The 72089-nt window shown below is 37.8% G+C and overlaps 4 protein-coding genes across 5 annotated transcripts; 1 reads left to right on the forward strand and 3 right to left on the reverse strand.

The window, feature by feature from the left end:
- Window positions 1-1392: 1392 nt before the first annotated feature.
- On the reverse strand, window positions 1393-7436 carry LOC115742080 (ADP-ribosylation factor-like protein 8a). The gene is made up of 6 exons (XM_030676178.2): window positions 7249-7436; window positions 4997-5078; window positions 4868-4900; window positions 4557-4678; window positions 1836-1997; window positions 1393-1703 (listed from the first exon to the last, which is right to left on the reverse strand). The coding sequence occupies exons 1-6, from the start codon at window positions 7284-7286 to the stop codon at window positions 1586-1588; spliced, it is 555 nt and encodes a 184-aa protein (XP_030532038.1). The 5' UTR covers window positions 7287-7436; the 3' UTR covers window positions 1393-1585.
- Window positions 7437-13609: 6173 nt separating this feature from the next.
- LOC115742079 lies at window positions 13610-20947 on the forward strand. Its single transcript, XM_030676177.2, has 3 exons — window positions 13610-14007; window positions 16101-16702; window positions 19211-20947. The coding sequence occupies exons 2-3, from the start codon at window positions 16154-16156 to the stop codon at window positions 20063-20065; spliced, it is 1404 nt and encodes a 467-aa protein (XP_030532037.1). The 5' UTR covers window positions 13610-14007; window positions 16101-16153; the 3' UTR covers window positions 20066-20947.
- A 30474-nt stretch (window positions 20948-51421) lies between these two features.
- Window positions 51422-51968, reverse strand: LOC125312847. Its single transcript, XM_048272475.1, has 2 exons — window positions 51663-51968; window positions 51422-51621 (listed from the first exon to the last, which is right to left on the reverse strand). Exons 1-2 carry the CDS (start codon window positions 51946-51948, stop codon window positions 51422-51424), a joined length of 486 nt encoding a protein of 161 aa, XP_048128432.1. The 5' UTR covers window positions 51949-51968.
- A 170-nt stretch (window positions 51969-52138) lies between these two features.
- On the reverse strand, window positions 52139-54534 carry LOC115742148. Of its 2 annotated transcripts, XR_007196877.1 has the most exons (4): window positions 54001-54534; window positions 53694-53820; window positions 52259-52544; window positions 52139-52192 (listed from the first exon to the last, which is right to left on the reverse strand). XR_007196877.1 is itself a non-coding variant. In XM_048272386.1 (3 exons), exons 1-3 carry the CDS (start codon window positions 54294-54296, stop codon window positions 52326-52328), a joined length of 642 nt encoding a protein of 213 aa, XP_048128343.1. In that variant the 5' UTR covers window positions 54297-54534; the 3' UTR covers window positions 52139-52325. The 2 variants fall into 2 exon arrangements, 1 of the variants encoding a protein (XP_048128343.1); XM_048272386.1 differs by having other exon boundaries at window positions 52139-52544.
- Between the last annotated feature and the right edge of the window lie 17555 nt (window positions 54535-72089).

A 72089-nucleotide genomic window follows, 5' to 3' on the forward strand; every position in this document is an offset into this window, starting at 1 on the left:
ACTAACTGGCTGTTAAGTGTCCAAGTCGCCATCGAAGCATATGCTTCATGCGACACATTTTTTCTTCTTCATTTTCGAATGCACAGAAAATTAACATCGCCAACATCAGTCCGCCGGACTCGAACACCGCGACCGCCCCAACCTCAACAGCCAGAGACCGATCAAGGTATGCCTTTTTTGTCGGCGTAATGAATTTTAGTTTAGAAGTATCATGAGAAAAATAGTTTGCCTTAATTTTAACGACAGCATAACCTGATGAGATCATTCAGTGACTAAAAGCGTGGAACACAAAGCAGAGATATTCCCTAGTATGCATTACTGTATTGCAAGGCTTTAGATTTAGCCATTACAACCATCAGCGGCAGAGAGGTACCGCCAGCAGCCGCCTAGGGGAAGAAGGAAGAAGAGAAGGAAAAAAAAAAAAAAGGAAAAAGAGAAAAATAATAAAAATTCGTTATTTTTTTTTAAGTAACGAAAGAAAAAAGTAATGTGAAGGAGTGTAGAGAGGAAAGATGAGTGAAAATGATTTTCTATTTTCAAAAAGAGGTAAAGTTTCCATACAGAATATTTTCAATCCCCGACCATCGCAGCCTTACCTTGTGGCCGGCGAGGGCCCAGTGACCCTAGCCAGTCACTATAAAGAAAAAAAAAAACTAAAAAACTAAAAAAAATTAACAATAAGAAAATTCAAAAAATATTAAAACATTATTAAGATTTGTTGGCATCAACACTGGTCATGCCACGCAAGACGTCTAGCATTCACATCAGCAATTTCGAACTAAAATTGGCATAATTGACTCAATTGGAAAAACGCGAAAAGATTTAGGACTCAATTGACAAAATTGAAAAATTTAAAATTGAATTAACAAAAGTGCAACATATTTATGGCTTTTTGAACAATTTTCCCAGCAGATGTGTATGTGATGCTTCTCCTTGCTTGCGGCTTCATTGGGGGAAAGCAAAATGATCCACCCCTGGGGATTGGGGATTCAACGCTTTTTACAGATTCGTCGTTCTCGACTTCTCTTCCCTCATTCTCATGGTGTTTTCACCTCAGACCGTCTGTGAATGCCTAACGCAAGTTCTGCAAGAGCATCATATTGCAGCCGAGCCTCAAAAGGATGGCGTCAAGGCCACCTGAAAAGTCCAGGGGTTCAGACCAGTGTTCAGGAAGGTCACAAGGTCGTCTAATTCACTTGGATGTTGCGGCACAAAGCAAAAGATTTCAAGAACGTACTTGACATATGAGTGGTCACCATTTAGAATCCACGCCAGGACGCGGAAACCAAAATGGGGCACCCGTATTTTAAATTTAGGAGAGGGTAAATTTTGGAATTCTTTCATTTAGCAATACTGAGAAGGGTCTTCTCACGAGAGAGATGATTGAAATGCTTCAGGGCACCAAAGATTTACTCCAGTTATCAATCAGTAAAATGAGTATAATATACAATGCACAGCAGTTCCAGAAGTTAATCAAATAATGGGTAATGAGTTAGCAAAGAAAATCTCACCAACATCAACACTCCAGAATGTTACTGTTCAGAGATTACACACACAGAAACCTCAACTCACGGGCAGTCTCTTGTCAGTTCTTTGATTTTGAATGCTTAACAAGCCAATCTATGACTGAGTCGATGTTGGTCGAATTTTTGCACGATATCATGAAACAGCAAACTTCTCTGTCTGTAATCGACTTGAGTCCCCTGCAGAAGGTGAAGCACAGTTTTCAGTGTCCAATAGAACGATTTTTTTGAAAACCAACAACAATACTTTCAGCAGCAAGTTGACAGTACTGGGAACTTCAGACTATATCAGGGAAGTTATAGGCATCTTACATTTGATCCATCAGTGCTTGCTTAGAGAGAGCTCCAGGTTTGTCAATCTTGTTCCCCAGTACTAGCAAAGGAATACCATTTAGAGAAGGTTTGCCCAGCAAATCATGAAGCTCGCTTTTGGAAATGCTCAGATTATCAGGATCAGCAGCATCTACAACATACCTGCAAAATACACATGCAGGGGTACTTCATTAGACTCTTGTCACTTTTATTGACTAAGTTCACTAAGGAAAACACTTCTGTTGATGAAAAATAAAAATAGGAAGCACTGTCAAAGCATTCAGAGCATAAGCAAAAAAGCAATTTCTTAGAACCTAATGCCTTCAATATAGATGTCACCAATAGCTCCAGATGAGGCACTACACTGATAAAGCCAAAATGATAACTGTGAATGTGTCTGTATGACATGGCACATTATAAATGCCTGTATGACAACAAAACAATTGAAATGAGAGTGAATTTTCATTATGCCACCCGCAGGGAACTGACAGCAGTTGCAGAGGACCTCTAACCAATTGAAGGTCCTAGTAACTGAAAAGCATCTATAACGTGGGCTTTACCATTGTCTAACATATCTGATAACCCTCGTTAGCTTGTGAGGTTTTTGACCAAAGATTTGTAACAGAAATGTTACTAGTCTGCACCATCAAAATCTTCCTGGAGGCAGAAGGAGATAAAAAACTTCATCTCTGTCAGCTCTCTGTACAATCGAGACACTGAAAGGCTCATCCATCATCTACACGAAGTCATTTATTATTGAACAAAAGGCATTAGTTAATTGTACTTCCCACAATACAAAAGTGAAGGGTATGAAACCGATATGAAACAGGTCATCTCTAAAATATGCCAGCTGTTCATGTCTCCCTCCCTTCTTCCACCCAGCCTCCTCTCTCTCTCTCTCTCTCTCTCTCTCTCTCTCTCTCTCTCTCTCTCTCTCTCTCTCTCTCTCTAACTTCTATGTCATGAATCATTAAACAACAAGCCTAGTTAAAATAAAAGTAATGACCTAAAGCATTACACAGTGTATCTTATGGGTCAGTTCTCACCAAAATTTAGCACTCTATTTTCTCAAAACTCCATAGACAGAATTTTAACTACCTTGTGTCCGACACTTCACCCGAGGCACATTATAAGAATGAACACAGTGAAAATTGTTCCATTCACTATGCACAAGTATTAAATAGTAACTATGAAGAAGCATTATATCTCCTAACTCTCCTGTACTCTTTTATTGCTTGGCTTGCTCTCCGAAGTCCGAAACAAGCTGCCCACATGTGGCAGAATAAGTAGATGGAAGTTTGATAATCCTCTTGGCCATGTTCTTCTGCAACTTGATGTGTGAGTCTAGAGATGACGCATTTGTAAAATGCTCTTTTCAGAGGGAGTAAGCGCTACTGTTCAAGGACTTTGTCTGCTGTCTCCTAGTTTATCTCGCGACCCTAAAAAATGCTATTTTTTTTTTTTAAATATGTCACTGGACGAAACAATCCTAAATTTCTACCCTGGTCTCCATACGTGAAAGGTATCGGAAGGGCGCTAATAAAGTATTTCTAGTTCGTAGAAATATTAGCATAACCAAGTCCCCAAACTCATTAATCTCTAGTTCGTAGGAATAAAGTATTTCTCCCAATACTTTATTTAGGTGTATAATCAACCTACCGTAAATCGATTAGTGGCGACTTCAAATTGAAATCATTTGCATGTTAAAAATCAAACCCTAAGTTGCGATTTGGTACGTGCTTGGGAGAGTCCGAGTTAGGTTAATTAGATCTATGGTTGCTCTTTCAGTCTTTCATGAAAATCTAGTTTAAGCTCCAGGGACAACTAGTTCTGAACATTGATAGGAACAATACACCTATAAGCCTGGGACCATTGTTCCCACTTGAGTGATTACTCTATGGTTATGAGACCAGTTTTGATTCCACTAGACTAAGAACTCTCAGCGATTTTCAATTCCATGAAGAAACGGACTCAGCATCAAATATTGCATATTAACCACAACATAACGCTATTATAAGCATGACACAACATACTGCTAAAAAGAGGACAGTTCACATTTTAAAGCAAAGTCAACAGACACATACAGAATCTAGTAAATAATCACACTGTTTGTCAAGATAATCCTATTTCCACTGAAGAAACCAGCACAATTGTCTAGAATGATGACAGTCAACAAAAGGAAATGGAAGTTGCATTCTAGTTTTTACAATCTATTCATTCCACGAACTTCAAAATAATTCTCCAAGCTTCTCCAAAGTCAAAAGTCAACCAATTGTTTGGATGATAAATACTCATAGGGTAGTGAACTCTATCCCATTCATGAAGTATATAGCCAATTGGCATTTCTTAACTAATGCAAATATGCAGACTCGGAACCCCGTTTCTCTTCAAACTGAAACTATGTCCATGTCAGGACTCACAATATGTTTATTGTGACATCCTGCCATACCTAACGTACAAAATCAACATCTTACCTTCTGAAACCTAATTTGAACATAATCACCACTTAACTTCCATTTGCAATTTCATGAATCTTGAGCCCTTTATGTATGTGAAAACTAACTATATTTCGTATTTCAAATCCTAGACGCTACTCAATTCAATGACTTCTATAAGTGTAGCTGTACACATGCAAAAGAAAACAGCCAAAGATGTCAGAGAAGTCAACACTAAGAGCTTTTCAAATCAAAGATGAGCAGCAAAAAGGTAGAGTTTCCATACACAATAGCAGAAACAGCACGACAGTATCGCTCCCACATGCTGCGAAACCTAGGTTGACCTCCAAGATCCCACAACTTTATTGTAACATTTCCTTTGGTAACTTTCCTCATGTTAAAACCCACCTGAAAAATCATATTCGAGAACCATTTAAAAATAAATAAACAGCAAAAACATATTTGGAAAAGAACAAGAAGAAGGAAAAAAGGAAACTCAGAGATTCTATCACTTGCTGGACAAAGGAAAGAGTACAATTGAGCAGTCAAAAATATGTCAATTAGCTCGGAGCTGCCAAGGAATTGAAAATGACTCACCGTAGGAATCATATCCTCGCTGTATCCACCAGTCTAAAGAAGAGAACAGCAAACAACGTAAGGAGCTCTAGAACTTAAAATCTCAAAACAAGTTAAAGAAGCTCAGAGTACACATATTAATTTACTCACAGCGACAACATTAACAAGTGAAGTCTTTCCAGCATTCTGGAGTCCTATAAGGGATAGCTCCATTTCCTGCTTGAAGAAGAGGCTGCATATATATATATAGATTACTTGCATGAGCACTAAGGCAAAGATTTTGCATAATCCAATAGCAAGAGGAATTGCAGACAAAAAAGAAGCAGATGCCTGTTATTTTTCACAAGATCATAGGCTTTTCCGTAACAAGAAATTGTGAAAATATAACAAGAAGTAGAGCCCATCCTTTTAATTTCATAGCATTTATACGGTGACTGTTCACACTAGACCGGGCACAGGCCGTTTCCATAGATACCCAATGGAATTGCACAATGGCTTCTGGGGTACAAAGTACAGATAAGTCCACTGTCAAGCCCGAAAAATAGAGTGACCACTAGAGGCATACTAGTGACCCTGAAGAGTCCTTTTTCAGCGACAAGATACAATTAAGGTGAAAAATAAAAAAACAATAGAAAGGGATGTTCCCCATGCCAAATATCCATCAACATAAAAAAACAGACCTCAGTGTCTAAATAAACCTATGGTTAAAAATGTAGATAAGGTTCACCATCACAAGATGCTCCAACCAGTGAAGGTGTTAATCATGCAGAACTACTCTCTATGAATAATATTCTACTTCATGGAACTTAAGAGAAGCAGCTACTCACATTGGAATACGTGGTAGGACCCATAAAATAAAAGTGTAACAGAAACATGTAGGACAAGAATATACAAGCATTTGGCAGCCTCAATAGACTGATCCTGGTCATCAGTTTGACTAGTAGATTGTCTTTGATATTACAAACAACAGAAGGGAAGGTCTTCATACTTAGCAATATGAGCTTTCTTATTGGTCAACTGTCAAGACACTGTGTTAGTGAACCTAGGATGTGGTCAACCAAGGACTCAAGGTGTTGCCGTATCGGGGCTAAAATAAAAGGAATAGTACTCCTCTCCTTTATCTACTTTAATCATCACAATTCAAGTTAGCATTGCAAGACGACCAGGCATATCTCTAGCTACAGGTACCACTGGATCAGAATGTAGAAGAGAAGTGAGCTTCCAAATATTGAAGACAGATGACATCTTTCAGAAGAGACCGGCCAATTATGTGTTAGGGAAGAAGAGTAGTGTGGTTTAGTGAGAAAACTAGGACCCCCATATTTTCTGCATAGTTTGTAGATAAACCACCATAGGATCTTCTAATCTAACAAATTCAGTTTCTTTTCTCTTAAATATGTCTGTAGCCTATGCTAGAATCATGGACAACAAATATGGTAAAGCACTTCGCAGATTACTTAACTCCACAAAAGGATGTCCAATCTAGTCTATGCAAACAAAAGAGCACCGCGGAAGACAAAGAAACAATCTCATGTGGTCGAAACTGTTTAAAAGTTCAATAAAAACATCTTTTGAGATAACGAATACATGGACATAGATACCACTTAATTTCTCCGGCCACCATTCCCCTTAAAACCTTACTACAGCCAGCCAAATGTGAAGACAGCATGAATCTTATATCTGGAGGATCATTCAATGACGTTGTCATGCAATTTGGACGCAAACAAGACTAAATATCACAACTTTTGACACGACTTGAGCACAACAACCTTCATGAGAAAAGCTATCGAGAAAAATTCAATTCTTGAAACTACAAACAAACATAATCAACTCCAATATCCAAAACAGATATCGCTTGACGCCTTTTTACATGTTCTGTCCTGTGCAAAAACCGCAATTTTGCCATAATGATCAAAACTGGAGCTGTTCTTAGCTACGAAAGAAGTAGCACGGGAACATGAGGACGCCGACACCAATTGCCACGCCTAAGACACGTGCTAAATACAGGCATTCTAAAGAAAATGAAAGACCCTTCATCATATTCAGTGGCCTAATTGCCAGACGTCCGAAGAACTACGGCCCTGTGCGGACGCTATTACCATGAGGACAAGGACAATCAAAGCAACCGACGCAGGAACGAGAACCGGAATCGTCACAACGCGGCCGACAACGAAACCGCGGGCTCTTCCCAGCGCACGTGACACAATTGAAACATCCAGCGCATTTCTTCACGGGGAAGCAAAGCACGCGAAAACCAGACGCATTCAAACAACGGAGAGGAAAAAAAATCTCGCGCGCAACTCAGCTCCGAGGTCAATCCACGTCCGTGATGAATCCAAGAGATGTCGAGATCGATCCAAAAAACGTCGAATGCGCAAAGAAGGTGCGAAGAAGAACCAAACCTGCGCAGCCAATTCAGAAAAGCCTCCCAGAGACCCATTGATTACGGAGAGGGGGAGAGGGTTTGAAGAGAGACGGATCTTCGAGCCAAAAGAACAAACAAAACTCGAAAGGAACCTTCGTTCCCTCCCCTTCCCTTGCTGCGCCTGCGATTCCCCACCGTATGTCTACGGCGATCTTTATGATTTCTGATGACTGGCGGATACGTACGAAATACGACGCTCCGTTTCGCTCTTCGCTTTCCTCCGGAACCGATGGTCGAGCTTTGGAGTTCGTAACGACGTCGTGCGGCGCGCATTGGGGAGAGGGGATCTCATCCCGCCGTTCGATTTGCCCCATTTTATCATTCCAACTTTCATGATTTGATACGTTGGACCATGATGCCATGATGGTTACAATAAATTACTCTTTAAAGGGTCATCTTGACTTGACAATTTTCAATTACTTAAATTTAGGGCTTCATTAAATCGAGTGATTTAAAAAATATTTACTTATAAAATAATTATGTCTATCGCGTAAAGTACTTAGATAATGAAAAATATTTACATTATCAATAACAACTTATATGTAAATATTTACATATACGATGAAAATATTCTTTATTTATATATTTTTATATGCGATACAAGTGGTTATTATTTAATAATATTTTTTCAGATTATTTATTTTTTGCGAAACAGGTGGAGCCCTTAAATTATCATGAACCAGTGCACTTTTTGACAACAGTTAAACAAGTTTCTTTTTTTTTTAAAATGGGAACAATTATGGAATTTTTTTTCTTTCAACTAAGGAAGTTCTTTTCTTTTTTTTTTTTATTCTTTTTGTTGGGTCGAAAACAACTAAGGAAGTTAATCATCACAAAGGTTTGAAACTCTTGGGTCATTGGTCAATAGTGAAAGGCACAGATGAACGTGGCGCGTATCCGACGGTTGCGAATTCGGGTGAGCGGCTTGATGATGTGGACGCGCCCGCACCGGATGCATCGCCAACCGCACGTCTCGGCTTCGATGGGCCGACCGCCAATCAGAGACGAAGATTCCGCGGGACAGCCAGTGGGGGGGAAAGCTCGGTGGAGAGGGAGTTTCCTGAATTCCTCAAAATCGAGACTCGCGTCCTCCTCCTCCCCACGCAGCGTTTGCTGAGCACGAACCAGTAGAGATGCGCCACGTGGCTACATTTGGGCAAGTTGAGGACCACGCGCGTTCTTCGCCCCGTCACAGCGTGCTGCTTTAATTTGCTACAGATAAGAAAGAAATGTTAAAATTTTCGAACTAGGGTTCAGCTGGCGGGGCCAGCTCGGCTGGGCGGTATTCTGGAAAATGACTCTATTTTTATATTTTCCCTTATCCCTTTTTTTTGTTTTTTTTCCTTTGGGCCCTGCTTTTTAGGCAGCGGGAATACGGTGTTTTCGGCGTCGGCTTTCGGCTCCTCGACGTACTCATCTTTTCGGACAATCTTAAAAGCGCATGGCCCACGCCGACATGATATGTTCGGAATTTTCTTCTGAAAGTACTCCCACAGGCTACACGTCGTCGAATTCCCTATTTTTTAAGAATTTAATTCAAATTCAAAAAAACTCGTATCCAAATTGACGGGAAAGTTTCGGCAAAAAAAGAAAAAATAAATAAAAACAAACTAGCGTGAAAGTACGGATCGAGTGAGCGCGAGGTCGAGACAGAATGAAGTAAGTCATAAAAATACGTTGGATCTAAATAAGTTGTAAACTCAAATGTAACTCATTTACTATCCGTTTCACACTTCTATTATGTTAAAATCATTTATTGAACGTAACCAATATATATAACAACTCGGCCTATCACGTATGATATTTTTTTTTTTTTTGGATCGAAAATCACATACGAGATTAGAAAATAAATTTATGACCCATTTTGATATGTCTAACCCATGAGTAATCTATTGGGACGGAATGCCATAGGCATTTGCTAAGCATTCAGACTTTTTTGCAGGTTGCAATTCCTCGTCCATCTTGTATGCTTAACAAATACTCGAGAACACCCATTAAGAAGACACATGGTATTCCAAAACATTTACAGAGCGATAAAATAAAGGGATGTTGCGATTTTCGGCACATAGACTTTTCTTACGATGCGTATCATTATTTCGAAGATGACAAGTTCTGTTCAGATATATGCATGTCCAATTGCTTATATCTGAACAGTCAGTAAGCCAATAATACCAAATTTGATGTACAAGAGGAGCCGAGTTCTATTTAACCATTATATATATATATATATATATATAGAGTAGGTGTTAAAAAAGACGTTATGATGTTACAAGAGCCTATCTTTAGGAAGTAAGTAGGTCAATGTGTGGGCTGTGGGCTTATGTTTGAAACATTGGCTTGTTGGGCCGAAAGCCCACATGAAAACACACGGCAATTCACCCGTAATCACGGAGAGTGTTAAAAAAGGCGGATGTATTATATTCATATTTTGCTAACTGAGTCAATCGAGCTAACTTTAGTAAAAAATCGTCGACGTAGATACCAGTCGGTGCTGATGTGGATAAGTCTTAATAATATTTAAACTAATTATTTATTTTTTTAGTTTCTTTTGTTTTAAAATAGATTAAAATCTAAAAAAGAAAAGCTAAATTTTTATTTAAGAAAAACATAAAAATATTTAGAACTGAATAAACAAAAGTGTCATAAATTTAGGACTTTTTAGATAATTTTCTCGCGTGAAATGACATGGAAATGATTAGCTCATTTTTTGTCACCGTAGTCCCCCCATTATATGATATAATGCATCCGTCTTTTTAACAATCACAATTAGAAAAGATCTTAATAGCGGGGATAGCTAGATTCCCAATCAAATTTACTTAAAACTAAGTAATTTTGGTTTTATTATTGTGTTTTCAATACTCAAGTCCCAATTAGAAAAGATCTTAATCCCACATGTAGCTCCATTTTTCTTTCTTTTTCTCGCATAAATTTTTAAAGCCAAATCTACCCTATATTCCTTTTTTTTTTCCGTGAGTCTTCTCATAATCACAAAGAATTCGAACTTCACGTCTGTTTTCGCATTCATTGCGATTTGCGAATTTCAGATTTTCCGACACGATCTATCTAAGCAGTTACTTGCGAAAGGGCATCAATTGTGATTTACGTAAAGGATTTGGTGTTCCATTGTAGCTTTGACGCTAGCTTGTGTCGCGTCCCTAACTCACCAACCTTCGCTCACCATCCCCACCATAACGAAACCACCTTCCCCGGAGGACAATGAATAGACGATACACGTGGCCTATTACAATTGGTCAAAAGGGCTTTAAAATTGGGACCGAACATGATCTTCCCACATTTAATTTAAATAAATATTGTCAACCATACGTAAGACGAGGCCTAATTATTTTTCGGTGCCACTTGGGTTCTATTATCTTGAGAAGAACAAGGACGTATTTATTGCGACAAACACCTTTCAAAGGACAGGGTCTTCGGACTAATCATAGATTATGGCGACTAATAACTACTTTGCAAAATTTAATCTCTCAACCGATTGCTCGTCCACGGGGAATACCTTTGAACGGGCCCGTCGGGCACGGCGCCCTACATCTTAACCGAATTCCTTCGAGCAGCATGAGATTTTTCTCAGTTTCCCGTGTTAATTGTTTTTCCACCAAAGCAGGGTAAAATTGTTTAAAAAATCCTAAACGTGTTGCGATTTTTGCCAATCAATATCAAATCTTTAATTTTGTCAATTGAATCTTGAATCTTTTCACGCTTTATCAATTGAATCCCTTTGGTTAATCTTGATAAGAAATTACCGACGTTGACGTCTATTGTTGTACATGATACTTTCGGTGCCGACGTGGGCGAAATTTAATAAAATTTTATTTTTTATTTTTCCTTTACTCTCTCATGAGGTTGGCGGAGAGAATAATGAAAGAAAAAAAAAATAAGAAAAAAGTAAAAGAAAACAGAAGAAAATATAAAACAAAAAGATAAAAAAATTTCATGTCAATATCGGTCGCGCCACATAAGACGACCTTCGTCCATGTCAACGATTTCTCGGCCAAAATTGGCTTGACGACCCGATTGATAAAATGTGAAAATGTTTATGACTCAATTGATAAAATTAAAAGGTTTAAAATTGAATTGACAAAACAGCATAATTTTAGAACTTTTTGGACTATTTTGCTATCAAAGTAGAGTTATGAAAATTCACTTAGAGCGACTGTCCTTATTGGGGTTTAAAATTTGACAAACGAATTGTGTAAATCCAATATGTGGTGAAAAGAAAATCATGCGGAGCCAATACTAGGACTAACTTGGCGATACAAGTAATGAATAGAAGATAGGTCTACGGTACAATATTCGTGTCATGTTGTGTACCGCAATATTATATTTGAATTACAAATTTTTGACATGATTAATAAACATTGTATATGTGTTGGGGATAAATTTGAAATAGACTCAAATATGTGACTGTTTTTTGGGAATATCGGGATACTTTATGTTTAGAGTGACTCACCGAAAGGTATTTAATACTTATTTGATTGCAAAACACTTTCAAATTTTTATGAAAATATGAATCTCACCACATATTTCACGGTAAATTTGCCTCTTTCTAACATCTCAAAAAATGAGTTAACAAAAAACATTTCACATTCGACAAAAAGCTATGCTTAAATTAAGAAAAAATGACTTTGCCTTTTTAAATCACTAACCATATTTCAAAGTGCGATTGGACATTAGTACTTGGAGTGAGGACCCTAGTGATCGGGCTCATGTTCCCTGAGGCCAAGCTTGGGACCCCAGTGCTCGGCTTCGGACAACCGAGGTTGGGGTGCCCTTGAATCCCGTTCTATACCCTTAAGGTCGAACGACTGGGACTTTGGCAGCTGGGCTCGCGTTCCATGCACTTGAGCCCAGGTCACCGGTGGTCGAGCTCGGGTCCCTAGCAACTCGACTTGGGACCTTAGTTCTTGCTCTCGAACCCGGGTGCTCGGTCGGGTCCCTAGCGTTGAATATTAGGACCTTGGTTGTACTCAAGAACTTTTCTCAAATATTTATTTCATAATTTTCCTTTGATAAACATCAGAAAATGAATTTCATATTATTTGCCAAACACGGTCAAACATAGGACAATAAATATTTCAGCAAAGTTCATTTTATAAGAAACAAATGGAGCCTAGTCAAGTTAATTTTTTTTTCATGATTATTAAAAAGTTAGAAAACCTTTCGTTTTTGGCAATTTAAAATATGAAAATGCTTTACAAAACAGCTTTTAGAAGTCTAACATCACTCCTTGAGTGGTCCCAATCATACATTTATTTGTACTTTTTCTAAACAAGAACCATCCATAAACCGTACCCTCAAGGTGATATCGTTTAATATAGATTAATAGGCAGAAACTTAGACATTTTAAACAATTTATGACTGAAGATCCTCCGCAAATCTATCTTGAATTTTGTTTTATCGATATCCTAACAATCTTAATTATTGAGAAATTCGATGAAGAAAAGGAATCATATTAGTACGGGTCAACAATTGAGAAGAGTCATCCACTACGGGTATGGCGTGTTTGGTGAGAATCAAACCCTTTGGCGCCGGCGTAAGCTACGGTTAGGAGTTCGAAACTCTCCTAACGCATTTTTTGGACTTAAGTGGGAGGCCCTTACTGGTGGGCTGCGGGGTCAGCGCCCCTCCAGGTATAGTCATCGTCCCTTATAGTCACCGTCGGAAAGGGAAAAAAAAAACAATTGAGAAGAGTCCGACAAAAGAAAGTTTGAAGTTTTTCGTGGTATTAACGCCCCTCACATATATATATAATTATGACAAATTTATCATAAATTAATTTTTCGACCATTAAAAACTCCAAACTGGTACATATATGAGAAATTTATCATTTATTAGTTTTCGTTAAATTTGATAAATACCATAAAAATTTCAAACTGGTGTACCCATGATAAATGAAGGGTAAAAATCTAAACCGATACACTTGTCAACCGTCACGCGTCATTCAACTCAATTATAATTTGTAAAATTTAATCAAAACTAACAGATGATAAATTTATCACATATGTATTAGTTTGTGATTTTTGATAATTAAAAAATTAATTAAGAGTAAATTGTCATAAATGTACTAATTTAAATTTTTTCGTGATATTAACCTATCACAATTCTGACGGGCTTTTATTGCTAAGTTAACTCTTTGAACGTAAACGTTCTTTTACTATTTTTCAAAATATTTAGTAGAAGTGAAAGAGGCTGGGCGGTTGTCCGAACAAGTATAAGTCAAGTATAAGGCCAGGTGTCACTGATCATCTCCGATGATAACCATAGTTATCATCTCATCGCACGTCATGAATTTGACTCAGGGGAGTGGGAGTCAAGGTTGGGGGTGAAGGAAGAGGTGAGTTTTAACCACCATGGATGAATGGCCATTACATCTCCATGCCCTGCGAGAGACGCCTTCAAGGTCCCTACTGACACCAGGCACGAGCCGAGAGTGTCCTTCGGTCACGAGTCCTAATCATCGTCAACCTCTTCTGATCCAATTCAAAGCGCAACCCCAAAGAAAACCATACCCACCTTCTCTCTCCGTCTATCTGTCTCTCTCTCTACTGGGTTTTGATTTTGACATCAAATTGGGCAGAAGTTCGCCTGAGACTGCGCATTGGAAGCTGAAGAGGGCTATTCTGCCTTCTCTTTTTCTGGGTTTGAGTCAGCTTGAAGCAGTTTCAGCTGCGAAGCTACGCCTTTGCAAATTCTGCGATGCTCGCGACTGGGTTGTTTTCAGGTCAGTTGTTTCCATAGGATGTTAATCTATCGATAGGATGATAAATTCAACTGTTTGGCGGCTTGTCGGACAAATTTATGGTTTAGCGTTCTTGCTTTTGCTGTCTTTTTTCAGCACCCGACATACCCGTGCCTCTGAGTTTCAGTTTGTGAGAGTGCGATTCTGGTGTCGCGATCGCTAAGTAAAGACGATGCGCGAGGAGTTGAAATTTGTGGGATGAACATGATTTCCGAAATGGGAATTTGCCGTTTGGCTGATAATTTCCGGGTTGCATTTTTTTTTTTTTATAGGTGGTAGAACCTCAATTCGTAGAAGAAATTCTGGGTTGTTTGCGATTCTTTTTCCCCCTCTCTGTCATTTATACGAAAAGATGAGCTGAGCTCGTATCATCCATTGGGACAACATATCTTCTTTTAAGGAAATTTTACTGAGTTTTGCACGGTTGAAGACATCTGTTCCAATTTGGCTAAACATATTCGCTCATGTTTGGGACTAAGTAGACGGTAGGACTCAATCTGTCGCAATGGAGTGAAATACATAGATTTATAGGAACCTGTTTCTTTTTTTGAATTCTGATTGTAAAACGGCATTGTTTCCCAAATCTCCTGCTTTGCCATTTCTGACCATTTCTTTCTCCTTCCTTAGCATCAATAAAGGGTCCACTGTTTTTGAGCTTATTCCATGAGATCCAATTTATTGTAACCTTTGTTTAACAGCAGCTGTTTTTGCTGTTCAAATGTGATTGTTAGTAGAGCAATTTAGTTCCTTGTTCACGTGTACTCTGTCAGTCTGCCCTAGCTTTCATTCGTTAATTTCAGTAGCCTATTTCTGTTGCATCAACCACCTCCGAGAGTATCAGCTTCAAGACATTCTCTAGTATTTCTCTCATACGATAAAGTAAGCAGGCCATTACCATCCTCAACTGTTTCGCTTCCTCTTTCCCAGAGAGATGCTTTAAGTAGTGATGTGGAGATAAGAAAGATGTCGCGGCAGGGAAAAGAGTGTTTTTTTGGTTTTGGGGGGGGGAGGGAGGGAGGGAGGGAGGAGAGAGAGAGAGAGCTGGCTTTCTTAATATAAGGCTTGAGAAGCGCCAAGTAAACTATGGATGGACTAAATGCATCGTTCTGGTGATTATCAGAATTTACACATGCATGAGATGCATCTCAGAGCTGAAGTTGATAGGAAACGTGTGAGAGAGTTGGGTCGTCCCAAAATGACTGCATGCAGGGAAAAATATTAGTCCAATAAAAAACAAGGATGAAATCTGGTCACAGTTACCGATATGATCATAAAATGCAAACATGCGCATACAAGTGTTTTTGTGTGAAGTTTCTTATCAAGGCGAGGCATGCTTCCATACGAAACCAAATAGATCCAGCTGTGATTGCCTGCACGATCCAGCTGGTAAAGTCTACAAAGGTTACCGATGGTTGGGGGAATCGGCCAACTGAATCCCTTTGAATCTAGAGATTTGCAATTTCTGGGAAGGATGAGTTCACATTATTCAGATAACTGGGAGATATTTCTGTGAGACTGGTAAATTAAGATGTATAGCGTCGGCTGAACTAAAAAACCCTAGTACATTCAAGAAGAAAGACCTCCAAAAGGTGGGGTGAATAATTCGTAGTTGACACACGTTGAGCACAGCTAATTTTTTCTGCAGTACTAAAACATCAGTGCACGTATTCAGCGGGGCGTCATGGGTGCATTAGAGACTGCAGTCTCTGTTATTTACTGCCTCTATATAGTCACTAGTTATCTCCACATTATGGTGCTGTTTGGTTGTACCAGGATCTCATTCGCTATTCATGGAAGAAAATTGCAATTGAAAGGACTGGGATTCTAGTTATAGATGGAGACGCTTCAAACTTGAGAGCTAGTATAAGATCAGTGGAAATCATTTGATTTATGTGATATACAAAAAGCGAAGCTACCAAAGATGCAATTTGCTTTGATAAAGTTTGTTTAAGATATATAGCAATACCTTTGTATCACATCTATTCCTTTAAATCATCATTACTTTTGTTGTTGCCGTGAAATATAGATTGTATAGTTTTGGCAGCTCATGTTTGTACCCTTCCACACCTCTGTAGGTTGTATATAGATTGAAACATTCTTCTGGAGAGAGAGAAAAGTGGAATAGAAAATGAGGATGAGGAACAAAAACAGAAAAACGACAATTTTAGGTTGGAATGCAGGGGTCAGATGTTCAATGCCTGCTATGGTATGGAGTTTGGTGGGATTCCTCCTTTTGCTTCATTTATATTCCACTCTCCATAAAACTGACAGCAAAGGGGAGGAGACAGGGTTGCGAATGAGCCACCATAGTTTTCAAGAACTGGAGGTGGTTGAGGAAGAAAATATCCATATCCCTCCACCTCGTGGAAGGCGTTCTCCTCGTGCAGCAAAACGGAGACCTAAAAAGAAAACCACCTTGATCGATGAGTTTCTTGATGAGAATTCCCAAATCAGGCATGTCTTTTTTCCCGATCATCGAAGTGCCATAGATCCAACCAAGGACATGGGCAATGATAGCTCTTACTACTTTCCGGGGAGGATGTGGTTGGACACTGAAGGAAATCCCATTCAGGCCCATGGAGGTGGTATTCTGTATGATCTGCATTCGAGGACGTATTACTGGTATGGAGAATATAAAGATGGTCCTACTTTCCTTGCCCCGAAGGGATTAGCACGAGTAAGTTGTTTAATCAAACTTATTGTCTAAATCCAATTGCTTGATCTAGAATTATCTCCTTCAGATGTCTAATTTATCCGCTTAATTGTAAGTCTCCTTTGTGTTCTGTGGGGGGCTAAAGTCAGTTAATTATGCTTCCTAATTAACATATGCCTGTATACATTCAGTTTTGTCTTTGTTCCTATAGCATTAGCTGAGAGAATAACCATCATTGTTTGTTCACCTTCCCTGTTTCTTGCACTGCACATGGCATCCCGTTTTGAAATTTGAGCTGATTGGCTTTTCCTAGGATAGATGAAATTTTTAAATCTCTTACCACCTGATGGATAGCTTTGGTCATGTCCTCTGGTTATTACCATAGTTATCTGAGGTGAATTTGGTCGTGATCTAAGCTTTCAGCCAAAAGTATGTAGATGGTCACCATTGTTGGGCAGGTCTATCCCTTGCCTTGACTACTGGGCAGGTCTCCTCCTTTGAATCAGCTGAGTGGTTCCTTTTGGATGATTCACATTGTATGTGGAGTGTAGAAGCACCTTACGTGCTTGTGGACTAAAAACTCTTATGACACATCTTTTGCATCCTTGTGTCTTTGTATAACTATTCTGTATTTTAGTGGGATAAGTGCAATATGAGTTGCAAACATTTTATCTTTGATCTATTGAGTCCTAAATGATTTGTTTGGTAAATTGAGTCATAAAGCATTTGAGAGACACCCAATTGGGCCCTATATCACCGCTTGTTTTGGTCACTGGAAAATCTTACCCTGTTAGTTTTTCTCGAAATAAAGCCTGATTTGGGCCCCAGTTAAGAATATAATACATGGGTTTCATCGATAATTGAGTGGCTAAATTAAGTGTTGGAATTTAATGAGAAATAAAATCTGTGTTTTATATAGATGAAAGAAAATTAATATCATAAGACTCAGGTTTGTCCTCTGTTTACATTAGATTTGGGTTTAATTCTTTTAAATAATGATTGACAAAATCTGTGTTTTTGGTTATCTTGAATCTCTTGATTGTGTCAAAATCATGCTTAATTCTGTGAAAATTTGAGAGCATGCAATTTTCAGTGACCAAATGTTGTCAACTATGAGATTTTAAGGTTTTAATTGCAACTCCTTCAAAGAAGTTTAGCTCTTGATTTAAAAAAATAGGTTGTTTTGACTCAATTGACCGATGACCAAATTTTTAATATTCTATTGCACTTTTCATGTTAGCTTTAATCTGAGAATCTGTTTTCTTTACTTTCTGCAGTAATGTCTCTTACTACATGTGTCAAGTTATTTGAGGTATTCTGTTGACAATGACACCGCAGCAAAACGGAGATACTTCTCTCAAGTATTTGTATTGCGTCATTGCACTCTTTTTCTTATTTTAACCAATTTAACTAATAGTGAATTTCTCAAGATTCATGTGTTCGTCATTACTGTGAATACATGACAAATGCCTAGTGACTACAATTTTTATGAGGGCAGGAAAATTTCCTAATCTCATTCAGAATGTTTTTCTTTGGAAATTACTGGCTAGGTTGAGAGTATCGAGGATGGTGCTGGTGCTGGTGCTGGATGTCCCTAAGTGCATTTTAGCTTGGCCAGTATCGCATGTCTGTAATCTGAGTTTTAAGCAACATTCGATTCTGTAGTTCATGATGCTGTTGGGAAGAAAAAAATATGTCCTTCTCATGCTTGATAAGTGGTTGCTGAAGGTAGGTGGCCTTTGGAACTGTGTGTCTTCCTTGTGCTTATTGGAAAAGTGCGAGACTGTATCCTTACTTGCATCTTCAATATGTATAGCCATACTTATCCATAGCCAAGACAAAGCAAAAACTATGATTCCATACTACTTTATCCCTTTCCCGTAAATGGTCTTACCGATTCATGGGTACTTGATGCTGTACTGAGATTTTGGGTGTGACACTCTTGATCTTCTGTTGGTAGCCTTCTTTCTTCTGCAAATTCTACAATCTGTTTCAGTTTGCTGGTAATGGCCACGAAGTAATATAGGATGATGTTGGTTTTCTTGTGGCCTAATGATGCGGATTGGATGAATTGGAATAGAAGCAACTTAAGTGTAGCTGTTATTTCAAACTTTGATAATCATCTCTCTCTCTCTCTCTCTCTCTCTCTCTCTCTCTCTGTGGCAATGGCCAATTAATTCCATTTTTTCTTTAACTACGCCAATTCAGTTTGCCGAAAGCCGATTATTTGTGTGTGGGATTGCCTGTGATTGCTTTTGAGCCTTGAGAATATTTATGTCTATACATTAGTTCTCTTTTATAACTTTCTTCTGGGATGATACGCGGAGGAGATATATCAGACAAGTCTCTTCACTTTTCATTTTGCCTTTTGCTTTAATCTTTTCCTGGCAATTGGTATTGCAATCTGACTTAACCTGTTATTTGCAATGACTTAACTTGCCTTTTGTGCCTGCATTAGTGTCTCGTCCATTGTTAAGTACTTCCTTTAGTTGTGAACTTCCTTCATATTCATCAGGTACTTGTTGAAACCAGGTTGACATCATAGGAGTCGGCTGTTATTCGTCAAAGGATTTGTGGACTTGGAAAAATGAAGGAATTGTCTTAGCAGCCGAAGAAGCGAATGAAACCCATGATCTCCATAAGTCAAACGTGCTAGAGAGGCCAAAAGTGATCTACAATGAAAAGACTGGAAAGTATGTCATGTGGATGCACATAGATGACGCCAACTATACCAAAGCAGCAGTTGGTGTTGCCATCAGTGATTATCCCACAGGTCCCTTTGATTATGTCTACAGTAAGCGGCCCCATGGGTTTGAAAGCCGAGACATGACAATCTTCAAAGATGATAATGGCATGGCATATCTCGTGTATTCTTCTGAGGACAACAGTGAACTTCATATTGGTCCTCTAACAGATGACTATCTTGATGTTACACATGTCGTGAAGAGAATTCTCGTGGGCCAACACAGGGAAGCTCCGGCTTTGTTCAAGCATGAAGGGATTTATTACATGATTACATCTGGGTGCACTGGCTGGGCACCAAACGAGGCATTGGCCCACGCGGCAGAGTCGATCATGGGGCCTTGGGAGACAATGGGCAATCCGTCCATCGGTGGAGGCAAAATATTTCAGCTGACTACTTTTTTTGCACAGGGTACATTTGTCATCCCGGTAGCGGGGCTTCACGGGTCATTTATCTTCATGGCTGATAGATGGAACCCAGCTGATTTGAGGGAATCCCGGTACGTCTGGTTGCCTCTGATAGTTGGAGGCCCTGCTGATTGGCCACTCGAGTACAATTTTGGGTTTCCATCTTGGTCGAGAGTGTCAATTTATTGGCATAGGAAGTGGAGACTTCCCAGCGGATGGAGTGATACGAGACGATGAGGTTCTTTTTTGGGGGTAAATACTAGTATCATACACGAGGCCTCTTGAGTTAGTTTCACTCTGGGTTTGATTTCTTGAATGATTTGATCTCTGGTGTTCCTGCAAGATGCTGTTTTCAAGCCAAATGTGCATATGCTGAAGAATATCAGCTGAGGACTATCGTTGAGCTTACTCATTTCTTTGTATAGGTAGTGTAGATAGTAGTTGAGTATGCCTGTCCAGTACCTTACGCTAAGATTCTCCTTGGTATCGGCTTAATCTTCATCTTTTCTGCTGGACGCCCAATCTCATTTGCAGTCCTGACCATATTGATCTGAGTAACATATGGTTGGACTCTAATAGTTCGACCTGAGGGCTTTTCAGAGGCTATCACCACGAGACTTTGGAGTTTCAAGGAGAACTGTCGGCATTGTATGGATCTCCCTCTCGAGAATGAAGAATTCTCACCATTTGGTTCTGTATCGACAAGCTTATTGTAGTCGAGATATAATGCCAGCATACATGGCACCGTTGCATTTGAAGAGTAACTTTGATCTTATCATTTCGATTGAGGTACTCGTGATGGAAAGTCATAAGGAGTGGTGTACTATCGACCCTGCGAACTAGGTGTTCAATCACTTTGTTTCAAGGACTTGTTCATGAACTGGGTCTCCTAGGCTTGTTTCACGATTTCCACAGAAGTGAGAATCCTTTGCTTTCAGTTTTACCGAGAAAGCCTACCAAGTTGAAATATTGTGTATTTCTTTGGAAAGGAGAGTATGGAAATCAATGCGTATTGCTATTTGCTAGTGTAAAAGGATACTATTCTCCCAATATGCATTTACTGGATTTGCTTCGGCAATGCCAGTATATCCAGTATATGGTCCATCTCTTTCTCGTCAAGTCATAAGACGGAAGTTTCAAAAGACAAGGGCACTTAGTGGACCTCCTTGTGGGTAGGGTCGGGTCGAGTCGAAAAAGATCCGATCCAAATTAATTCGTTTAATCCATTTTAACAAATTTATATGCAATGCATATTCAGTGACTAATATCTGACTCGGTTCATTTATTAAAATACTTTCATATTTAATCAAAACTTATGATAAAATCGCTATTTCTACTATGAGATGCTAAAAAATTGGTTTTTAACATTGCATACAATTTCTGACCAAAACATAAAAAACATTGCATACAATTTTTTTATTTTGGATATTGATTTACTATGAAGAGTAAGAAAAAGTTACTACTTGGTAGTGAATTTAAAAGTACAATAACAAATAATGTGGAGGAATTGAAATTTTAATTAAATGGAATGTAAAGTGTTGAAGATGATTTAAGCTGATAACGGATTGCAATGACAATAACTGAGATTAGAACGTTACATCAAAATAACAATGCCAAATGCAACTGAGGAAAGATATACTCCAATAACTAGTGGGTGAAACTTACAATACTAATAAAAATAAAAATAATGGAGAAAAAAGAAGTTTGTCTTAATAATTTAAATAAGGATGAAGTCGGATCCATCTTGCCGACACACCAGGACTGTCGTTGGTTTTGAATCTTCTAGTTGGGAGTACCAGGTCTTCATCGTCATCCTTCTTAGATGTCGTTGGTTCACCTGCATTGTTATAATCTCTGGCTTAAAAGCAATGACTTTCGTACCTTTTCTATTCGATTCTTCGTTTAAGTGCTCAGCTTCATAAGACATCAAGGTTCTTATCATATCAAAATGCGTTAGATTCTCATTGTTTGTCGAACTGATGTGTTCACATGACTCCGCTCTTTTTGTAACGCCCTTAGAAATTTGTGTACTTTTTCAGCCTCAGTGAAAATCTTTCCTTACTTGGCAAGACCATTCACGATTTCTATGAAAAGTGAACATTCGAGTAACTGTTTTGTTAGACTTCATCTTGAACTTCTCCTAATTTCGAAGAAGGATGTTCATCTTGGTTTCTCATACTTGATTTATTCCTTCGAATGTGACTTGGAGCCTTTTTCCAGATTTCTTTAGCTATAAGACAAGAAGAAATCTTGTTAAATAGAGAGAGAGAGAGAGAGAGAGAGAGAGAGAGAGAGAGAGAGAGCATTTGCTTGCTTTAGCATTGTGAGCTTGTCTTCTTCGTGGTTCTTCCAGTAGAGCTACGAGATCAGCAATAATTGCAGCTGGTCAGACGTTTTCACCGTTTTGCTGAGCAGGAGCTCTTGTTGGTACAAGTCCATTGACGGTGACTTCCTGCATGAGTGTATGCTTGCATGCGTTGGGCATAGGTACACTATCAGTGTCATAACTTTTGTACGATGTTCATTAACTTTCAAAACGTTCACTTAAGTGTCATAACTTTAAAAAATTGTTCACTTGAGTGGCATCACCGACGTGGACGCCGAAAAGTTGACGTGGCACACCGGAAAAGTTGACGTGGCATTCAAGTAAATGATTTTTGAAAGTTATGACATTCAAGTGAACGTTTTGAAAGTTATGGTATTCAAGTAAACGCCGTACACAAGTTATGGCATTCACGGTGTACTTATCCCATGCTTCAGTGTATGCTTACATGCATTGCTTCTGGAATTCATAGTTGGTTCTACCAAAGCATGGAGGCTTGTTAGGGGCATGAAAATTAAAAAAAAAGAAAAGAAAGAAAGCCGACAAGGTTAGCCATTCACGCAAATCTTTATACTTAGAAGTAAAAGACTTTCGATAACAAGCAAGGAGGCTATGATACCCATTATTGAGGCTAATAATACAATTTAGAAGGGGGTTGAATAGATTGAATGAAGATTTTAAAAAATCTTTCTCGAATTATAACACAAGTAGTAATAGAGATAGGATGAGAATAATTAGCGTGTGTGATGATAGTGAGCAAATAGAGAAGATAATGAACAATAAAGATAGATCACACTGCGATTTATAGTGTTTCGACTTTATATTCCCAATCCTACATCCATTCTTTGATAACGGCTTTAACATCGGTTGGATTGCATTATGATCATCACTGTAAATTATAATTATCAAGTGTTATTCCTTTCACACGATAGATGACGCTATTAGCACACAATGACTACACCTACACTTGTGCACCTGATATCTGCTATTACAATGCTAAAACCTTTACATAGAAATATTAAATCAAGAGTAGTGAAGATTTCTAGCTTAAAGAAGAACTGCATATCTCGTGTCCAGCCTCTTCCAAGCTTCTTTGATCCTCTTTTATAGAGGTCTTCAATTTGTCCATTGGAGACCTCGAGGAAGATCAAGCTAGCCACTTAAGAGCAGGCAGAGATCCTTGCTAGAATCATGATTGCCCACACAACCGCTTCCTCTGACACGGGCATGTTTCCTAAAATGCAGTCTGATGCAGCTGTCACCTCACTGATGTAGAACCTATCAACTGCTTTTTTGAATTCTTTTCCCGATTTTTCAACTACCGAGCCCAGTCTTGTAATAGCTCTTTTCTGTACCATCAACGGTCATCTTCATACGTATCCTTCACCGTCATCAATGGAAACTTGTCATCAACATGATCCGAAACTCATCGTCAACACGTGCAAATTGTAAATGAGTTGGTTGACAATCTTAAGCGATGATACCGATGAAACAACAAGTGATAGCAAGATCAATGATTTTTCCACCTTTATTAATAACCAAAGATCTCCACGAGCACTAACTTGACTCTGGTACTTTTAAGTCACCATGAGATACTACTCATACTAGCGCCAGATCTCGTGATTGTCACATCTTAGTTTCTTGTCTTTACTTATATAAAAGGAACATAGACATTTACAAAACTAATTCATCATCCGCACTTATCATAGGAGATATTAGTACCAAATACAGTTTTGGAGCCATCAAAATCCCATGGAGGTATTTTCTCAACAATCTCAGTTTTTATGACGACAAAATTGTCCCACAGGTGTGGAATAAATAGAGTATAGAGATAGTTGCAGTTTAAGTAAAAACCTACTTTTCAGTAGATTTCCCGTCAAAAAGATGAAAAGCAATGTATAAATCTCTTGATATCTTTAAAGAGAGTTGTAGTAAGGCAGATGTAAAGAGATCAATTCAATCTAAGACAAGCATTGAGAGATAACATATTCTTTAGTGATTTCAATAATGAGGCCACATAGAACTTGCTTTGCAATATGTAGCTATGCATCACATAAGTTAAAAATTATCACATTGTCGCTTAACGGTAATCTTACGTAATCTTCAAACATAACAATAATCACCAATAGTATTAGTAATCAATGCTTCTTCCACCTTTATTAGTAAGCAAAGACCTCCACGAACACTAGCATGTCTCTCGTACTTCTAAGTCACCATGAGATACTATTCATATTAGCACTTTTTCTCCGGTCTTTACTTATATAAAAGGTGTTGTGATTACCATCAAAGGATGTGGAGACAAGCCTAAATCTAGAAGCAAGTATGCTAATCCCATATGACCTATCTGCAGGCGACTACGAGGGATCCGCCTTTTAGCTTCTAAATTCATTCTTAAAGCTCAACCCTTAACGCATCAGATATTTCTGATCCACGGGTTCCACAGATGCATTCTTGGGATGAGGATTCTAGGTGAATTTTACGACCTCCGGTCTGGTCGGTGCAATGTGCAAGTGTGGGAAGAATGCATCAAAGTGGCAAGTGGAGAGCATACTGAACCAAATCGTACCGCTAAATTAACAAAAAGAATCTGACTCTTGGAATACCGCTTGAAGAGAAGAAGAAAGATATTTAGTGTTTCATGATTTTTTCACAATGATATTTTTGCAGGCAAGCTTTTAACAAGCAAGCTCTCTTGAACATATTACATGAGGGGGCCTTTTATAGGCGATGACAATACAAACACTTTAGATTCTCAATAATTGAGATCCGTCGACTTAAGTGGGTGGTTGTAACCCCGATAATGACAAACAACAACTCTGACAAACATTTCACCAACTACGGTTGACTTTTGACACTCATGACAATAATTAACAACTATTACAACTACTTTTGACCACAGATGGTCAATTATTTCAGCACACATTTTTTAACATGATAAGGAGGCGGGCACGACTTATTATCACGAGGGATAATAATTCGCATCATCAATGTCCGAGCTGTCTGGGCTATCTTTCTATCACTTGAATGCTCTCAATAATTGAGCTTCTTCGTATTCTGATATTAGTCCGTCGGCTTCTGGGTCATGAGGAATACCGCTAGACGGAATATCCATAGAACTAAATGGAATATCTCCGGAGCCGGACGAAATGTCCCGACCAGCTATGACTGGCCGTGGTAGGTCATATGGGTCCTGTGATAGTGGTCCACCCCATGGATCTTGCGAATCTTGCAAATCCACATTCATAGAGGAGTTTGGTTGGTTCTTCCGGAATTCTTCAAGGGCTTGAAAGGTGCTGGGGTGTGTGCTGGGTCTATCCCATGAACATCTAGTTGAGTATGGCCACACTTCTGGGGGAATAACTTTATTTGACTGGTACAAAATCCTTTGAAGTTCCTTATATTCATAATGAAGTTCTGTGATTGTCTTTGGAAAATTCTGATGAATCGGGGCTTTCTGCTCGGGGAGATCTGATTTGAAGGTCGCAGTGCCAACTTGAGCTGTATCTGTTTGTTTGTCTCCTATAGGTCATGTAAAAGATCAAGGGCTATGGAAAATTACCACCGTGTCTTTCTGGCTCTGGTCTTCCAACTCTGCGTTGCATTTTGAACAGGTTGTTCCATGCTTAGAGAGACTGGAACCATGTGAGGATGTCCATCAAGTATCTCCGATCATGAGCTCTGTAATCTCCAAAAAGGGCTTGGGATAAAACCTTAATGATTTTATCTGTTGGAAATTCAATGGCAACATGATACTGATTAAATATGTACCAAAACATTCACTTAAGTTCTTTTGGAAATGTTTCATCTAGAGTCCAACAGAGAGGTTGAATGAAGCGATATTCATAATTCAATCCGGGTTTTAACATCAAACCACCATGATCTAGAAAGATATGGTAATGATAATGCCAGAGCTGATGATGAAGGTTTGCAGAGAAATAATTATGTTGAATTAGACTAGGGACATCGGGAGGGTACCGGTGCGAAGGCCACTAATGTTCTCTCATATTAACCGTACGAAAGGTACCGTCTGAGACCTGTTTTTGAATGTACATGTTAATAGAGGAGGTTGGTTCTTTGGGTCCGGAGAAAAAGTCTGCAAGAACATTTTTCTTTCCCGAAATGTGTTTGGCCTCGAAAGAGTATTTTGAAAACCATTTGGTCAATCTCAAAAGCCGAGGGTGAGGAATTTGCTTTTGTTTGAACTTCAACATTTGAGGGAAACAAGACATATCCATTTCCACAAGAAAATGGTAGCCGATGAGATGGAATTCAAATTTTTTGGCTCCATATTTTACTGCTAGGATTTCTATGAAGGTGGAATGATAATGCATTTTCGCATTATTGAATCGATCTCTCTTGTAAGCACAGATTTTCCGCTTACCGTCGAGTTCTTCTAGGAGAATAGCTGCCCAATATTTGTCATCGGCATCCGTCTGCAAGATTCTTTTGCCTGTGGAAGGAATTTGCAAAGGAGGTAGATGCTGGAGGATGTCCTTGAGATATTTGACTGCCTTTGTCTGCTTTGGTCCCCAATGTAGTGCCTTTTTCTTCAACATTTTTTGGAGGGGATGCAATACCTTTGAAACTTTTGGTACAAAGTCTCTTAGGTAGTTAACAATTCCAAGGAAGGCTTGTACCTGATTGATTGTGAGATTACTGTCTGGGAATTTTTGCAAATCTTTTGCAACATGAGGTCCTAGGCAGTAGGTTCCTTCTTTGAGGTGCATGCCAAGAAATTCTATTTCCTTTCGGGCAACGATCATTTTCTTCCGGGAAAGCATGATGCTATATTTTTTGGCAATCTCAGCGAACTAAGTGAGGAGTTAGCAATGAGATTTTTCATCAACTGAATAGAGAAGGATATCATCAATGTAGATCCGGGCATCTAGTAGTATAAGCTGAAAGATTATGCACATGGCCTTTTGAAACAGTGAAGGGGCTATTTTGAGTCCAAAAGGAAGGACTTTCTATTGGTAATGTTGGTTTGGAATACGGAATCCAGTTTTGGGCCTATCTTCCGGGTCAATACCCAATTGCCAAAATCCCGCTTTTAGGCCGAATTTGGAATAAATTCTGTCTTGAGCTAGACCGGAGAACAAAGAATTTTTGTGTGGCCGAGGGAATTTATCGTCCTGAAGAAATTTATTCAGGGGTTGATAATTTATGACTAGTCCGGGTTTGCCACGATTTTGTTCGGCTCTCTTGTTGACATATAAAGCTTCACATGCCCACTGTGAGTCGGATGACTCAATGAATCCTTGGGAGAGTAGCTCAGAGCATTCCTTTTGAGCTAGGGCAAGGTGGTCCGGATTCATTCCAAAATGACTAGTTTTTGTGGGATTCAAATTTCCATTCTTCTTAAATGGAAGACGAATAAAAAAGTCTGAATTTGTCCAAAGGGGATGAGAACAATTCTGGACAAATTGGGAGTGGGAATCTGCACAACAGGATAAGAGTGTTTGGGTGATGAGATCAAGAATTTCAGGTTGGATGATAAAGAGTCATTGGATGTCTACGAACTCTTTAAAATGATCTTTGAATTTGATTCCATCGGACCGAATTTTGAGTTGTGAAAGTTGGGCTAGAATGTCCCGACCGATGATGAGGTCTTTATCATGTGAAGGACAACCAAGAATTTTTGTAGTGATTGAGCATTTGGGAAAAAGTTGGAAAGTGATTGGTTTGATGCGGACTTTAGTGGTGAAGGTGTCACCAGAGGCAAAACCGAAATACCTGGTGTATGGTATCCAAAACTCTTCTAGGAGAACTTTGATGTCCATAAGGGATGCAGCAGCTCCAGTGTCTATAACAGCAATCACTTGGATGAGGTTTTCTTGACCGTAAAGAAAGATTTGGACTGGAATATAGGGTGAGTGAAAGACAGATGGTTTAATTTGGAAGGAATCTGAAATGAAATTAGGAAAAATGGCGAAGATGTCTCCTGGGGTATCATCAGATTCAAAATCGGAGGAGTAGGCTTTTATAGCACAAAGAGTCTTGGATGAAGGTTCATCTTCGATCGAGAAGACGGATTTGACATCTTCATTACCGAGGGAGATTCCAATAGTCTTCGAGATCTTCCGAATCATATAACTTCCCCGGTGCTTGGCCCGAGGACATTTCTTTGCAAAGTGTCTTTTTTTGTTACAAATGTAGCACCGATCGGATTTGTACTTTCCCCTTGTCACAGAGGAACGAGATTTCTTACGCAGAAATTTCCATTTCCCTTTCCATTTCCCTTTGCTTCTTCTTTTTTTAAAGGAAACCTTCTTGAAGTGGGACTTCTTCTTGGTATGACAAGATGGGTCATCACAATCTTGTGGGCACTTTATCTTCAAGTATGACTTGTCACAATTCTTATTTGGATTGCGATTTTCACGAAGGAACTGTTGGAAAAGTTTCCTTATGTGGCAATTTTCTTCAATAGCAAGATGGATTACTTGTTGTATTTCACCCATGGTGACTTCTGCAATAGTTTTATTGTGGGTTTGCAGAACCTTTTTTGCCTCGTCTGCAATTTCTTTAGGAATGGAAGCCATGAATATAGGTTTAAGGTTCGCATCTGCACCAAGGTGAAAAAAAAGTTTGATCATCTCACGAAAGTGATGATCAAGGTCCTTTTTGGAAGTAGAATAGCATTTTCGCTCAAATTATTTTTTCTTCTTGAGCTCTTTGGTATTGCCAAGCGTGCCAATGAAATAGGTGTAAATAACATGAATGGCTTGGTTAAAATTCATCATGAGAAATGATATTTGGTCTTGTTTCGAACCCAAGTTCCACCAATCTTTCATTGTTCTTGTAAGTCCGCTAGTAAACTCAAGAAGCACTTCGTAAGTATTGTGCTCTCTTAAGTTTCTGGCAATCATCCATGCATGAAACTCCCGAAGTCTATCGGGCCATTTGTAAAATGGAAGGTCATCAAAGGTGAAGAAAGTTCTGGAACCCGACTAGGGCTGGTTTTCCGAGGGCATGGTTACTTGGGGTTCTACTTCTTCTTCTTTGGGTTATGTGTGATCGGCCATCATGATTTCAGCGATCGGCTGATTCTTGTCGGGAGAGGTCTCAGATGAGGCTGATGAAACAACGTCAGTATGCAAGGATTTTGAAACCGAATCAGAGTCGGTTAACTCTTGGGGGACAGCTGTATTGACAGCAGAAATAGAAGGAATTTGTTGCCTCAAAAAGCTTTCTAGAGGATTAGACACTATGTAAGAATGGTTTTGGGATTTGGGGGAATCAAGAGGTGATTCTTTAAGTTTTGGAGGTACAGAAGGAGTAGGTAGAGGAGATTTTCTTTTTTGTTTTTGTTTTTCGATTTCTTGCAACTTTGCTCTAAGAGCTAAGACATTTGTTTTGGGAAAAGATGGCGCAGTTGCAAGGGTAGCTGCAAAAAGAGGAAGATCCTGAAAAGACTGAAGTGGCTGGAGATTCTAGAGTGGTTTGGGATGGAAAGAATTCGGGGAAAAGGGGATCGTGTGGAGGAAAACCAGATTGATATGCATGCTTTTCAAGTTGTATCTTCTGTTCCTCAAGAAGCTTAATTTGTCTTCTAAGCTTCTCAATCTCTAGGGTCCGATCTTCAAGATAATGGTGAGGAACCCGATGAGTTTCGAGCACATGTATAAGGCTTAAAACCGCAGCTACTGCTCCAGAAAACCACAAGGAAAAGAAGGGAAACCGCCGGGGAAGAGGCAACCTAAGATTGATTCTTCCTTATCACCCAAAACTCGCCTCTCTCTTGCCTTACTCTCACGTGTTTCTCTCAAATTTTCTGAATAAGATCGCCCCCTCTAAACCCTAGGCATAACTGTATATTTATAGAACAAAGGGTTGCACGCAAGCGTAGGGTTTACCGACGACCGTTCGATTCAGAAACTCTTATTAGATATCGATCGTCGGATTGAAAATTCTGACTTTTGAGGAGTCCTATTTATTAAAAATAGCTAGAATTTTCGTCCAAATGAGGACTCCCACAAGTTGGACCAAAATCCTAGGCTTTCGTGGGCTCATTTTGTCATTCCGGACCCAATTGGACCTTAACTAATCAAATGGATAATTAATTTAGGCCTTTTTGCAATTTTAAGAGCTCAAACGGGCTGTTTTAAGTTGTTGACACCTAAATTTTGATTTTTCTTTAAATCAGTCATATTTCATAAAAATGAGAATTAACTTTAGTTCTCGCCAAAAATAATTTTCATGCATAGCATATTTCATTTTTGTCATGTATGCACTGCATTAGCATTGATTAGCTTTGGTGATGTGAGATTGACTTCGTTTGACAGGCGATTTGGGCGTGGATTGACATGCAAATTCTTGAGTATTTGTGTCGAAAATTTGAACCAATTCTGGAGCTTATAATTTAGACCAAGGCTTTAGTTTTAATATTTGATTAGTTATTAAAAGCCTAATTTAAGTCTAGAAAATGCACAATAAGCCCATGTAATACATGAATTTCCGTTAACCTAAAGCACAATGGGTTTAGCCGAAATTTTCAGGGAAAAGTAAATTAATTTGGTGCAATTTAGCCCCTTGGGACTTTATTCAAGTCGTATTTCGAGCCCGGATTTATTTTGCAAAAATTGAGAAACTTTAGACCCCAAGCTTGCAACAATTTTCTCTATAAATACTAGCTTATGCTTAGGGTTTTGGGGGGGCCATTCATTAGAAGACACGGCCATTAGGGTTTGAGAATACACGGCATAATTTTGTCGATGGTTCTTAGAGCGACACACTGAGAAAATAGAGAGGGAGTTCGCAAGGTTAGGGGAAGGTGCCGGAGCAATACTCGAAGAAGGCACTCACACGAGACTCAACATGTTGATCAAAGAAAAACGTGTCCATAGAGAGGTCTTCCACTACTGCAATTCTCACCTCCAAAGAAGACGTGGGCACAAATCAGTCAATTTTCTCTGCCAGAATAGCACTTTGACAATGGAGGAAGAGAAAAAGGAAAAGGACAAAAGATTATTCTTCCCTTGAGTTAATTTTTTTTTATGTTTGAGCTCTAACGTTTGCAGTTTCTTAGTTGATGCTTCATCTTGCTCGTTGCCGTTGGTCTATTCACAATGCCTCTCTCCTGATGCCGGCCTCGTCGACACATATACTGGTTTCCCGAGCATGGACATGCGAGACGCTCCGTCGAAGCCAACACGAGCTATTGCCCTCCCGAGATCCGCCCCTACTGTTGCCATCCCGACGCCACTGCTGTGCCATGCTGATTAGCTACTGTTCAGCTTCTGTTCTGTGGCGATTATGCTCAATTTTCTCACTGTTTAGTGCTACATTTTACTGCAGGTTTTTCAGGGAGGTTTATTTGCTGTTTGGGGTTCGTTTCAGCTGCAAATCAAAGCCAAAAGGTGCAGTTTTTGGGTGGAATTCACAGCTCGTGCGCGTGCAGTTTTTTTTTAAAAGCAAAACAAGGTAATTTTTCTTACTTTTGGTTGCAAAATATGTTGTATTTGAGTATGAGTTTGCATATGTTATGATTCCTCTCGATTTGACATGTTTTCCCTATCAAACGGTTGAAATATGGAACATTTTGCTAAACAAACATTGAGCTTCAATTTTTGATAATCAAAAGAGCAATCTTTGCAAGTTCAATCACCAATGTTCTGATTTTTATTGAAATTTTCGGAAAAAGCATTGTTTGAATTGAATTGATTCATGTTTTAAGAACAATTTTCAGAATAAAAAAATCCTAAATCTAAATTAGAAAAAATCTTTTTTCTAATAGGCAACGTCTACGTTGAGTTGGATAACCTTACTCGTTGCTATTCGGGTACGACCCTCCAACTTAGTAAAAACGGGAAATTAGCGAATTTGATCTTTTGCCATTTAGATCCGATTCGCTATCTTCATGAGCTGATTTTAGATTTGGGATATCTCATTTTTTTTTGAAAAAAGTTGAAAGGCATGGATAGTCATGATCTTGTTGATTGCTTTTCCTTATCTTGATTGGAATATTGTAGATGGATAATATCTTGATTTGGTTTGCCATATATTGAAAATCTCTAAAGATTCTAGAGGGATAAGGTTTCTTAGAAACCCTATCTAGTTGAAATTTTTAGGAAGATAAGGCTTCTTAGAAAACCTTATCTCATTGAACTTTTAAGAATATAAATCAAGATAATGAAATCTTCAATTTACCATCATGTGACAAAAAAATTCAAAAGGAAAGAGCATAAAAATCATATCATGCATATCCATGCATATCTTGTGCGTCGTGCATTATCTCATTTTTGGTCATCAATATTTGCATTACATATCATGCATATCTCTTGCATATCGAGTCATATCTTGTCATATCATGCATATCTTGCATATTTTGTACCACACAACACATGTTCTCTTGCATATCTCATGTTTTGCATATTTCATAGCTACACATACCATATTTTTCAAAAATCTCATGTTTGCATGTCACTGTTTTTTCTCGTATCATATTTCTTGGTGTCCGCATATTTGCATAACTTATGTTTGCATCTCACATTTACATATCTAATTTCCACATATCCCATGCTCACATCTCATGTTTGCACGTCATGCCATTAATATTTTATACGTTTTTGTACCGTATCGTGTCATGTCGCATGTTTGCATCTTATATGTCGGGTTTGCTATATTATATTCTCTTTCCATTTAGATAGTTTCCATGTCATTCATGCATACATTTAAACATGAGAAAACCTAAAAATAACTCCACTCTCTGAACTTTGAATTGATTCAATTCGAGTTGCTAAACTTAGGATTTTCATGAAATTTAAGGTACCGAAAGGGCATTAGTTTTAATTAACTAATATAACCAAGTCCCCGAACACTTAATCTCTGATTTGTAGAAGTAAAATAGTTCTCCCGCTATTTTGCTTAGGTTCCTAATCAACCTACCAAAAATGATTAGTGGCGACTCTGAATTTTACATCATTTGAATTAACCAATGTTGCGACTTGGTAGGGCTTGGGAGAGTCCGTATTGGGTTAGTTAAATAATTAACCTGATAATCCATTAGCCTAAAAATTAATTTTTTAGGTCGCGACATAAGTCCAAAATTATGATGAAAAATTCGGCATCCCCTCTAGGCCTCATTTGAAATTTTCAAACTAGTCCGGTCCAGCCGCCTATCAAATTAAGCTCAATTGACCCGACATCCGACCCTAAATGCCATAACATGCTTTTGACTGATAGAAAATAAATGTGCTATGCATGATAAAATTATTTTTGTGAGAACCATTACTAATTCTCATTTTTATAAAATGATAAACGAAAATTAAAATTTAGGTGTCAACAATCTGGACCATCGTGGGTTGAAGATTTGATTGAAGACGCATCGGTGATTCAACACGCATTCCTAGATAATTCCGCAATCGTACGTCGATAGAGGTTAATCGTACTTCTCGATATTAAATTCCAACACCTTGAATGATCACTGGTTTAGGAGCAGAGGTGATTGCTTCCTGAATGGAACATACTAGGGCAGGTTCCTTTGGTGCTTGCATTGATGGGTGAAGGATTCTGGCAGTGGATTTTTCCTTTTAGTGGATGGAAGCATCATGGTGTTAGGCTTGTTGGCGGTGGCAGAACCTCCAGTTTCCTCCCTTCGTCGGGTTCAACGGCAAAACCATAGGGCGAGAATGGCCACTTTGGAGTTCGAGGAGGAGCTAAGGTGCAAAAACCTTAATTTTTTTATTATTAAAAGTTGAGGTAAGTTCAAATTTCGAGAATCAAATATATTATTAAGGAGATAGAACGTAATTTTTGGTCCCAGAAAATAAAATTTAAGGAATCTAAAAGTTGGCCAGCAACTAAAGGGCTAACTCAACCCCTCCTCAGTCTAAATAGTCTTCAAGAACTCTTCTTCTTCTTCCTCTTGTAGAAACCATCATGAGAAATGAAGAAAACTTAGATGGGGAGCACGTAGAAACCAAGGAAGAGAGAAATAAGAGAGGAAGGGTAATGTTTGTTGCATTGGCCACTTTGGACGCCTCAACAAGCTAATCCGTTGCATAGTGCTTGGTAAGGGCTCGAACCATTTATTTCATGAAATTGAAGGAATTTCGTAGTTGAGTTGTAAATTTGGATCTATTCAAATTCTGAGTAGCTGGGTTCAATCTAAGTGCTTCTTAGCTGCAAAATCTTGTAATTGCACCGGTGCAGGCTCTTCTCTAGCCATCTTGCCTGACTTATTTGAATGTACATAAGGTAAGAGGACTCTAATATAGTACACCAAGGATTTTATTGAAGTATCTCCAATTCAAATGCATCATATCCTGAACAAGGGTGATTTGGTCAAACAAGTGTTCAAACATAAAATAATAAACGTGAAACATAATTATGGTATTATGTCTTGTCAGAACACAATTATTTCTGTACTTGATTTTTCCTTTCCAAATAAAGCTATTGTTTTTCAAATTTGTTAGAAATCTCAACATTATGAGGACATACCTAGTCCTTTTAAATCTTTCCAATCTATACTCCAATTACTATGTTGTGTAAAAGGAAAGAGACATAAGGCTGATATATGGATCCACTAGTTTCAGCTGTAGGTAGTATTGTGAGTTTTTATTAGCTACATCTAATAAACACATCTAAGGGTGTGTTTGTTTTGGCCTAAGTTTTGTTTGAGAATTGGTTTTCCGAACTTTCACTCGTTTAGTTCCCCGAAAATGACTTAGTAAACGAAAAATTCATGCATATAATTAGAAAAGTTAATTCCTAAATCTAAAGAGGTGAAAATACTTTAAAAAATTGCTCATCTCGAATTTTTAATATTTTCAATATTTTTTGCATTTTTTATTTTTTATTCTTTGAATTTTTTTGTTTTCTTTTTCTTCTTCCTCCGCCTATCCCTAGGCATTGGCAATGGCTAGTTACCAGCTATAGCGGACATGGGCCGCTGACCTCGAGGCTCGAGCTTGCTATGGCCTGTTGTGGTGGAGGGAGAAAGAAAAAGATAAAAAACAAGATAGAAAAACATTAATTAAAAGTTTGATTCGTTTTGGCAAGGAGATAAAGTCATTCAATTCAAATCATTTTCTAAATGAGATCCAATCACTAGAAAACGATTTCACTTATATATCACAAAACATAGGTAAGCTAAGTATTTTACTGAAAAATGATTTCTTGAAAAGCATTTTTCTTCCGTAAGCCATGAAAATGGCATACCCTAGGAACACTATAACCAGAATTAGAAACACTACATGATAGAAGAGAAGAATTGGAGCAACATGGTTTGGAATCCCTCAAAACTTGATGTGGAACGATGACGATTCCGAACTCTAGCGCTTCCCCTCTATTTCCTCTTTAGAACACTAGCAAAATGAGAAAACCATCCAAGAAAATAAATGATATATTCTAATTTGTGCGTTAGTGGGTTAGAGGATGGATTTGGGCCCATTTATAGAGTTTTTGGCTGCAGGCCCTCTCATCATGGTCGGGCCTAACTAGACCAACACTAGCCAGCCCATATTAAACTAATTAAGAATATATACATGTGTGTGTGTGTGTGTGTGTGTGTGTGTGTGTGTGTGTGTGTGTGTGTGTGTGTGTGTGTGTGTGTGATACTTCAACGGACCAACCCGTTAAACGATAAATATTAATTTCAATTAACTAAGCCCATATAAAAAAAATTCTAATATTCTCCCACTTGGGCTATATTAATTGAAACGGTGCTATATGTACGCACCTTTATGTAGGTCATGTGATTATTCTTAATAGTCAATTCAATCTCAAAAATTTTCAAACACCGAATCATAGCGGTAATCGCATCAATAGACATAGAACCTTCCATGGCCACGAATGCCTTTAATTCTAGTGATATGGATTTAATATGATAGTGTGCCAAATGGATAACACCTCACAAAATAATGATGATTTATATATCATCACTTTCGTTAGTCATATTCTCTCTTTTTATGTATCATGAAATCTGATGTGCCACCAAAAAATATCCTTGTGGTTCCAATGAACATACATATGTATTATCCGTAAAGTGAACTTCATTTTATGTGTAATAAGACATATCATTAAGGTTAACAATTGAATGCCCCTAGCCTTTACTCATAGTTCACATAATGCCTTGAGATTTTCACTAGATATATGTATTCAACTTGATGATGATGCATTCACAAATACGTTATTGAATGCAAAAGAGTTTATACATATCAAATTATTGCACAATTGTAATAAATGCAGATGTCAACTTCATTAGAGTCAAAAAACTAAATAGCTCTCATTAAATAACAGCATCCCATGCTGCTCCTAAGTTCATGCTAATGACATATCGTTCAAATACATAAAGGTGAATGCCTTTAGTTAGTGGATCTACAACCATATCATCTATAGAAATATGCTCTACCGCAATGTCACCATTTTGAACTATCACCTTTATAGTAAAAAACTTGACTGCCAAATGCTTAGACCCTTTGAGACCTCTATTATTGTCGATAAACAACAATGCAGAGTTGTTATCACAATACAACTATATGGATCTATCCACAAAGTCAAACGCGATCAACTCCCTAATGAGATTCCAGAGCTAAACAGCTTGAGTAGCGGCCTTAAAGCATGCTATAAACTCTGCTTACATGGTAGAGGATGATGTAGATTTCATGTTTCTTATTTTTCCATGATATTGCACCTCCTGCTAACATATAGATGTATTTTATTATCGACCTCATATCATCCCGACAGCTAGCAAAGTCAACATCTGGATACCCTACTAGTTGTAGGTCTTGAACATGTCTGTAAATCAACATAATCTTTTGTCCTCTTTAAGTACCTATTGACACTTAAATTTTGACCAATTCATTTAGGAAAATTTGCATAAAAAATTAGAGATTAATCTCAGTCTGTCGTTTGCATTTTATTTTCTGCATGCATTAACATCTCTATTTAATCTGACCGACAAAAGAATTGGACTTAAATTGACAAGAAAATGGATCAAAACCCACAAAGAAGAATTAGGTCATCGGGGGAAGCATATGCCAAAAATCACAAAGGCCTCAGAGCCTATTTTGAGCTCAATTCAGCTATCCGGCTTTATTTGGGACTTGCGTAAGCCTGTATTAAATGAGATTCAGTCAGGCCCTTTATCATAAGGGGCCTGCCGAAACTTGATAGGCTTATGGACTTATTTCAGGTTTTGTTTGTAGCTCGTTATTGTCTAATTAAAAGAAAAGTCTTTTTAATTGAATATCCATTAAGTGTGCAAAAGTACGAACAATCCCACAATGGGTAGGGAAAATTCGGTTAGCCCATACACGGGGCCTAGCTGAATTCTCCAATGAGCATAGGGCTCAATTTAATGCAGTTTGGCCGATTGGGACTCAATTTAAGCCATATTTTGATCCCCAGTTCCTTTGCAAATATTAAAACTTTAGGCCCTGACACGCAACGTTTTTGCCTATATAAACAACATTATGTTTATGGTTTACGGACACCAATTCTGACTCACAAAACTTCAAAAAAAAAAAAAAACACATGAGAAGGAGAGGGAGAGCGGCATGGCCGAGCCTTCTCGATTGTGCCTTGCTTGCGCTTCATCGACAACCACACTTCCCCTAGTGTAACTTCCTTTGCCGAGCCTCTCTCCAAAGATGAATAGCCATTGGCTATCTTTGTTGAGCTAAGACAAAGCTGCACCACCGTCTCGCACTTCCCTTCTTAAATCAAGCCATCTTGGTGTAAAGCTCTTATCCTGTGAAGCCGTAATAGACAGACACAAAGGAGAAAAGGGAAAAAAGGGGAGGCCGATCCCAACATTAGTATCACATATTTGTGTCTCTACATTGTTTTATTATTTTTATGTCCTAAGCAAGACCTTAAAAGGCTTAAAGAGAGATAAGGAAAGGAACTCCCCAATATGGTGTAGGGAATTTCCCCGTAAGTTCTCTCTGTATTCCCTCTCTTTGGGGAAGAAAAACATTCAGAGGGAGCTTAGGGGCGGTAGCTGGGGAAGGTAGACCCCAGGTCGGTATAGTAGTCACCCGCACTGGGAGTCATGCTCGGAGCTTGCTCCAAGCTCTCCACTAACATTAGTATCACATAGTTGTGTCTCTCCATTGTTTTATTATTTTTATCTCTTTTCAGATTTTTGCTCGCATATTTCACTTGCAGAAAACGCCAAAGGAAAAGACAAACAGAAGAGAACATTAGAGAAGTGAGATCGAGTGATGGAGTCAATGTCAAAAGAATTTGTCCACTATTTTTTTTTTTTTTGGTCAGAGGATTTGTACTCTATTCAATCTCCACAATTTACTATAGATATTCGAACTGGCATCCCTAGCAAAGAACCTCCGACTCCTTCACGATCAAACTAGCAGTGCCGATTTGCAGAAGCCACAATCAGTAGCAGACATTGACCGTCATACCTTGTGAACAATGGATCGAGCTGTTATCTTGGGCCGCGTTCCCACTATCGACTACTGAGAAGTACCGAGCGACAATAATCACTGGCGCGAGGCCACCCACAAGCTGTCCACAAGCGAACCAACTGTAGACAACAGCCCGACGTTGCCAAAGAGCTCCCCGTGAACAACAAGCCGTTAGCCGTCAAGTCCACCACTTGTTACTGAGTCCCCCTCGGTCCATTATCCACAAGCTAGTCCGAGATTGAGTTCGATCTCAATTCAGTTCAAATTAGGAAAGGTGTCTTTGGTAAATTACTAATCTCGAGATACTTAGAACATATCATTGCCTATTTTGAAAATATTACATATCTAACCATGTTGGTACGATTAGGAAATTTCCTAATCAGAAAATGCCTTATAATTGGATATTTCTATCTGTAAAATTACAGATAAAATATTCAATTAGGTAGATATTTTAAATTCTATATGTTATGATGGGATTTAAATTGCAACTTGATTGATTTCTTTCCTTATTTGAACTGAATCGATTGGTATCTTATCTTTTAGAATATATATTGTCATGCATGATATATTTTAAAATTATAAAATATATAGCATGTATATAATTGCCATGTTACAATAGATTGCATCTTAGGATTAGAATTACGTAGATAATTGAATGTTTAAATTAATTCTAGAATAATTCAAATTAGATTGCATTATAGGATATAATATGCATGTTTAAACAGATTTTATGTCTAAAAATAATCTATCTATAATAGGTTAGGATTTAAGCTAAATTTGAACCCTAAAATATGCAAGACAATTATCTTTAGGCATAGTTTCCTTTATGGTCATTCATAAATTCAAAAATACAAAAATCATTCATGCCAAGTCATATAGATTGCATGATACTTTATACTGCATATAGAATTGCATGATTAAGGTTTTAATTAATTCACAATTCATGCAGTCTATTTAATTAAATCATAACATTATTTGTATGCCATCTAGGATAATCATGTAGCTAAGTAATTAATTCCATATGCATTAGCTTATGATAGCTTCCATATAATTAATTCATTGCATTATAATAGAATTCATGCATCATATGCCTTTTATTTAAAAATCGAAAACCATAAAGTGAGAATAATTGTTTGGCGTATGCTTCTTGCAATTTATTCTGATTTCTGGGTATTTCAATTAATTGATTGGGCAAAAGTACAGTAGGAGAGCCAATATTTGTGTACGGTGCTCACTTTAGTGGCAATATTTTTTTTGGATTACTTAGGTGCCAAATTGGAGAAAAACGATCACTTAAGTGCTAACTCCAGAAAAAAATAATCACTTAAGTGTCAATTCCGGCGAAACAAGACACATGGCATTTTTTAAATTAATTTCTTAATATTATGTGGCATTTTTTTTAAAAGGTCTGTCCACATGGTGTTCATGTGGCAATTTTTCTTTTTAAATTTAGTCTATATGGACGCCACGTGGACTTTTAAACTAAAAATTAAGTTAATTTTTTCTTGAAAAATTAAAACTAAACAGAAAAATAACTTAAAAAAAAAAACACAAACTTGCAATACAGCTCTTGCCGCCCACCATCGCCGGCTGGCGGTGGGTGGGGGATGCTCGGAGGGGTTGCCGAGCCCGAGTGACCCCAGCCAAGGCCTTAACAGGGGTCGGTGAGGCCTTGTTGTAGCTAGCCGAGGCCTCGTAGAACCCACGGCAAGGCTCGACCTTGTCGTCGGCCGACAATGGTGGGCGGCGGCGAAGGCCGTGTACCCTCGCCGTACAACTTAACTTTTTTTTTTTAGTTTTTTTAATATTACATGGATTTTTTTATTGATTTTTAATTTTTTTTGCTGATTAGGATGCTCTGGCGAGCCATGTAGATGCTACGTTAGATTTGCGGCGAAACTCACCGGAGTTGGCACCGACATAACCATTTTTTAAAAAAATTGGCACTTAAGTGATCCAAACAAAAATTGGCACTAAAATAAGCGTCATACACAAATATTGGCACTCCTAGTGTTCTTTTACCTAATTGATTGCATATCCACATGATAACTTATATTAGTGACTTAGGTTAAAATTCAATCAAGTTGCCTGTCAAATGATTTTCATAAAAATGAACCATACCAAAAGGGCGTTAGAAAATCTAGGATAATCAAGTCTTTGAATTCATAATCTCTAGTTCGTAGAAGTAATTAATTCTCCCGCTATTTTACTTAGGTGTCTAATCGACCTACTGTAATTTGATTAGTGGCGACTTCTAAATTAAATATATTTTGCGAAAGGCTCAAACTTTAAGTTGGAATTTGTTATGGGCTTGGGAGAGTCTGAATTAAGTTAATTAAATTATTAACTTGGTAATCCATTAGCTAAGGTTTTTACCATTGAAAATTTAGGTCGTGACAGTACCTTAAAGCCTTCTTGGCAGCAACCCAATGGTCGTGTCCTGGATTTGACTGATATTTGCATAGAAGTCTTGTTGCAAAAGCAATATCGTGTCCGGTGCAAACTTGAGCATACATAATACTTCCAGGTGCACTAGTATAAGGTACATTCTTCATTCGGGGTTTCTTAAAGTTTAAATAAGGACACTGTGACGGACTCAATTTATCTCCCGTAGTGATGGGAGCAATTTCTAGCTTGCAATCCTGCATATTAAATATTTCCAAAATACAATCAACACATGTCCTCCGAGGCAAACACAATATATGGCAAGAATGATCCCTATGGATCTCAATACCAAAGACAAAAGACGCTTCACCAAGGTCCTTCATGCCAAAATTCTCTAATAACATCTGTTTTGTCTCATGTAGTAACCCAAGATTACTACTTGTAAGTAGGATATCGTCTACATATAGTATGTGAAAAATAAATTTCCTCCTACCGACCTTATAGTGTATACATTGATCCGCTTTGTTCTCAACAAAATCGAATGAAGTGATAATACTATGAAACTTCAAGTACCACTGCCTGGAAGCTTGCTTGAGACCATAAACTGTCTTTTTCAATCTACATACAGGCTTCAATAAATAAAAAAAAAAATCTACACACAAGCTTATCATCCGTTGCAAAACCTTCGAGTTGCACCATATAGACTTCTTCATCAAGGTCTCCATTCGTAAAGTCAGTTTTAACAACCATGTAATGTAACTCCAAATCAAAATGAGCTACTAATGCCATGATCACTCTAAAAGAATATCTAGAAGAGACTAGTGAAATAGTAGCTTCATAGTCTACTCCTTCTCATTGAGTGAAACCCTTGGCTACCAGTTTAGCTTTAAATTTCTCATTCTTTCTTTTGGAGTCCCTTTTAGTCTTATGCACCCATTTGCAACCGATGACCTTGTGATTTTTAGGCGATTCAACAAGTTCTCAAACACCATTATGTTTTATAGACTGCATCTCATCTTTCATCACATCCATTCATAAATCTAACTGAGGACAAGAAATAATATCTGTATAAGTCATTGGATCAACCCTAGAGCATATACTGTAGTCATACTCTCCCGGATAGAACATATAGTTTAGTGATATAACCGATCGTTTCTCCATGATGGATCTCCCGAGTGGAGCTATAAAAGCATCGTTACGCCCTTGAGAGGCTTGAGGAGCTTTATCGGGAGCTATCTCAACAACATAATCTTAGACCTCAACAGGTTTAGTTTGTGGTGTGGGAGGCTCCATTGTCCTCTATATAGGAAGAGAAAAAGATACATAAGCATTCACCACACTATTATCCTCAAGAATTTGTAAGCAGCTATCCTTTTTGGCCACATCCAACTCTAGAAACTTTGCTGTCTGTGATTCCACAATTCTTGTTCCTCCATCGGCATTACAAAATCGATACCCCTTTGATTGATCCGGGTAAGATACAAAATAACACCGAGTGATTCTGGAGTCCAAATTACTCAAAGTTTGATTATATAACTTCACTTTTGTAGTACATCCCCAAACCTTGAGATGGTTCAAGCTAGGTTTACATCAATCCATAACTCAAAAAGAGTCAATGGAACAGTTTTGGTAGGTACGTGTTTTAGAATGTACATATCCTTTTTCAAGGCTTTCCTACACAGAAAATAGGTAAATTAGTCCTACCGATCATACTCCTTATCATTTTCATAAGGGTGGGATTGTGCTTTTAGGCCACACCATTTTATCGGGACTCCAAGGCATAATAAACTGAGCTATTGTCCCGGAATTCTCCAAGTATTTAGCAAATGATTTTTTAAGCTGTCCAACATTGGCATGCCTACCAAAATACTCACCATCTTGATATGATCTAACAACCTTTATGACTTTTCCTAACTGTTTCTCAACTTTAGTCAAAAAAATCTTGAACTTGTCAAGAGAGTCGAACTTTTACTTAATCAAGTAAAGATAACTATATCAGTAATATTCATCAATAAATGTAATAAAATAAAAATTTCTACAAAAAGGTTGCCGTATAGAGTCCATTGATATTAATGTGAATGACATTCAATAGGTCAAAACTACAGACTGCAGTTTTCTTCTTTATCTTACACCCGCAAAAGTCCACACAAGTCTCTAGGTCACTTTCAAGAGCAGACAAGATGTCAGCCTTTTCACTCTTTTTCTAGAGATGTGACCAAGACGTTTATGCCACAATGTATAAGATTGCTCCTTAGATGGAAGTATTTTGGAAACAACCTTTTCAGCCATATAAGCGACGTATGTGTCATTGGAAGTTAAATACAATATGTACAATCTATTGGATGTGTTACAACACCTAACCTCATTTGAATTAAAAAACAAAGAAATAACGTTATTATTTATTTTAAATGAGTAGCCACACATATCTAAACAAGATATGGAAACTAAGTTCTGAATAAAAGAAAGGCACATAAAAAGTGTTTCTCAATATTAAATTAAAATCAGAATCTAGAATTAAAATGATATCTTCCACGTACTTAATGTCTACTTTTTTGTTGTTTGCCATGGTGAGCTTTGATTCATCCTAATTTGCCTTCCTCCGATTTATGATTCCCTATATGATAAACACAGCACGCTCGCGCACACATACACACACACATATATCATACGTTAATAGACCAATCCCATTAAAGAGTAAATGTTAATTTCAATTAATTTAGCCCAAATCAGAAAAATTCTTGGACCTTTTTCATGGAGTTTTCCCCTAACCAAACGCACCCTAATAGCCATTTAGATTTTCTAACACCATTCCTCGATCAAGAAAATTAACAATGTAAAGGTCTAGATTTCAATTTTCTCAAATAGTGAAGTAATCACCAAGGGATGCATATAGTCAGGCTTATAGAGTAAAGAAATCCTAGGGAAAATCTGAATATGAGAATGCATGTACAAATTTACCGTAGATTGTGAGAGTCTCTATCCACGGCAATTATGAGCATGACTAAATTTTTGCCTACTTATAGAGCCTTCCATCGATCGGTGTACCCAAGCCCTGCGACTTGAGGGGGGAAAAAAGAAAAAGAAAATCCCTCTCTATAGTCTGTGTCTATGTGGAGAAGTTTGTGATGCCAATGGTCATCTCTCGGATGATCCATCGGATCAGTGATTTACCAGAGAGTGCTTCATCCATGCACGAGGGATCAGGATGGGCAAAGGGGGAAAGAGCACTATCTCAAGATCTGGATTGGCCAAAAATGTTCGTTTTCCTCACGAGTGTGACCGACCCACTATCCTATTTACACTTGAACTATTTTTTTTTTCCTGTTCGGTCCAACTGCTGATCTAGGCTTTCTTGCACTTTTATTGCAGAAATGAACTCTTACGGGGGGATCTCTACCCTTCTACGCACAACGAAGCCAACCATCCTAAACCTATCTTCCAGGTTTAGTTGGTTGGGATTCGCGTAAGATTCCATTCCGGTCCCTGCTCCTATGAAGGGAGAATTGCCCCGCCGGGAAGTTGCTCCCCCACACTGGACTCACCCGAACCCTTGTGATCTTTGAAACCGCCGTGCCATCTATGAATCCCCGACCTACCCGGAGGCAATTTTAGGCTCCCCTATAATTGTGTGAGGTGGTTTACTTGCGGCAACCGGCATACGCAAGAGCAAGCAGGTTTTCGCTGAGGATTATATAAAAAAAAAAAAAAAGAAGAAAGAAGAAAAAAGGAGAATTATAAAGGAAGAGAACGTGGAGACAAGTTAATGGTCGATAGATTCCACTTTTCATGTATCTAAGATAAATATTGTATAAGAATGGATCGTATCTTATATGATGTGATCAGAGCTTTCCTTGATTCTATTCTCCAAGGAATTTTACTGTAATTACATGAATTGTACACGTCTTCTCCCTTATCATGGATCTCGCATTGCATTTTGTTTTAACTTATATATGCTTTCGTTGGCAAAGCATAGGGTGCAATGAATGTCGTGGGTGCCTGCCTGAGTTTGCTCGGATTGCAGGGCTTGCTAATTGAAACCGAGAAAAGTGTCGTAAATTGAAATCTTAAATTTGTGAATCGTGAATGGTGAATCAAAAAGCGAAATCAAATCATAGAATTCTAAAAGAAATGCCTAAATTTTGTATTTTATGTCAAAGATAAGTATTAAGTTTATAAATAACGTGTGTGTATATATACTTATATATAGGTTATGAAAAAATGAGTACGAACCATGATCTAGGAAAAAAGTCCTAATTTCATGTTCATGTGATAATCCCGTATTTTTTCTTTTGATCGAATGAATTGTATGATTTCCCATTGTTCTATTAAAATAACGATTACATTCAAATATTAATTACAATTCTTTCTTTCTCATTTCATTTACCATTGCGCTATAAAATATGATTTTACTTCTACATGACCTGTAAGTATATCGTTCGATTATAGACAAATGTATAAATAAAATATTGAAGCTCTTGAATCGACATATACGTATCAAGTTGTAGATCCGTTAGCAAATTAAAAAATTGCTTGCGATTCAGAAAATCAGCGGTTAACCTAATAGGTGCGTATCAGTAAGGTGTCAAATCGAATCGACATCGTACAAATGAACTGGTAATCGTAAATTTTCAATGAGGTTAGTAATTTATTGAGGTCCTTGAATTTAATTGACAAACGAGGTGATCCAAAAGTGATTTTATCATATCTTTGACGCAACTATCAACCAAGCATACTCAAATTTGAATAACAGTAAATGTCGATATTTCGACAACTAATCCAAATTGTGCAGCAACTTTATGTGGTCATGAAGTTTCACAAAAGATTTTTCAATTCAATTGCTTAAATAATAAAGACCAACTTTCAGGTACATTAGATCACTACAAAAAAACAAAGATTTAGCCACGAAATTTGCCACGAAAATTTTGGAAAAATTTGTCGCTAAATTAAGTTGCCACGAAAATAGCGACGAAAAAAATTTCGTCGCCAATTCAGCGTCGCAAAATTTAGCGACGAAAAAAGAAAATTTTCGTCACTAAATTGCGACAAAAAATATATGCTGCAAAATTCGTCGCTAATTTGCGATGACACAATTCATGGCTTTTCGTCCCTAATCGGCGACGATGACATTCGTGGTAAACCTCGTTGCGAATTTGCGATGAAAATATTCGTGGCAAAATTCGTTGCTAATTTGCGATGAGATTATTTGTGACAAAATTTATTGTTATTTTCCGACGTAAATATTCGTGGCCAAAGGTCGTCTCCAATTTGCGACAAAATGGTTCGTGGTAAACTTCGTCGCTAACTTGCGACGAAATTTTTCGCGGCCAATTTCATCTCTAATTTTCTGATTTGTCACAAAAGTAGCAACGAAAAAATTTTCGTCGCCAAGTCGAAATAAAAAAATTTATCGACGGAAAATTGAATTTTTGTCACTAAATTGAAAATTCGTCGCTAATTTGCCACGAATTTTGTTGTGGAAAATGTCATCACCGATTAGCGATGAATAGTTTCGCTAGCAATTTCATTGCTAATTAGCGATGAAAGTTTAGTAACGGTTTTTTCCACGAAAAAATTTCGTGGCTAAAGTATTTTGCGACGAAAATAGCAACGAAATTTATTTTGCCGGCAATTAGGCGTGATTAAATTTTGCGACGAAAGGGGTTACTTCCGTCGCTAAATTGCGACAAAAATAGAGATTCGTCGCTAATTTATGGGAAAAATAGAGATTCGGCTCATGCCCGGTCGTCGAAAAATTCATCGCTAGAGAAGATTAAAAAATTAATAAAATTTCGTCGCTAGACTATTCGTCGCTAAAGAATAAATACAAAATTCGTCGCCCAAAAAAATATGTCATCGTTAATATAATTAAAAGTGGCAATTTGGAAGAGTAGGCATTCTGATCAGATTTCTCCACTAAACCCGTCTTCCTATCCTTTAAAACACCTTTGGACCATGTCATAACAACATTCTCTAATTTGTTCCTTCTATCTACTACATTCTCTTCGGATCCAATAGAATTCTCATTTCCACTAGGTTTAGTCTTCTCCATGTCCAATGAGAACTTCAAATTTAGGGACAAATCATGGATGTCCCTCAAGAAATCACTTGGCGAATCAGATTCTGAATTTTCAAGACCATCCTCACTTCTTTGCCACTGTGGATGCCTGGGCTTGCAACTTGCTATGCGAGAGAGGTAAGTCTTGCAATGCTCTGGCCACAAAAATAGGTGAATATTCTTCAGTCCATTCAGTAAAGTAATAAGAGAAGATTCATTAGTGAGGCACCTGGGTGTATGAGCCGATTGAAAAAATTAAAGAACACAATCCCAATTGTATTATATTCCCCACCAAACACCCTAAGAAAAAGGACATGTCTCTTTTTAACCTTTTATCCAAGATCGCCCTAAAGAATGGCAGAATATATGAAATGCGGGGGATTCCTTATTCAGTCCAATTGTATCCCAAATCCGACTGCATTTCTAGACATATAATCACAATCAACGGACAATAGGGTAGCATTATGATTGTTAACATTTGTAGGGATCTTGCCATCTTATACATTTGAAGCCTATATAAAGCATTTTCTCAAATAAGAAGATATATATCCAAGTACCAAGCAAGAGCTAATTGTTCAAATCAATTAGATATTAAGACAAAATATAAGAAAGGCATCAAGGAGATGTGGAATACGGTTGAGAATTGCTTTCTTGGAGTACTTTGTAAGATTAATCTGGAACAAAGTCCAGGTATAATCCGATCATTAACCCGATCTATGAGAAATCAACGTTAGATATGTCTGCAAATCTTTGGAGATGATCTCACAGGACACTACTGCACCAATTTTACATTCCTTTAGTTAGGTTCGCACAATCAGAAAGAGTACTAAAATCGCTTAGGACATTGTATCGGTCCCGAATCTGGTTTCAGCAAGATTTCTAATCCCAAACTTTCTGATGGTCTTAATCTTAGTATCATTTTATCTAGCATGGAAAGTTTGCCTATCACAGCCGACAAACCGCCAAGACATGATAATGATCAAAGTAATTAAGGCAAGAATGCCGGACATAGTCAAAGTTGGAAAGCGGATTACACACCTTTAAAGCAAGTGCCAATGGAGAATGAACAGATTCTAAATGATGTTGAGCTGCAGAAGTGTGTTCAACGATTCCTTTCTAGAACGTAGTATCTACTTGCTCAAACATAGCTTTACAAGACATCTAAAAAAAAAAGAAATCACTGAAGCTTCCAAAGTAGACTTTAATGCATCCCGCATGACATTCATCATTTCATGCAATCATATAGGAATCTCAAGACATGAATGCATATAACTAACTTGGGTAATTAACTAATGTGCAAAATGTACAAACTGTTGTTGGCTAGAGAATTCACCTAGAGGGGGGTGAATAGGTGATAACGTGTGATTTTAAGATTTTATTGCGGAATTCAAATCACACAGTGTAAAACAGAAATCTCATATGCTTAAGCAATTCAATTGATGCTAGAAATGTAATAGGATAGATGCGTATTGACCGTGTGCAGTTTAGATATCATCAAATATTTAGAGTGATCAGAGTAAGAGATAAGGAAAACTGCACGGAGGGATTATAGTGGTTCGGCTTTGGTTAAGCCTACGTCCACTTCTTCTACTGACACCCAATCGGCTGGATTCCACTATTAATGTGCTCGGAGGTTACAAATCGGTGATCTCCTTGACACGCAAGACTTCACACCTAGCGTTCAACACTCTTGCGTACACTTCCTCACAATTACAATGGATGGATCAAGAAGTGTGTTTAAAATGGAGTACACTCTATTTAGGAATTATGAACACTTTTCCCTCTTTACGCCGATCTCTTTTCCCTTCGTCTTCGAGATGTCTTTTATACTCTTCCGCCTCCAATCTAGCCGTTGCAAGGCATCTAGAAGAGATCTCTCCAAATCTACCCTTTTGGACGAGATGTTTGCAAAAAGAAGATCTCTTAGCCGTTGCGGATCGCCAAAGGAAAGTCTTCCTCATTTGGATCAAATCGCCCATACAATTATGATCCCGGGTTTCCATAGATGGTTTCTTCCATTTAGAAAGTCTTGAATTGTCTTCTTGGTTCCGCATTCTTGATTGATCTCAATCAATAAGAATCTATCAAGGATGATCCAGCTCGATGGCGTCCGTTGATATACATCAATTAAGCTCAATTTGTATTCATCTTGAAATTCTGATTCACGCTAGTGAAGTACTTCTCTCAGAGCTTGAGCGTCATTCCAACGTCCGAGCTATCCCCACTCGGTGTCTGAGCTCGAACCAGCATCCGAGACTCTAAAAAACAACATCCGAGCTAAATCCTTTTGCTAGATTCAATCCCGTGCATCCCCGCACCAAAGGATAATCTGCAAAACAAGTAAATCACAGCATTATCTCAAAATACAAGAGTACTAGGATTGTTTTGTCAACTTTAAAACGGTCTAGGGATTTTTTTCTCAACACAAACCTCACAATAAGTAGAAGCAAAAGGAAAAAGACCTAGGAGGAGGAGGGATATAAACAAAAGGCCAAAAAACTTTTTTCTTACAAATAGAAGCTACAAAAAGACCTTACTGATGAAAAAGAAAATGATTTCTTAGAAGCAAAGAGAACAAGAATCAAGCACTCATAAAATGAACAAGCACAAATATTCATTTAAGAAAAAGAAGTTGGCAAACTCCTTTGCTTCAATTAATGCACAAAGACGTACTAAAGCCTCATTCACTTTTGCAAATGAGTGCACAGTAAAATTTTAAGCTTGGAGCCTTAGAGAATTTCCCTATAAAGACAATTTGGTCGAACTTATACTAACCTGAATAGCTTGCCTGCCAGAAGTTTGGAACTGTGCTAGGATTTGTCGGGTGATTGTGGCTTCAAGTTTTGAATTAACTAATTTCTCTAGTTGACTAACAGCTTTATCACCAACTCCTCTATGGATCATAAGAAATAGAAGAATCAAAATAAGAAAAGGAGGAATCAAAATAAAGGAGATCTCCTACTAAGAGAGAATTAGACTTTTACTTGGAAGGACTCCGAAAGAGCTGAAGATACTATCTTCCCAACACCGGGCATGATGGCACGAACTACGGATGCTTGAACAGTAGCCAATTCCTTTTTCACAATTTTGTCCAGCATGGCTGGCATATCCCCGATCATCAAGTTATTAAGCAAATCTGTTATTTATCGCATACGGTCCTACACCAAGAATCGACTGCCGATCATGGGGATCAATAAGAAGGCCAATGTCAAGAACCCGCACTTTTTTTCCTTTCAGTCGGTTTGCCAGACTATGGAGATGTATTACCAAGAATAATTTAAGATATGCACAGAAAATTTGTTTAAAAAATACTGATTGATAAGGCATACCCCGTGAATATCAACTGGACTTCCATTTTTTGTGGCGACCATTGGCAAACCATAAGCTACCGCCTGTTTGACAAAAGAGAGAGGGACTCTTATCATATAACGGCTTGAGAAGATTAACACTTCACGAAGTAACACGCACCTCTATTAAAGTAAAGCCTAAATGGTTCGATGAAAGATGGATTGATGAAAACACCTTGCAAAAGAATCGGATCAATTGTGTCATTCAGTAGAAAATTGAACATGCATGCAAGTGGGTACTGTCGCACGTCCGGATTGTGGCATATAATGTTGACTAAATTGAAATTTATAACAGCACAAAATTGTATCGCAATAATAGAAATACAGATGTAATGCGGGAAGCAAATAGCCCGAATGTTCTCCTTAGAGTGAGGGCACACAGAATAAACAGGGGCCTCTAGACCTTCAAACGTGTGCCGTTTTGCACTAATAACTGCTCTCCACACCAGCATTTTCAATTAAAAAATAAGAAATAAATTAAAAGAACAAGAAGCTTCCCCTGCTTTGGAAACTTCTTCATGTGAGATGATGGAAAACCTTGATTGTTTTGTCATCACCACGGGTTATAACGCAGAGTTGCTTACTGGGTTGCTCAAATGCAAGATCATTCACTCCACCAATAGGAGCATCAATGCATGCAGAATAATAAGGCTCATTTTCGAGGTTAGAAATAGTGAAAATACAGCAAAACTAGCTAAGTCGGTACTAGCAAGTGTAGATAGATTAAGGACTCTATGTACCTCTAGATGATGCCGCACTTCATTATTTCCATGGAAAGAAAACAACCGCACAATGTGCAAAGAGTACGGGACTCCTATTGAGGAAAGAGAAAAGCACATCAGTAGTGCTCCATTTACCCCCGAAAATACGTCGTCTTTTATTGGTCTAGTTCCAACTTACCAAATAGCGAATGTATGCATGAGACCTTACTAAAACATCACATAGACATACGAATGTATGCACGAGACCTTTAGGAATGACCCCGCATGCAAAAGAATAGAGATTACTTCAAAACAGGGAATTACATTAAATCAATAACATTCCTATAAAAGGAAAGGAAAAACAAAAAAGGCACACCATACGTAGTCTCTCATAGTTACCCCAAAACATTGCTATTCATCCAAGTATTAGACGGACAATATCATCATCATCATCAGCAGCAATCTGACCATCATTGTGCCCATCACCTATTTGATTAGTGGGAGGTACAGGAGAAACCTCATCTGGATTTAGGTTGAGGTGTCGCAAGACCAATTGCATTTGAGACTCCAGAGATTTATGTCGCTCATTGACCACTCTCATTTCCTCATCCTTCCGTGACATTTGTTCTTGACCACCCTCATCTCCTCATCCTTATGTGACATTTGTTCTTTGACCACTCTTATTTCTTCATCCTTCTCTACAAGTAAATGTCTCAATTGGGTCAATTCTTGGGTCACTTGTTCATCAAGTTGTGTCCTCCTTGAAATAGCAGCACTGGAGGATGAACTTGCTGCAACCTTTGTTGTGTATACCCTTGACAAGGATCCCATCCTAAATATTTTCCCCCTTTTCATCCCACCCGATGCCTCCACCCATAATGCCATATGGTCAACTGCTAGCTCGGACTTAGCCCCACCATCACCACCACTAGCCGTACTCATTAAAAGTTCATCATATTTTTCCTACATCAACAAAATAGATATGAAAATAAAATAACTTCATATATATAACTACTATAAATAATGAAAGCATCGATGGTTTTCATTCCAGTTTCCCTAAAGTCAAAAGTATAACCTTACATATCTTAATAGCTTTTGCCCGGTCGCCGATCCATGTCTTATCTTTCTTTTGAAATGTGCATTCAAATGTAGCTGTATATGTCGGTTTCGTCCCCAATTCATTTGCCTATAAAATTGAAACATAAATGAGTAATTGAATTAAATTAAATTACAACATGTTAAACAAACTTACCATTCTCTTTTTATGCTCCCCAATGTTGATAGAGCCCCCAGCATATGTCGCAGACCCTTCAGCAGAACTAGAAGCCCCGATTCTTCTTATTTTGTTCACTCCTTTGCATATTCTTTTCACTTTCCCAAATTCTCTTTATTTCTGTCCAATCGTCACCGATAATGAAATCTGGCTTCCCTTGACTTCTCTTTGCTTTGTTCATCACATTTCGTATGTGATCACCGGCTTTCTTCTTAAAAATTCTTCTAACTTCATCCTCTTCCGTTTCATCCCAGCTGAACTTTCGCTGTAATCAATAGAAAAATAACCGACTTTATTTACATCGAACTTAGTTTGTGAGGAGGTAATTTCTTGGATGCAAAAACCAACGGTTTTGAGGTTCAAGGGGGAAGACAGAATAATTAACTTCTTCCAAACGACGGGAGGATAAGTAACACGTGATCTTATGAGTAGGATCAGCAAAAGCAATAATCTACAACCCCTTGAGTGCACTGTCATAATTCCAATAAATATTAGCCTTCGACAACAAGAGTGGAAGGTATCTCTCTCTCAAAAACATCACTAAATATTTCCTGGACAGTTTATACACCTGTCTTCCATGTAGATGGTAAAGCTCAAGCACATGAATAAAGTATTAGAGGGCTCGCAGGAAAGAATTTATGTCTTTGGTGAACTTCCATCAGAACTTCTCTTTTCCTATTCTATTAAGATGAAGAGGCTTCAATAGCTGATTGTTTTGAGCAACATAGGTTTTTTTAAAAAAAATAAAGAAAACATAAAAGAAAGGAGTTAAAAACAACTCCGGAAGACTAGTCAACTCTCAAAGTTGTGAAACCAAGGCTATATGCTCAAGTACACACTGAAGCACCAGGGATTCTTGTTTGGTGCCATGAACTTCTAAGATAGGCGCTAGTTTTAGCTCGTGCACATTACTCAACTAAGATTCTGAAAAGTTCACCATGGCAATGAAGCCACAAGAAATTTGACACATTCATCATACCAATGGAATTTTTAGTAAATTAGATGCGATATTTTTCCTTGAAGAAGAACTTAAAAAAGTGAACTTGCCCAATGAAACTTGAGCAGAAGGAAAATGAGAGTAATCTGTAAATTATTGGTTAAGCCCTCAAGCGTAAACTGTCTCCACAAAAAATGCAGTTGAAAGTAGTCTGTAATGATGGGCTTAGGCGATTTCCCAAGTACTTTTAGAAGGCTTCCGTACATAGATGCATAATATAATTAACTTCCCCCAATCGGGATAACTTATAGTACTGCATTATCGTAAACAATTCCTCCTTTCAGCAAGCTCAATCTCTCGGGATTATGACCAATTGTTCGATCATCTATTGCCTTATCAGAATTATGACCAATTGTGAGCTTAACCAAAAAAAAAAAAAAAACTTAGTTTGTGAGAAAATAAAAAGACAAAACTTACCTTGAACTCATTCCACCACAAATCCTTTACTTGTTTTGGCGCGCTGCCGTAGCTATTCCACGGCCCCCTCCAATAGTTATTCACTATTTTATTAAGTTGTCTCACAACGTATGTAGCATCCGTGAATCTGCAAACAAGTTAGAGTGATATGGACAATGAAACAGTGAAATGAAAAGGAGATATCAGTAAATGCATACGGATAATTTGCAACATGGACAATTCAGTTGACATCCATATCTAAAATTCAAATGAAGGGATGATGACCCTAAATATTACATATATACTAAAAAAAAAATGAAGTACTCACGAATCTCCATATGGGCATATGATCAATCGGCTATCTTCTTCACCTCCCTCATCATTTGAGTGTTGCATGGAAGATGGAGCTGAAGGAGATGGAGCTGAAGGACATTCACTTCGCATGTGTCCAAGTTGTTCCCTAATATGCTCTTGAGGGACGGAGGAAGGGCCAATGTGTCTATGTTGTCCATCAGCATGTACTTGTTGAGGGTTTAGGGAAGGGGAAGGGGAAGAGGAAACGGATGGGGACGAGGAAGGGGAAGGGGAAGGGGTTAGTCTTCCTTGTGAAACTACGCCACGCATGTGACTTCCACGTTTATACCGACAAATAGGAAGGTTAGACAAATAGCAGCATAAATAAGAACATGTAGCAGGGATACATAATGATGTACATCATAAAGCTCACCATTTTGTTTCGGAGAGCAAGTGAAACTTGAGAAAATGAAAGAAATTTGCTATCGCCTTTGATAAATAGCAATTTCTGGCACAAAAGGAACCTATTGAAATCTTGTCCACATCAGATTCCACGAAAAATAAAGGGAACATATACATGACGGATCAAATTATCGACACACATTCTAAAGCATCACGGATAGAGATTGTCTTCATTTGAGCATAAGGAACATCTCAAGAAAATAGCACATCGGGCAATAGAATGCACAGAGTCCTAAACTAAAGGAAGAAACTATATTACATTGAAACCCAATTCAGCTGCTGAGGATAGCAATTACAAAATTCAGCAATCGTCGCACCGGCGAACATGGATTCGTAGTGTCATATGTGTTGCATAACAGAAACCCAAACAAATGGAGCTGGCCCGGACCTTACATATTCGCAGAAAAATACTTGAAACATCTTAAAAATCTTCTGTTCTTTTCTTTTCTTAATTCAAAATCTAGACAAGAGAAAAGACGAACCCAAAGGCAAGACTACTTGTAAATTCTACCTTCACAAAAATTAATAAATGGCTAAAAAGAATCCAACCAAGCTCTAGATACTACATAGTCAGCAACTAATCGAAACCATGATGAGCACGATTATACATAAAATTCAAGCCTCAAATTGAAAAAGTAAAGAAAACCATGCCATCAGCATATCAATGACTTGTTCAAATAACAAAACAAAACCAACATAAACCAATTGAAATCCTACCATTTGAAACTAGAAAAACAGGAAAAGATGAGAAGAGAGATTGATAAATTACAGCTTCATATTAATTATAGAACTTATTCAGTGACAGAAAATGTTCATATAACATTGTTTACTCTCATGAAAGCATCTAATCACTACATAGAGAAAGGTAGATACTGTGTACATGTACATGCAACTAGCATGTGTGGCTTCCAGATGCAGTGTGTGTGTACAACTTTGTTTGAGCATGGAGGGATCTTAAGAAAGAACCCCAATTTAAATATTTAATGAAGCAGATACTCACTTATTGAAGCATAACACGGAAGGATGACGAGCACCATAATGTATGACACTCCTACTTTAAAACCAAGGTACTTTCAGCACATGTTCAACCCCTTCAATTCTAAATGAAGTTCCCCAAGAGGCCCTAACCAGTATACAAGACGTAAATACACAAAGGCTCCCTCTAGTTACATAATTAAACACATCAAACTCCCAATTTTACAGTTGAACCCAATCAAATTAAATTCATGAAAGTTTCAATCTCAGCTCTTTGTTTAAGAGTGTCAAAGTTTGTGGAGGGAAACCACATCGACTAAGTCCTTTTGCATACCAACACGTAACCAAGTTAGAATACTTTAAGCGGTGTTTCTGCTTTACTTTAGAAAGGTTCAATATTCTTTAGTTTCCTCCATGGCAATGACATCTGTAGACATTCAATCAGCATAAAGAACCGAGAGACTTTAAAGGAGTAGTATAGTGCTCTCGAATCTTAGTTTCATCCAAATGTCAAAAGAAGAATTCTTCTTGAAGAATAATTACTACAATTTTGTAAATAAGCTATGCTTAAGAAAATATAATGGGTCAAATGATCTTGGAAAAGGGAACTACTATTACATAATATCTACTCTAGCATTCAAGCATCATTTCGTTCCCTTCTTTGAGGGGAAACCGAGTGCAAACTCTTTAACAAAAGCTACATTTGAAGTTGCAAATTTTCAGTTAAACATAAGTGCCGAGCTAATCATACTCACCAATCACAATCTTCTCTAATTAAAACATGCTCTCTGAAGCTCAAAGCAAGCACCGAATTAAAAAATATCATTAGTCTCCCACCGAAAAAAAAAAAGCACAATTCTTTCCTAGATGCACTTAAATTACACCGCATAGCAAAATGATAAAGGAAAAAAGAACAACACAGAGCCCCAACATAGTAAATAATTAACTGAATCACTAAGCATCATGCAAACAAAGATGAACCAGCCTCACCAATTTCCTTGTCGGTATCAAAAATGAAAATAACAAAACCGAAACAAAGAACCCAAATCTAAACCAATTAATCGATTTAAATCCAGTTGAAAAGCAATATACCTATTGGCGAGTGGCTTCGATCTCCGGAAGACAGAGGATATGTGAGTCAGATTGCGAGTTCATCGTAGGCTAAGAAGCACGGATACGTGCAAGAGGTCACCGCGTTAGCGTCGGACACGTATCGGACACCAAAGCGGGTTTAACACTGCTCGACACACGTTCGACACGCAGTCGACGCACGGTCAATGAGCCGGACACGCCACACGTCGGTCGGAGGAGATCTAGTGGAGGTCGGAGGAGAAGAGGAACTGGAGGAGCACTTGGTAGCAGAGTTTGTTGGCGAGGGAGGCGAGAGAGAGGCAGCAAGTGAGGTGAAAGAGGAGGCAAAGTAGACTTTGGGGACGTCGAGGACAGTGATGGCGGAGCACTGGGCTAGATCCGCGAGGCGATGGTGGTGGAGAGAAGGTCGGTGAAGGCAAACAGGTTCGCGAAGGTGTAGAGGAGATGTTTCGTGTCCACTGGTCTCCCTCTTTGTGCCCTAAGAACTCACCATGGGAGGGCCCTTTCGGGCTAAATGGTTTCTCTCTGATGAAACAAAGAGTGCTAAGAGATGAGAAAGTACAAAGCAAAAAAAGTGAATGAGAGGGAAAGTCAATGAGAGAAGGGTGAGTAATTAATGCGATGGTGTGACGGAGGTGAAATAGTAATAACAACATTAATAATAATAGTAATAATTACACAAAATTAGTAAAAAGTCTCAAAAATCCCCATGTTCATCTTCATCTTCCTCATCATCTTCATCTTCACCTTCGTCTTCGTCTTGATCTTGATCTTGATCTTCTTCAGGAGCATCATCTTCATCTTCCGTCTCAAAATCAGATTCTTCAACACCTTCTACATATGATTCGTGAATTTCAGTTGGATCTACATCTATCACCGCTCCACATGGATCTCGTAAAGTCGGAATATTATATTCCTCAGTTTCAACCGTGTTACACACTTCCTCTTGTTAATACGCTGTATCCTTCCAGTGCTCTTCGATTTTTCTTCGTGCTTTGGTTTGACATACAGCCCACCAATCGGTTTTGTCACGTTTCAAACTGGGCTATGATGCATAATATACTTGAATTACTTGTTGTGCCAAGACAAATGGTTCATATTTCATATACCTTTTCTTGTGATTTACTTCAACCAAATTAAACTTTGTATGCACCTTCATTCCTCCGATGGCGTCGAACCACATGCACTTAAATAACACAACCCGCATTAATGGACCAGGGTACTCTATCTCTATAATTTCATCCAACAAGCCATAAAAATCATCTTTTGCACTACCACCATTGGATGACCGAACACACACACCACTATTCATTGTGGCTTTTCCCATTCCGTACTTTCGAGTGTGAAAATTATACCCGTTTATGAAATATGCTGGCCAAGTTCATACCCTTGGTTGTAGACCCCATGACGGATGATATAGCAATCCTTGCTCTTCAACTTGATCATGATTACTGTGAACCTAAAATCATACACGCAAAGTCAATAATATATTTTTTTAATTAATAATGTATAAAATATTAATAACTTGCTTTTCGTGTATAGGCAACAACTTACATATGTTTTGAACCATGCTGCAAATTCTTCATCGTATAAACGGTCAAACTCATTTGGTGGTAGTCCATACATTGAAGTTTGGAAAATCCTATTAACAAATACCACAATGAAATTAGTAAATGTTTGACACAAAATAAATATATTTGCAAAAGTACACTTACTCGAAGTATGGCTCTACTTCTGGACAGTTCAGCAAAATATTTGTATGGGTTGCCCGCCATTCTTCGTCCGTTAAGTAACGAAACTTACATGCGCCGCTTGGTTGACTAAGATAATTGAAAATAGAGAATGATTTGAAATTAGAATCAATGGGGCCCTCATCATTTCTTCCAGCACTCCACCTCTTGCATCGTAAGTGCAGCTCAAAATAATATGATGCAAATGTTGTCACTTCTTCCACAATATATGCATTACAAATTGAAGCTTCAACACATGCCTTGTTCTTCACTTTTTTCTTCAAATGATATAAGAACCTAATTGTAATAGGAAGAAGTTTATCAGAACATAATAAGTAATAAAGTAATTTCAAATTTATTAAAAAGGATATTTTACCTCTCAAATGGATACATCCAACGAAATTAGATGGGACCCGCAACTTTGGCCTCATAAGGCAAGTGAACTATGAGATGCTCCATTGAATCAAAGAACAATGGAGGAAATATTCTTTCTAAGTTGCAAAGAATGATTGGAATATCTCTCTCTAGTTTCTCCATGTGTGATGTTTTTAACACTGTTGAACAAATATCATGAAAGAAATTACTTAACTCTGTGATGATGTCCCGTACAAAATTTGGTAGAAGTTCCTTGAAATCTATTGGAATTAGTCTTTCCATAAAAATGTGACAATCATGGCTCTTCAAACCCGACAACTTGCATTCATTCAAATCAATACATATCCCGATGTTCGAAGAGTATCCATCGAGAAATCGCACTGATTTCAGCCATTGACAAACAACCCGTCTCTGCTTCCTATCCAATGTGTAAACTGCTTTTGATTTTGGTCACATGCTGCTTGCATCCACATCTAGTGCTGGCCGATCACAAATATCCCTCATATCTTTTCTTGCATTCAAATTATCTTTTGTTTTTCCAAGAACATGCATCACAAGATTTATGACATTGTCGAAAATATTCTTTTCTATATGCATGACGTCAAGATTATGACGAATAAGATGGGTCTTTCAATATGGTAGATCCCAAAATATACTGTGTTTAGTCCACTTATGTGTGCTTTCGTATGCAATAGTTGTGCCATGAAGGTTTTCAACAACAGTTGGAAAGTCATGCACTCGCTTCCAAATTTGATCACCAATCAACCTCAATGGTGGGGGTGTTCTTTCAACCCTATTCTTAATGAACCCTTTTTTATTCCTTCGAAATATATGATTTATCGGCAAAAATTGTCTGTGACAGTGAAAATAGCCGGCCTTTTTACCATGTTTTAATCTGAATGACTTTGATCTCTCCATACATATCGGACATCCTAAGATCCCAACTGTACTCCATCCAGATAACATTCCATAAGCTGGAAAGTCATTTATCGTCCAAAAAAGAGCAGCCTTCATTACAAATGTTTGATCAGTAGAAACATCGTACGTAAGAACACCTTCATCCCATAGCCGACGTAACTCTATAATCAATGGTTGCATATAAACATCTATTAACTTTTTCGGATTTTGCGGGCTAGGCACGATCAATGTCAAAAACATATAAGGTGTCTTCATGCACATACCAGGTGGAAGATTGTATGGAGTTAAAATAATCGGCCAACATGAAGAACACCTTCATCCCATAGCCGACGTAACTCTATAATCAATGGTTGCATATAAACATCTATTAACTTTTTCGGATTTTGCGGGCTAGGCATGATCAATGTCAAAAACATATAAGGTGTCTTCATGCACATACCGGGTGGAAGATTGTATGGAGTTAAAATAACTGGCCAACATGAATAACTTTTTCCCGATTTCCCAAATGGGGCAAATCCATCAGCACACAGACCTAACCTGATGTTTCGAGGCTCCATCGCAAACTCAGGATATATTCTATCAAAATGTTTCTATGCATCCGCATCCGAAGGATTACACATCAGACCCTCCTCTTTTTCATGATTTGCATGCCAAGTCATGTGTTCAGCAGTGGCTTGAGACGCATAAAGCCTTTGCAATCTAGGGATTAAGGGCAGATAAAACATATGTTTGCATGGTCTACGCTTCTAATTACGACCCTGTCTCCTACTAATCTTGTACTTGGGTTGGCTATAGAATTTGCAAGATTCTGCATTTTCATCATCCCCCCAATATAACATACAACCCATACTACATACATCAATCCGTATAACTGGAAGGCCTAAGTTATCCACTAGCTTCTTTATGTCGTAAAAATCACTTGGCATGATGTTATCACGAGGCATTGCTTCCCGCATTACGTCAACAAAAGAGTTGAAGCAATTCTCGGAGATATTATGCTCCGCCTTGATATTTAACAGTCTTGATGTCACCGATAACTTAGTGTGGCTTACACAACCTTCCCATAAAGGTTCATCTACTGCTTTCAACACTTCCCAGAATTGATTAGATGGAAAATTTTCACTATACACGTTGTCATCAACAGCTGTTATTCCTATCTCTTCGAATTGTGATGCGTAGCTAGTACCCACTTGTTCAAGTGTATGAACAAAATTAGTACTTGCATGGTTCGATTGTGAAACTAAATTCTGACCAGCTACATCAATGACCATCCTTTGGTATGGGTTCAATTGGTTATAATAGCTACATTGTTCCCAAACTGAAAATTGGTCACTTTTTCGATATTCTTCATCGGATATAAATGGTTCACCATGGCAAGTCCAATTATAGTAGTTTGGAGTAAACCCAAATCTACAAAGATGTTCTCTAACTTTATCACACACATGAAATTTACCATTACTGCATTTTTTACACGGACACCTTAACTTATTTCCATCCGTGAACTCAAATTTACTACTAGGAAAGTGAAAAAATTGTTCCAACCCAGTAAGATTTAAACTCATCGGTCAATCCTTGACGTCCGGGTAAGTTCTTATTATACATCCAAGCCCTGTCTCTTTGCATCGTGTCTGTATATAATTAAAAAATCTCATAACATATTAAAAATATCATATGTATTGTTTAATATTCTTAATTAAAATCTTGAAATTCTAACAATCAAAATTCTATTTTGGATGAAACAATTACTTTGACTGAAATTGGGAAAAATGAAGAAATTACCACGTCAAGAAGACTTACCTAAGTATTTGACGGAAATCTTTGTAGTAGAAAGTGGTCAATTTGATGAGAATTACAACGTTCACTTAGATTGAGAGACCTTCAAATGGAAACGTACCTATAAAAAAAATTACTTAAGAATTGCAATATTAATGACGGTAAATGTCATCGCCAAATTTTGCGACGAATTTTCTTTTTGTTGCTAATTAGTGACGAATTTGGCCATGGAAGACATGGTCATTGCTAATTAGCGACAAATTTAGCGACAAAATTTTTTGCGACTAACATTTTCCGTCACTAATTAGCGACAACCATATCTTTCATCGCTAATTGAACAACCGATGAATTAACTACTAAATATCGGGGCCTGAACCCCATTTATCACTTCAAAAAGGAGAGCTCTTGGAAGAAACAAAAAGATTCCATCTCTATAATTGCTCATGTACGTCACAGAGCTCTTGGAAGAAACAAAAAGATTCCATCTCTTTTAATCTTTTTTGTTATCATTTTTGCCTTTTTTACATGCATTAGCTTTTTGGCTTTCCTTTGAAAGAGATCTCGTTTTTTTTTTTTTTTTTGCATGGCCAATCCCCCGAAGACTTTAGGATTTGCCATGCATATATAAAATTGAAAGGGTACACTACTTTATTGAAGGCTTTCATTATAATAGTTGAGCAAGTCTGTGAAAGCAATGAATCGAGTGATTTTTTAAATATCATGTACATGAATTATCGCAACCATGTGCTTTGCGCGTGCTGAGAAACGATCAACATAAGAAAAAAATAATCACCTAATAAAGTTAATGATGAATATTAATCCTATCAATCTATACACTTCAAGAGTATAATCATAGAAAGTCCAATGAAAGGGTAGTCTAGATAAAAATCGAAGGATGTAATATTTGGTTTAAGTCTCGTGTTTGATAATACGAACGAAAGAAAATTCAAGATGACCTACGCGGAAATTAATATCGACGTCGTTTTCATAACCCATTTAATTCAAACAAAAAATTTAGCCACGCATTGAATCTTGCAAAGCTATCGTGAATTAAGTGTGCTGTAGACAGAAAATCAAAAGTCGAGCGACGAAAATTTTTTTTTTGGTGCGTAATTAGCGATTAATTTACCGACGACAAAATAACTTTGAAATTGAAAAAATTAAAAAATTACCATGTCAAGAAGACTTACCCAAATAGAAAGTTGTCAATTTGACGAGAATTGAACCGTTCACTTGGATTGTGAGACCTTCAAATGGACACGTACCTAAAAAAAGGAAAAATTAATTAAGATTCATGAAGCTTATGGGAATTGATATAAGAAAATGGTAAAATAAAAAATAATTTATTCTAGGATTACCGTAAGACACAAATAAGAAAAGAGAAGACAGAAGACAAACGAGAGAAGAGAGCGGAGTGAAGAGAAGAGTGTGCAGAGAGAACGTAAAGGAATTTTAAAGGGCGAAATTTTACTCATCCACGAAATTAGCGACTAACTATTGAACTTAGCGACGAAAAACTGTCGGTGGATTTAGCGATGAAATTTAGCGATTAGTACGATTGTCGCTAATTAGCGAAGAATAATTTTGCGACAGCATTAGCGACGGATTTAGCGACGAATAATTTTGCGACAGAATTAGGGACGAACATTTAACATCGCAATTCTACAGATGAAATTCAATTTTGCGACGAAATACTTTTTGTCGCTAATTAGCAACGAATTTAGCAACGAATAATTTTGCGACGGAATTAGCGACGATCATTTAATTTCACAATTCTGCGGATCAAATTCAATTTTGCGACGAAAGACTTTTTGTCGCCAATTAGCGACGAATTTAGCGACAAATATTTTTGCGATGGAATTAGCTACAAACTTTTAATTTCACAATTTTGCGGGTAAAATCGAATTTGCGACGAATGACTTTTTGTCGTTAATCAGCGATTAATTTAGCAACGGAATTAGCGACAAACATTTTATTTCACTATTCCACTGATGACATTCAATTTTGCGACAAAAGACTTTTTGTCGCTAATTAGCGACGAATTTAGTGACAAATATTTTTGTGATGGAATTAGCTATGAACTTTTAATTTCACAATTCTGCGGGTAAAATCGAATTTGCGACGAATGATTTTTTGTCGCTAATTAGCGACAAATTTAGCGACGAATAATTTAGCGATGGAATTAGCGACAAACATTTTATTTCACTATTCCGCGTATGACCTTCAATTTTTGCGACGAAAGACTTTTTGTCGCTAATTAACGACGAAATTAGCGACAAATATTTTTGCGATGGAATTAGCTACCAACTTTTAATTTCACAATTCTGGGGTAAAATCGAATTTGCGACTAATGATTTTTTGTCACTAATCAGCGACGAATTTAGCGACCAATATTTTTGCGATTAAATTAGCGACAAATATTTAATTATGTTTTGTCACTAATTAGCGACGCATTTATCAACAGATAATGTTGTAACGAAATTAGGGACGAACTTTAATTTGGTCAATAAATTCGCGACAAGAGTGCAGAGAGGGAGAGAAAGAAGGTAACGGGATATTATAGCTACGTAATTGAATGTTTTTTCTTTATTTACATCATATTAGCAACGACTACTACTTTTTGTCACTAAATTAAATTAACGACGAACAAATACTTTTCCTCGCTACATTAGTGACGAACAAACACCTTTCGTTGCTAAATTACCGATGCAAAAAAAATTCGTTGCGAATGTTTATATTTTCTTTTTTATTTTCATTTATATCAAAATAGTGACGAATAACACATTTCGTTGCTAAATTGAAATATTTTCTTTTTTATATTTATTTATAGTGCTAATTTTGCGACGAAAAGGGTTTTCGTGGCCAAATGATTGCAACTAATTTGCGACGAAATATTGTTTTTGTCGCTAATTTCCGACGAATAATAATACTCGTTGCTAATTATTTTATTTTTATTTTTATTTTGTATCCTATTAGCAACCAAAAAAAAAAAAAATCGTCGCTACCGTAGCCACGAAAGCTAATTCGTTGCTAAATTGAACATTTTCTTTTTTATTTTTATTTCATCATATTAGCGACGAATAATACATTTTGTGGCTAAATTAGCAACGCAAAAATAATGATTCATCTCTAATTTTAATATTTTCTTTGTTTTTTTATTCGTAGCGCTAATTTAGCGACGAAAATCACAGTTCGTCGCTAAATTAGCGGTGAACTATGATTTTCGTCGCTAAATTAGCGCAAAAGAATTTGTGACGAAAAATGATGTTCATCGCTAATCGGTGACGAAGGCCATTTTCGTTGAAAAGGAGATAGTGACGAATAATATTTTCATGGCCGTTTTCGTCGCTAATTTCCAATGAAGTTTTTTTGTGGCTATGTTTGTTGTAAATTAGCGACAAAACATAGTTTGTGGCTATTTTCGTCGTAAATGAGCGACGAAATATTTTTCGTGGTTATTTTCGTCGTAAATTAGTGACGAATTGTTTTTTCGTCGCTATAGTCGTCGCTAATTAGCGATGAATTATTTCGTCGCAAATTTAGTGGCAAATAGCGACGAATTTTTTTTTGTGGGTATTTTCGTTGGAAAATAGAGACGATTTTTTTCCGTCGCAAAATTTTTGTGGCTAAATCCGTGTTTTTTTGTAGTGGATACTAAGATAGAAAATTGTACACCCATCAGATGCTATTGTTTTGTTTTCCATTTTAATTCATATTTCGACTACATTAAAGAGTGCTTTTATGTGGCATATGGTGGCTGTTGAATGAGTAATATTATTTGGGTTATCTGGATCTGGGAAATATTTTACCAGTGAGATGGTTATCCCACCAACCTTTTAGCTGTCCAGCAAATCCTGTAACTTGAAGGTTTGCTACCGCGTGATCAAAAGCATCTTGCTGTGTCTTATAGGTCAGTAGCTAGCATAACCATTTGGTTTAATATATCAGTTGTATTATTTTCAGAAACGCCATCTATATTCCGTTTATAAGTTGCATCAGGTGAATACTTATTTTGAATTCGGTGTGAAGATTCTTCTGTTGCTATGTCTGGTGGAGTGACTCTAGAATAATATGATTTTTCTGGGTTTTTCCATGTGAGTTTATTACTGCAGGGGTGGATTCACTTTCTGATTCATTGGTAAATTTGTCAAGAGTATTAATTTGGTCAGGTGTATCTTTTATGACTAGGCTTTTATATGTTGGGGTATCTAAGGTTGGAGTAGGTTCATGCAGTGGGGATTTTTCTAGTGATTTCTTTTTAGTAAATCCTGGGGAAAATTCTTTTGGGGATTCGAAAGTTTTGAATATTGGTGATTTGAACGTTTCTTTTCTCCAGAATTTCAGTTTATGAGAGCCACTCCACCATATATACACATGCATTTGATGAACAAGAGTTGAGAAAGATTATATATTTTGGGTTTGCGAAAATTTTTTGTAAAAGAGTTACGAAAAGCTCTTGATTTTGAACATGGTTTATGAAAGGCTATATGTATTGATTTGTGAAATACATTTTGTTTGATAATTTGAGTCGTGAAAAGTGATTTGATTCGATTTGTGAAACCGATTTATAAGATGAGTTGATTATTGTGAATGATTTGAGAAATGTTATGTGCAAAGAATTGATTAGTCAAAGATTATGCGTTTTGGTTTGTGAAGCGGATTTGTGATATGGACTTTAGATTTGATTTGTGGACTATTGGATGTTGATGTTAGTGGATTATGCTTATGTCACTAGATTAGAATCCAGTGAGGGGTTGAGTAGGCATAATGTTGTCAAGATGTCCTTCCGGACCGAACCACCGACTAATAATCCGTGGAACCTTATTAATGGGGAAATCTTGGTCACCTTGTCATAAGGCATTGTGTCGTGACTATGGTTGGATATTGAGCATGAGATTGATCAATGAATAAACCATTGATGTGTGACATGAGATTGATCAATGGAATAGATTATTGATATATGATTTGATGTTGTTGATTTAAATGAGGATTTCTGATACATCTAAAGTTTCGTTGAAGGATACAGCTCATTTTTGGTATATTATGTACTAGATTTGAAGAAATGAGTTCATGTTATTGCTTTATATATGTATAGTTAGTGCTCGATCTGCTTAGAAGATAAACGCACTACTCACTGGGCCATGATTGCTCACTCCTTTCATTCCAATATTTTTCACGTTCTTTAGCTAGTTGCTAGTAGGACGAGAGCATATCGACAAGGAACTTTGGTAGTGGAATTTTGGTTATGAGTTGGGATATGTGATACATGTCTGAAACGGTATATCTTGTGGTTTAGTTTCTTAGTTGGGGAAGTATATATCGTTAATAGATTTTATAACTCTAATTCTGTAACCAGTTTTCTATTTTATTGGATTTTAAATGAAGATATATTGCCTGACGAGAGGCTAATGCAAGTTATGTTTGAGGCAGCATCCTTCAGATAGGAGGACGGCCGTGCTACTTCTCCTATTGTTGTCGATTTTAGGGTGTGATATTAGGAGTAAGAGAAGTGGGAGGAAAAAGAGAGAGCTTGGCCTCCTCAACTTCTCTTAACGTTTTCTCTATTGTGTGTTTGAGATAATAAAGCGTTTATGGACTTTCTTGTAAGAACAAATCACAGTTTCCAATTTTAGACCAGATGAGTGTATTGACCCTCTCGTGTAAGGAAATTCGGATAGGGAAATGCTTTTATGACAGTCAGTTATTTCTGATCGTAAATCCATATATCATCACTGTATATTTTGCATAAATCACTCATTAATTGAAAAATCGCGGGGTCAGAAATAATAATAGTACTGTCAGATTGTCAAGATAGCAGTTCCAATTAGGATATCACTCCCTTATTCACCCACATGGCCGATAATTATAGTGGATATGCCTTACTGAATTTCAAATTTGGTCAAACAAATGACTTCCCCAATTTAGAACACTCTTATGTGCACATGCGGAACTTTCGGCCACCATAAGGGATTAATAGACTTGGCCGAATTTTTCATCTTATGGGCTTGTTTTTTTTTTTATAGTCATATCATCTTATGGGCTTGTTCGTGAGAAATTGGACATCTGCTGGATAGACATTATCCAGTAGCATCATTTGACGGGAAATGTGAGCAAGAGGTTTCGAAAAAACTAACAGGACCTCTCTTCTTAAACCCGTGCAGCATCTTTGGGCTAACTTCAAGACAATTTGTGAGCGGATTAAATGCAATTAATGTGCGTGGACATCATCATTAAATAAAAATTATACGTATAATGTCAATTGCGAACTAAGTTAGTGACATTTTGTATAGGGTCCGGATTGATTCCTAATTTTCTTGTGTGATAAATGACTCCATATGTTAGCTGAAATTTGGATGTCAATAACTCTCGCATAAATTTTAACAATATTTGCAATAAGATGGAAAATTAGTATACAAAAAATTTGATTTCAGTGACTCTTTAAGAATCTTGTCTTACATTCCCAACCTTTCCTGCCGAGTAAAGTCACATTTTCTTGTATTTATGTCTCTAACTCGTAATTTTTCACGAAATAAGCGGAACCTAATGTATACATGTATCCGCTCGGACATCCATCCCCTTCGTGCCTCGCCCGCCCTATCTATCCGCGCGCTAGCAGGTAGGGGCAACTCTATGTGATCCGCTACGCTTCTTTCTATATGATAATATGCACCTTGCCTACAGCTCTCACTACGGGTAGTAGCAAGAGAGTGAAGAACGAATGATCCTCTAAAAGAGTGACGGAGTCTGACTCAAGCGAGTGGGTGAAAGGCCTGGCAAGAGAGCGAGTTCGAATTGCGAACGATCAGCAAGTGAAGGAACAATCCTTTAAATGTGCGAACAATCCCATTATGGTCTCTTGAAAGCTTTTGTTTCACCATGTCTCATGATCCGAAGGCAACTCGCCAACTTCTCCACACCTCCTTCAAATATCACGCCCATGCCCATGTAGCAATGACACTCCATACGACAATGGAACGCCCAAACACCAGGATTATCCGCTACAAATCTCAGGACGGTCACCCGTAAAAATGGGTGGACCGCCACCGTGTTTGAACGGGTTAGCCAAATTGTTCTTTGAGTCATTGCTGACATCGAATTTCCCTATCGCGTGCCCAAGGACCGAAAAATTGTGGCCATGGAGGTGCCACGGGTGTGTCCTGCCGTTGTTCGCGGCCATGGTGTTTGCATTTTGCAATATGATGTCCCCCATAGAGTCGAACTTAGTCTATAGATTGCGTTGCCAGAGGTGGCATCGGTGTTGTTCGCCTTGGGGTGGACGTCATAGTTTATGAGTCGCATAGCCCGTCAGATAGTGTGTGTTCATGGAACATGTGGTGGAGATTCTCCTCGAGGGCGATCGAGTACGGTGTGCGCATAGCCTGGATGACACGTTCATGAACAATGGTAATAACCATCAACCGTATTCTGCTTGTTGAAGAACACAGTCACTCGGTCCGATTTTGGCGGCAGAGTGTGGACGTATCCTCGGTGGGCTTTGATCGACAGGCCCTGAGCCAATTGCGGTAAGGGCGTAGTTCAAATAGGGTCGGCCGGTGGACCTGAGGGCTAGACCCACTTCGGGTGGTTCAGATAGTAACTGAGGATGGCCAGACTAGAAGTTGTCATGACCGAGGCATTCCGGCCGGTGAGGTTGGCCGTGATCTACTAATTTTGCAATGGTTCTCTCGCGATTTTGATCAAGATAATACGTCTCGATCGAGTAGATGAACATATCTTGGGTCACCATTGGCTCTACATAGTGCCCATCCTATAGTCTTGTTGTGACCCTGCAAAACATATCCAAGCAGTAAATTCCAATGTACAAGTCTTTTGAGAATGTTGCATATAAAAACCATGTAAACTTTAATTGTTTTTGGATTGTGGTCCTAAGTAACAAAAATGAACAGTCAGTTTTATCTTTCAAATCTATCTCCGAAAATTCTTGAAATTCAAATAGTATTTAGAGATATAGAAAAAATTACAAAGAACACCTCTTCTGGTTTTTTTTTTTTTTTTCCGTTAACCGTTGACAAATAGGTGTTTGGGACTTTTCAGGCACCCATTCACGCCTATTGGTAATACATTAATCTTCTGTTCCGTGAGCACAATCCTTTGTCAACTACTAAGTCACCGGTGCTTCTAGCTTGTTCCTAGTACAAATTTCACTTTGTTCCAAAAAAAAAAAGGAGGATATTATTTCAAAATTTATGTGTGTATAGAACGTGTTTGATTTTTTGGTACCAGTGCATATTCTTATCTAGCATTTACTTACCGTTTCCGAATTCGAACCTTATGAATTTGTTAATATTCAAACCATAATCTTTAGCTCGTTAAAGTTGAATGAAACTGACTCCTATATAAAGTCATTATAAAGATTCTTGTGTGCAAAGTTGCAAGATAATTTAACACATTCTTTCGTGTTTAATCCGAAATGAAATGTTAAGAGTGAAAATTTTCATCTTTGGGGACTTTTGACATTCTTATAGGGGACGATAAAGAAAATGGAAGAATAATTCATAGGTGATGAAAGTTTGCCTCAACTTGAAAGCTGGGAACAGATAGAGCTGTCTCACTCAAAATCCTGAGGTGACACGTTTTCTCGGGGACGATAGTCGGTGGAGTGAACATTCAGGATTGGTCGTGTCCGCGTCACAAGGAGAGAATGAGAAGAATATGAGCAATTAGTGAAAATGGTGTTTCTGTTTTTCATGATTGAGTATATTTGATGAATAACTAGAAATCAAATTAACTCAATTACCCGAGGCACCCAACCAAACCGAAGGGAATGGAGGATAAACCAGCAGCTTGTTCGTAAGTGCTCTTGTGGTACCGGTTGTCAAGAAGGGTGTCATTGTCGTTAGTTGCGAACGAATGGCTCAGCCCGGCCACGCCATCCGACAGTGAAACCCGGATCGACCCAAAGAGTCACGACATCTCTTTGCATCCCGTGATGGGCGTGGTACAAGCATGTTCCATGCTACATAAGGTAAAAGTATAATGTCATAGAGTTGCCCTTCCGAGATGATAATTTAATCTTGCGTATGTATTCATGCCCGTTGTGTATTCATTTAATTTGCGGCTGTGAACAAGTATTGTCGGGTAAATTTGAGGGACAAAAATATTGGGATGCACTCAGCTCATGTGAGATTAGTTCTCGTGAACTATTATATGAGATGAGTTCCACGTGAAATTCACATGATTTAAATGGTTCAGAAGAGGTCAAATGAACATGGGGGGACGACAATCTTTGTACTATATGTGGGACTTACCCGGCCAATGACAAAAGGATAGGTAAATTTGTCGTTGAGCAAAATGGGGCACTAAGTCACACCTTCTCGTCCATCACTCCTCGGACTTCCAATCTGCAATTTAATCCGACACAAAATCATTGTCTCATAAACTTCTCATTAAAATCTTCATCAAACAATTGACCGAGACCTTCTTCGTGTAGTTTCGATCTTATTGCTATATACCGGTCGTGCCAATGGATTGCGAGATTCTCTATCACCAACTCTTTGGTAACTTACACGACGATGGTGTCTCCCTATTGTGCTAGAAGGGTCAGACACGGGCTCCTTTCGTTGATGGTGATGACCAGCTTTCGAATGCACATGTCGTACTGAAAACAGATCGAACGAATGGGGTTTATGTCGCGACTGTCGACCACAATAATGAGGAAGAAGAAGAAGAAGAAGAAGAAGAAGAAGAAGAAGAAGTTTGTTTCGCCGAAAAAGAATGATTTGAAAAATATTTTGTAAAAAAAATAATCAATCCTATGGCTTGAATAATAGTCAATGAAAAATATTTTCATTATTGACAACAATTTATATATGAATATTTTCGTGAACATTGAAAATAATTTTCGTTAGTTTATTTTTGTAAGTTATACGATTACTAATTTTCATGACACTATTTTCAAATTGTTAACAAGTACAACAAAAAACTTAACTATTAGGTAGACGGAGATCATCTGAATATAAAGAACATATATGATTCATTGTTAAGATACTATTTCAATAGCCCCTTTTGCATGCAAGTCATAGTAGGAGCGGCACTAAAATTTGACTGATGGAGGTTGGACGTACATGCACAAAAGTGATAACACTTGCTCTAACATCATATTAAAAAGTTTAACCTAAAAGTTTAAACTATTAGGTGAAGGAAAACTACATAGAATAGAAAGAGCATATATTGACCAGTTTTCAAGCGATATGTGATAATATTTTAACATGATAGAAAGAATGTACTTGCCAAAAACAAAAATCTGTATCGAAACTGCTATGAATTCTACTCGTTATTGCATCTCAATTTACGAATAGTTAATCTTCCAAAGATAACAATTCCTCCTGGTCAATTTCTAACATTGACTGTCATTAAACATTTGATAAGCTTGTTAAGTAAGAACACCAAAAGTGGGGGAAGAAAACAACATAGGCGGAACCTAGAACGTGGAGTCCGTGCCACCTGAACTTTGGGGGTCCAATGGAAGAAAAACGTGGCTGGTCACTATCAAAGAAAACCAAAAAGGCAAGGCAAAAGAAGGCACCGGGGAAACCAGGCAATTTTAAACACGTTAAAAGAGACTTCAAAAGACATGCATAAGCAATAAAATAAAACAGAAATAAGCACACAAAAGAGGGAAGCAATTTTCATATTTGGCATAGTCAATTAGGTTAATATAGCAAAAAAACCTTACACCGGTACACTTATGATAAATTTATCTTAAACTAATTTTTTGACCATCAAAAATTACAAACCGATACACTTATGACAAATTTCCTCTCCATTAAATTTTACC

This window comes from Rhodamnia argentea, chromosome 11 (assembly GCF_020921035.1).
Source record: "Rhodamnia argentea isolate NSW1041297 chromosome 11, ASM2092103v1, whole genome shotgun sequence".
NCBI lineage: Eukaryota > Viridiplantae > Streptophyta > Magnoliopsida > Myrtales > Myrtaceae > Rhodamnia > Rhodamnia argentea.

What these genes read in the sequence shown, in the direction of transcription:
- LOC115742079 (XM_030676177.2), top strand. Translation starts at nt 16,154, where the DNA reads ATGAGGATGAGGAACAAAAACAGAAAAACGACAATTTTAGGTTGGAAT. An exon ending in CCCCGAAGGGATTAGCACGA is followed by an intron (nt 16,703 to 19,210) that starts GTAAGTTGTTTA and finishes TGTTGAAACCAG; the next exon opens with GTTGACATCATAGGAGTCGG.
- LOC125312847 (XM_048272475.1), bottom strand. Translation starts at nt 51,948, where the DNA reads ATGAGTACGGCTAGTGGTGGTGATGGTGGGGCTAAGTCCGAGCTAGCA. An exon ending in GGTCAAAGAACAAATGTCAC is followed by an intron (nt 51,622 to 51,662) that starts ATAAGGATGAGG and finishes AACAAATGTCAC; the next exon opens with GGAAGGATGAGGAAATGAGA.
- LOC115742080 (XM_030676178.2), bottom strand. Translation starts at nt 7,286, where the DNA reads ATGGGTCTCTGGGAGGCTTTTCTGAATTGGCTGCGCAG. An exon ending in GCGAGGATATGATTCCTACG is followed by an intron (nt 4,679 to 4,867) that starts GTGAGTCATTTT and finishes ATGATTTTTCAG; the next exon opens with GTGGGTTTTAACATGAGGAA. An exon ending in CAAGCACTGATGGATCAAAT is followed by an intron (nt 1,704 to 1,835) that starts GTAAGATGCCTA and finishes CACCTTCTGCAG; the next exon opens with GGGACTCAAGTCGATTACAG.
- LOC115742148 (XM_048272386.1), bottom strand. Translation starts at nt 54,296, where the DNA reads ATGCGTGGCGTAGTTTCACAAGGAAGACTAACCCCTTCCCCTTCCCCT. An exon ending in ATATGCCCATATGGAGATTC is followed by an intron (nt 53,821 to 54,000) that starts GTGAGTACTTCA and finishes ACTTGTTTGCAG; the next exon opens with ATTCACGGATGCTACATACG. An exon ending in TGTGGTGGAATGAGTTCAAG is followed by an intron (nt 52,545 to 53,693) that starts GTAAGTTTTGTC and finishes TATTGATTACAG; the next exon opens with CGAAAGTTCAGCTGGGATGA.